Source organism: Leptosomus discolor, chromosome 3 (assembly GCF_034619465.1).
Source record: "Leptosomus discolor isolate bLepDis1 chromosome 3, bLepDis1.hap2, whole genome shotgun sequence".
Lineage (NCBI taxonomy): Eukaryota > Metazoa > Chordata > Aves > Leptosomiformes > Leptosomidae > Leptosomus > Leptosomus discolor.
The window spans coordinates 45,907,022-45,971,964 of record NC_141393.1 but is presented as its reverse complement, the minus strand read 5'-3'; the positions used below and the strand labels follow the sequence as shown (position 1 = coordinate 45,971,964).

The following is a 64,943-nucleotide window of genomic DNA, read 5'->3' as shown; positions in this document are numbered from 1 at the left end:
TTGTCACTCCTTTCCTTTGGTTCGTTTGCAAATACCACTCTCATCAGTGCCATCTTTACGGGCTGCTCTTAGTCCCAATGGCAGAGCTAAACGTGCAGCGAGTGCTGGTTCTTTCTCCAGGCAGTCAGCAGCAAAGGGAAAGCACTTGTTTCTTTTGCAAATAACTTTGTGTGCACCTGTGAGTGGTGTCGGTAGGAAGCATGATTCCCTGCTGCCATGGAATGTTGTGGATACCTGTGATGGGAAAGGTCAGAGTCCCCTTGCATTGGTGATGGAGTAAAGGAGTGCTTGGCTGAGCAGCCGGCCCAGCCCACGCAGCTCCCACAGCACAAACAATTCCGTGTCACCCCCACATCACAAAATAAACCTGGCCTTTGTCCTAGACAAACGCAGGTGCTTTGCAAACTTTCCCTCTAGGTTTACCTGCCTATCTCAGATCTGTAGCTGTTACTCCCATGCATAGTCTGTGGATGTAAACGTGACTGCCAGCATGAGCAAGATAGGGAGAAGGGTGGAATACCAATGCAAAGTGCCCCTGGCTTCCCAGTGTTCCGCCTGCCCAGCCTTTCCCAGGAGTGGGTGAGTTTCGGTGCCCTGTTTGCAAACCCGCGGGCCTGGTCGGATGGGAGCAAGGCTGGGAGGGCAGTGGCAGGTATGGGGAGGGCTCTTTGTGGCACAGAGGGAGGCCTCCTTGGCTGGGAGATTGCCACACGCTGGGTTTAATCGATGCCTTTCCTGCTGTGCTGGGCAAGCGAGAGGAAGTTGTTTTGAACGTATTGCTCACAGCATCTTGAACTGCTTTGGCTGCAAAGAGAGAAGGGTTTTGATTTTCACAGATGAGCTCTTTATTGTCTCCTTCCCCCTGCATCTCAGCTATGGCATCTGACTGTGAATAATGCACACTTCTCTAGACCCTCGGGTTTGTATTTCTAGCCCATGAGCTTTTAAGTTGCCAGTCTCCTCTCCCCACTTTTTGCTCAGGCTTCTTGCCTCTTTTACCCTGCTGTGAAGCAGAAATCCGTGAAGCACATGCAGAACTGTCCTTCTGCAGGCCTCACCAGTGGCCGCAGGGGTCCAGTCCCTCCAGCCACGAGACCGAACTCAGCAGGGATAACCCTCACAAGAGACCAAAGCTCTTCCCATACCAGCAAAAGCATGCAGGAGCCACCAGGGGTTGCGAGGGGAAACTATGGGCAGGGTCCCCAGTGTGTCATCTGCCTTGGGTCTCAAGTTGACCATGGCAATGTCCCCCAGTGCTGGTTGCACTTTTGCTGATGTGACTCCTCAGATGTGATTCAGGCTCAGTCAATCTCTTTCTCACAGCACAAACTCAACCAGGTGGCCCGCGGGGTCTTTGGGGTCCCCTTTCTTCCTTATCTCATGATAATTGCTGTTTGTTTGACCAGTAGGTAAGACAACCTATACAGCCAGCTTGCAAATAAGCAGCAACAGCCTCTGCTTTTGCAGATTCCCCTCTCAGCCCTGTCAAAAGAGGTCTTAAAAGCCGAGAAATGGTACGTTGCTCCCCCAGCCGTTGTATTCAATGCAGTAATGCCTATGCAATTCCTGTCTCCCTTGGAGACACGTGTGATGTGTGTGCATGTAAGCTAGTGTATGTATACAGTACATATGCATATGGTTTATATATTGTATATACGCACATCCCAGTACATATACACACAGTACAAAAGATTAAAATCACATGCTTATATATCTATAAATAAAATCCTATATATTTATATATTTCTATGTTTTCAATAGATACAAAGATATAATATAGAGATAGACTCAACCACCCTTGTGTAAGGCTGGCCCTGTGTTCTGGCACAAGGCGCGTAACACTGAAGACTTTGGACTTTGGGATAATTTTAGCCATACACTGAGGCCTACATTTATGTGTATAGCACTCTACGGAGGGGGGCTTTGCTGTGGTTAGGGCAAGGGGTTTCCTTGCTGGCATGTTAACCAAGCGCTAAATAAGAGTAGTGTAATCGGGGAATGTCTTGGTAGGGGAAAATGCTCGAGTGTCCTTGTCTTCTCCCGAGAAAGCCTCTGGCTGAGGTCCTGTGTGTTCACACATGGACAGATACATATCCGCCGCTCACATGCACTTTTCTCTCTCTGCACCGATGCGGTTGGCAACTGCAGGTATCGGTGCTTTGAAAACGTGGCTTTCTGCTGTTCTGCCTGGTGTTCCTTGGTAGTTGCCAGCACACTGCCAGGGAGCACCCAGCAAGAGTGTGGGTTCGCCGGCAGGCATCAATCAGCAACACAGCCATGGCACTGGGATAAAGGCAGCAGAAGGGCAAAGGCTTTCCTGAATGAAGGATTGCTGCCGCACCGTTGAGGGTGGCAGAGATGGTGTAAGGAGCTGGAGCAGCATGAATGAGAAGGGACTGTGAATTTGGAGTCATAAGGATGGGAGTGTGTGAGCTCCTTTGGGGAGGCACATGCAGCTTCGTTGGGTCAGGCTGGCCGCTGCTTGCCTGCAGGAGTTGCTTTGCTCCTTTGGGTCTCACAGCCACTCCTCGGCTGGTGAGCAGCCTGCCTGGCTGAGGGCCTGGGTGGTTTTTATGGAGGAAAGGGAACGATGTGATTGTGCAGAAGACATGGTTGGTGGTGCGTGTATGCCTTTGGGCCTCAACGCACAGTGTGCTGACCTTGCCAGACTGAAGCACCAAAGGATGCAACCCTCTTGCCCTGCCTGTGCAGACACCTATTTTTGCATGACGGGCACTTCCATGCTGGGAGTGGGGGTGGGTTTGGGCAATGGATCAGCCTTCCCTGAGCGTCTGCCAATGCCTGTGGGATGGACAGCTGCTTCATCCCTCCATCCCTCCCTTCACACAGCCACTTGTAGGACACTGACCCCACTGCAGGGTGAAGACCTTGGCTGGCACCTGGGGAGACATGAGAGGCACCTCTGGCCGGGCTGGTGGCGGGTGATGGGTCACCACGCTGGTTCCCCATGAGGGTTGAAAGGGAGGATGGAGGTTTGGCTTTGCATCTCCACACCGGGCCTGGCAACCACTGCGCTCCTTGCTGTTTGTTTTAATTGTTGGCTTCAGTCGGGAGGAGGGTGAATTGTAATTCCGACGGCCAAATGACTTATTACACTGGTACTGCATGAGCAGACGCTGTGCAAGCTCTCCCTCAAGCCCCATCACACCCCTCAGCGCCCACTCCCAGGCCTCTCTCCTCCACACAACTGGTAATCCACCTCAGCCGCAACCCGCCTGCCGGTGGCTCCCTGCTTTACCGCAGCCCCTCGGCCATGCTGCTCTGGCAGGGAGCTCCCTGGCACGTGTTCCTCACAAACCTCAGAGACGGTTTCCTCGCTCCCAGACCCCTCCTTCAGATGCCACTGTCACTCGCGTAGGCTCAGCCCACAGCCTTGCCGCCTGCCCGCCCGTGCCGGCGGTGCTGCCGCCCGGCAAGGGGCTCCCATGCACTGCACCTCATGTTGAATAAGCTCGCTGGGCTACATGGGGGAACCACGTCTCATATGCTGTAATGTCCCCAATGCTATAGGAGGGCTACGGAGTTTTCTGCCACTCATGGCATCCTCATAGACTCACCCGACTGTTGGCAAAATGCATTTCTACTTCCAGAAAACGAGGTTTTGTCTGAAACCTCTCCATATCTACATCCAAGCACAGCCCTGCTGAACCGTTTCAAGCAATCTCTCACCTACCCACCACACACACACACACGAGAGAAAAATATCTAGACGTCTATTATTACATATGTATTAAAATGTTAATATCACTCTTTTGGAGAACATTAAAATGTTATTACTTTACAGACTATGCTTTATAGTACCTGTGTGAAAGGACCTAGGACACTGGATACGAATAGAGCTATGTTGATATATCATAGTATGTACACGAGAACCTTCCTTTTGTCATATTATCCTTGTAATGTAAAATGATTGTTAATAAAAAAACATTTAAATTTATCGAGTTGGATTTCTAATTCTTTACATTATTCTTGGAGGTTAATGTAATTTTCCCTAAGCAAGGGCATCTAAGCTGACACACTGCTTCTTTGCCGGCCCATGACGGTAAGGAGCAGGTCCACTGCTAATGTATCCAGAAGGGTCATTCGCAGCCCTCTGAGATGCTAGTGGCTCTCCCTCCTGGGTGACTTGCTCCTTCACGTGCTGGGTGTGACTGCAGCCCCTCAACGTCCTTGCCTCAGTGAGCAGGTTCAGCATGTCCTGGGATGAGACTGCATCATTTCACCATAGGCTAGGTTATAGCAGCAGGTGCCCTTGCAGCCTCTGCATTCCCTTTCTGGTCGGGTACGTTAGTATTACCGTTGGCTTCGCCATGATGGGCTGTGCTTGTAACGCACGTTGACAAAACCTTGTGTGTGTGCCTAGTTTGGTTTGAAGGATGGAGAGTCTTTTCCTGAGCTCTATGTGCTCCAAAGCCGGGGGAAGCTGAACTTTTTCTACCCTTAAAAGAAAGGGCTCGTTTAACTTTGAATTCTTCTTTGACACAAAAGTTTTGGTTGAGGCTGAAGCCATGGTGGATTAATGAAAGGTGCGACTTTTAAAACAGTGAGAGTGCCAGCCTCTGAAATGAGTACGACTGTCCATGGATTAGCACTGGGAGTTGTGTTTTCTGACCAAACAGCTGTCAAAGCTGAAAACACTGCCTCCTTGGGCTCAGCCTGGCTGCTGGTGGAGATACACCCCACACCGAAGGCACATCAGGGACTGTGGGCTGACTGTCCTTTGCTGCAGTTCAGGTTTGCACAGCAGTGCAAGCAAGTAGGAGGTTGCAAAGGTTTAGGCCAACCCTGCTATAGGGTGCCAACAACAGCCAGAGAGAAACAGGCAGGAAAAAACTTCCAGCTCAAATAGTTGCTCACTCAGTTGTTATTGTGTCTGTGTGTCAGTGGGGGGAACCAGAAAACACAGGAAGAAGCTGTGCAGCTGTATGGATCCTGTATGTGGCACTGCGTACTGCGAATGTTGATACTGATAGTGTTGCTGAGCTTCAGTATGTAGAGATGAAAGCTCTCATAAATGGGACTGGCTCTTATTTAACCACATTTGAAGGCATCTCAGTTTTCCAGTTGATCGGGTATGGATACCTGGGAATGAATACCAACGGTTGAGCCAGAGTTACATGAAGTGGGCAAGCAGTTTAGCCCTCTAGCAAACGTTTAATGCAATGTATGCATATGGTATAAAAAGGGGGTTGCTCCCCCTTTGAGGCTCCACTGTCATATGGCTGCTTGTAGTCTTGGACTTTAACCTGACGCCCAGCTGTGTCCTGCTGGTGGCTTTTCTGGTTGCAAGGTGGCAGTGCTATGCAGCTTGCTGGTCCTCCCGAAGGAAAGGAAATTTGTGTGGAAATTCTGGCCTTGAAGGAGGTTTGGGCTTAAAGGACTCTGGGCCCAGGGGTAGCATGCGTGCAGACGTGTCAGTCCGCAAGGGTGATGGGCTATGCAGAAGCTTTTGTTTCAGAGTGAATGCCCCCCAGTTTTAATTAGGAACAGCAGCCACAGGGGCTGGAAGTGAGAGGCAATATCCAGATTCAGAAGTGAAAACAACCCAAAATTTGTGATCCAATAGAAAAGATTGCTTTTAGTGACTTCCTCAAAGTCGTTGAGCAGTCCAAGTATTACAAACAATTTGCCATTTTCTGGCAGCTTTCACTGTAGTGATTTAAAAGTTGCTTGGTTTTGAGCAGTAAGCAAGCCCAAGAAAATCATGGTGGTTGTCAGGGCTTAGCTCAAACTTAACGGGCTCCACGTCTGCTGGGCACCCAGCAGCCAGCGGTGGAAACCTCATCTCTGGGGTTTTGCCCTTGCTAGTCAATTAGCAGCACACAAAGCAGGATGATGCTTCACTTTCAATAGCTCAATCATGTGTAAAGAGTAAGAGCAGCATGTGAAATGCATTGCTGATTTGTAATTAATTTCCTAGAAGTGGTTTTGTGCTGCAGACACTTGACCTGACCTGGCAGTGATCAGCCTCCTTGCTGATAACTTCAAACTAAGGACTTAAAAGCAAGATTCCTTCAAGTAAAGTGCATGATCTGAGGCAGTGTCAGGAAAGGAAGCTTGCACAAATTTATCTGATCTAGGAATACAAGTGCCCTTCATTTTCAGGACCACTGATTCTCATGTCAATCTGAGAGAATAGGAAATTGAAAAATTCCTGTGTTGGTTGTCATAGCATTAAAGCCTGGTGCACTCTTCCCCAGCTCTGCTGGTGTCCTGGGCATGCTCCACAGAGATGGCTGTTAGCAGCTGACACTTAAAACTTGACTTAGCAAAAAATCCCAATGTGTTGTTTCTTCCTGGAAACAGGAGGACTGTGGTGCCTTCGATGCTGAGGGTTTGCAGGCATAACCAGAGGGGGTTTGCAGAGCTTCCTGGGGGCTGTCTTCTATGTCTCCCTCTCCAGAGGTGGAAGGGAAACCTGGGCAGCCCAGCACATCAGTGGGTTTAAGCGGGTGCACCCCCAAAGTGTTTAAATTAAAGAGCCAGGTCAGGCATCGGGGCAGTGCTGTGGGTCTGGCTCCACAGTCTTACAGAGCAGTGGGCACAGGGGACCAGAGGCTGCTTCTCACAGAGCTGTTGCCACATGAATGGAGCCACAGCTCATTTACAAGGGGCTCTAAAAATATCTGAAGGATAATCAAAGGCTCCCGTGGAACAGCATATGTGCTAGCTAGACTTTTTGGCTCTCTGAAGTTCCCCAATTGAAGTTGTTTTGATTCAAGGGGAAAAACAAGTGTGCTGCCTGCGCTGCTGTCAGCTGCCATGTTTCTGGGGAGACTGGTGGTCCCTCCGGTGGCACAAAGGGGTGGGAGAGCAGCACTGAGGGGCTGGGGCCGGGGTGGGGAGCCATGTGCAGCGTGGGGATGGGGTTTGCCGACCCATACTCTGGGTTGCCGCTGCACCTCATGACGCTTGGGAGAGCTGTCCTGGAAAACCGGGTAGTGGTCAGGTTTCAGGTCTGAGCTATCTTCTCAGGTGCATCTTGGAGCCCCTTCCTCGCTGGGTTTATTCCACGTTCAGCAGTCACTAAGAGTTCAGGGAAGCAGAGGAACTGGCTGCAAACCTCCAGGGCTAGCACTGGTAATGGCTGCAACACAGCTGCTGGATTAGGTGCCACTCTCTCCTGGCAGACAGAGGATTATGGGCTAGTCTCGTTTTAAGTTTTAAATACCGTGGGGGAAAAAAGCTTCTAATAGATCTGAAGTGACAATGAACAGCAGGGTTAATGTTGCTTTTTGGTGTGCTGGGCTGCGAATTACTGAGTAACCCTGCACTAATTCCCTAGGCAGGAAGGATTGTCCCTGGCAAACGCACCACTTGTGTTCAACTCCCTATGCAGCAAAAAACCATCTCCTTTCACTTCACCTGGATGGCAAATGATTCAGTAGCATCAGCCTCGCTGTGCAGCTGACAGGCTGGTGGCAACCCTCTTTGTGAAGCCAGCGGCAGCCTGGGGCCCTGACAGACTCACTTTGTTGTTTTCCCTTGTGCTTTAACACTGACTGAGATGGGTGAGAGAGTGCCCCCAAACTGTCAGTGAGGTAAACACTTCCCAATCCTGCCCCAAAAATCTGTTTTCTCTTACTTTTATGTTCAGTTTTTGATCTCTGTGTCTTCTTAGGAACCGGTTGATTCCAGTGATGGTATTAGGTCAGCTAAGTAGGTATTCCTCCTTATAGATGCATGGTTTACAGAGCATCATCAGCACCACCTTGAAAGTACTGAAATCAGCAAAGACTGAATCCAAGTTCACTTCTTAGATTTGTTTTGGAGATGGAACCTGATTCCCAGGTCCTATTCCCTAACCTCCTCACAGCTGCAGGAAAGCCCTTACAGCTTTGTTTAGCTGCCACTTTGCCGAAAAAGCCAATAGATTTCCTATGCTTGGCCAGGATAGGACTCTGTTGCTGACTTCTCCCCTTCTCATTGTACACCCATCCCTTGATGACACCCTTCAGAGGACCTTCTATTGAATCACCCCAGTGCTTTGTACCCCTGACATGAGCTGCAAGCAGAGGGGACTTACCCTAGAGTAAACGACGCAGACACACTGTTGGTACAGTTTGAAATTATTTACTCGCAGTGATTTACGTGTTGTGCTGTAACATTAGACACAATGGCCGAGCCTCATGCTCTGTTTTTGTGCTTTAGACTGTGTGAACAATATAGAGTCTTGACAAACAATACCTGGCTCTGTACAATAAATACACTGGGACACTAAAGGACCAAGTAAGCAGAAAAGCCTTCTCATGCTGGAAGGCCACAAAGCACTATTTCACTTAGCTACTCGTTCTTGTAATTCTTACCAACAGAAGAAACAATACAAAGTGTCAAGTATTAGTATTTACTCATCATGCTTATCATTCAGCAAATGAACCAAATACATTTTGAGACTTAGTTAAATTCTCAAACACATAAAATGCTGCCGAAGCTCTGCCCTTCAATTTAAACTTCAAACTGACCTTCGTAAGAGTGCAAGAAGCATGGTCCAAGCCACCTTATCTCCCAGCTCTTACTAAACATAATTGTGCTCAACTCATCTTAGACATCAGGAAAATTTGGGCAAAGCCTGGGCTCTATTTCTAGAGCCCAAATTATAACCTCCTCCATTCTGGGAAAAAAAAAAAAAAAGGGTGTCTTTGAACACTACTGCCAGATAATACTGATGCAAAGTACTTGAGCTGAAGGTATTGAAAGAACAGTGATGCCTGGGAGAATAGTTAAGCCTGAAAATTTTCCCAGCCCTATTGAAGGGAATTTTCCACTACTTTGTGATTTATTACATCTTTGCAAAGCAAACATGGTTTGTATCACCATGCAAGGATACATGCAATGGGCAAGAAGTGAGGGGAAAACTGTGCACTGAAAGAGCGTTACCCTGACGGGACACCAGCTGCAACCACTCCCCCGTACAACTGGGGAAGGGGGCTGAGGGTAGTAATAAGTCTAAACATCCCAGAGATATTTTAGTGACTATCAATGATCTGTGCTTTTTAATCTCTTCTACTGTAGCGCAAATTCCCTAAAATCAAACTAAATCTTTTCTCCGGGAAGATCGGGCTCTGAGGGCAGGTGGAGGCAAAGCAACACATAGCTATAATCTATATTTTAACCAAGTAACACCTTAATGTAGTCGCAAGTTATTTGCTCCGGTCTCTCAGTCTCCCTGCTCTGAACAGAGGCCACAGGAGGAGACCACTGTTCCCAGAAGATGCTGGATACAATATGGGAGCTGCAGTTCTCTATCTGTTTTACAGTAGCTGTGCTTTTTGGTTTCTGTCACTGGACAAGGGGCTATGAATCCCTGTCCCTAAACCAGCAGGTCTCTGGCCCTTTGTGGAAAGGATTGTTTGTTCTGACCAGACAGGCTGCACCCCCCCCCCCCCCTTTTTTTTTTCCTTCCTCTTTACGGTCTCTTTGATTCCAGTTTCTTCATTTTAATGGGTTATAGTGGGGAAAATAATCAGTGCAACCACAATAGCCACTGGGAAATCTAATGGCTACTTTTGATCATACATGTAGCTTAAGAACGTTAATTACCATAATTGTTTTTTTGCTTTTTCTCTTATGATGCAATTTGTAAGCACCCTTTAAGACATGTTTGTGGTTCTTGATGTTGCTCCTGTATTTACAGCTTCAGGAGCTCAAAACCATGGGGCTATATGGCCCTGTTCTCTGGCCATATTGCACTTAAGTGCTACTTTTACAGCTCATTTTGCTGGAGCCACTTAATATGGCACTGAGCATTTCCAAATGCTTTGCGTTTATGTTCATCTCCCACAACAACTCCCCGCAGTTTGTCTGCTTAGGCCAGTGCACCTCTGGCCCTTGGGGTGCTGGGGCTTAGGGGCATCAAGCATTGCTGAACAGGCAGTTCGGGGGGGGGCAGGCTCTGGAATGCGATGGCAAACAGCTCCTGTTAACAGAGTTCAAAAGGGCCCTGGCTAAGCGTCCCTACCCCTCGGGTCCCACACGTCCGCAGCATTCCTCCTGTCCAGGCCAGCCAGCACCCTGCCCTGCACTTTCTTTGAGCCCCAGCCCACTAAATGGTTGCCGCATTGAATCAACACCCAGCAGGCTTTGTTCAGCCTGGCTGAATTGAAGAAACATTCTTTCCAGGCTAAAATACCAGACAGCAGAAATGATCCAGGACAGAAAGATGCATGCATTTCCACTCTTCCTCTCTTCCCCATTTAAATCCCGTTGCAGCAAAGCAGGGAACAATACTGTTCGTTAACGGTGATGGCACCACTTTGCTTGTAAAACAGATTTGTGGTTAAGTAAGTAGTGTGTATACGTGTATTTTTCTGCTGTGAAAGAGGACCTTATTTTGTCACAGCAAAATCAGATTGTGAGGTGCTATTCCTTTAGATGCTATAGGATTGCTGTCTAATTACAGGGTGTGCCAAAATAACCAGGGACAGAGGCAGATAATGCTGTTTACAGTCACCAAGATGTTACAAAAGGGTCATTAAAATAAGTAGGAGGCAGAACTAGAGAAATCACTTGGCAGCAAGGCAAATATTTGGCCCTTCAGGCTTTCCGGTGCCAGCCAAATAGCATCATAACATGAAGTTATCCTTCTTATCATTATCCTAAAAGAAGGAAGAATCACAGTGCTACCGGGAACCTGTATGTAGAGTAGGCCGACATTACAATGAATTTTGCACTTAAATGGAAATAATGATTCCAAATCTATAGTTATATCTACAGGCAAATCATGAACACAGCAACTATTAAGAATTTGCTGTCAACTAGAACTCTGTGTCTAGTTTATTCACAGCATCCTACAGCTTTTTCTTAACAAACAAAACCCCATAGAGCAAAACAAGAAGTCAATTTTCTTTTTGTTTGAATCCCCTCTAGCTGGTGGAGCGATATCAGAGATTAAAACATTAGGTATAAGATGCATTGGCATACTTCGCTTTTCTGTTTGGTTGGTTGGTTGTTTTGTCAAAGCTGTTTTTATCACTCTTTTCAAAATGATCCTGTAACTCCTGGCTACACCACCTATAAAGGGAACAGCAGTGTAAAGATAACAGAGTTTTCAGTGTGCATCAACCTTGTCGATCTCTTCACAGAACGACAGCATTACTGAGGATGGAAAGAACCTGTAGTGATCTTGTCCAAAATCACCCCTGCTCAAAGTGGGGTAAATTAGAGCAGGTTGTTCAGCGTTGTATCCTGTCAGATGTGGAGTGTCTCTGAGCATGGGGAGTCCCAACAACCTCTGTTGGCAACTTGTTCCAGAGTTTGGCCATCCTCATAGTGAAAAAGGGGGGTTTTCTTTTTTTTTTTTTTTTTTGTGTATTCAAATGGAATTTCCTGTACTGCAATTTGTACCCTTGCCTCTTGTCCTATCACTGGACATCACTGAAAAGACTCTGGCTGCATCTTCTTTTCTCCTCTCCCAGATCAGGTATTTATATATATTGACAAATTCTCCCCCCGGCCCTTCTCTTGACCAGGCTGAACAGTCCCAGCTCTCTCAGCCTCCCCTGCTACAGAAGACACTCCAGTCCCGTAATCATCTTCATGGCCGTTTGCTTCATTCTCTTCAGTAAGTCCATCTCATTCTTGCACTGGGGAGCCCAGAACTAGGCACAGCACTCCAGATGTGCCCTCACTAGTGCTGAGTGCAGAGGAAGGATCACCTGCCTTGACCTGCTGGCAATGCTTTTCCTAATGCAGCCCAAGACACTGTTGGCTGCCTTTGCTGCTGAACATTGCTGGCTCATGTTCAACTTGGTGTCCAGCAAGACACCCAGGTCCTTTTCTGGAAAGACGCTTTCCAGATCGTCAGCCCCCCCAGCTTTGCACTTCTCCTTGTTGAATTTTGGGAGGTTCCTGTCAGCCAATTTCTCCAGCCTCTCCACATCCCTCTGAATGGCAGCACAACTGCATCACGTATCAACCGCTACTCCCAGTTTTGTATTGTCTCCAAACTTGCTGAAGGCACACCCTGCCCCTTCATCCAGATCATTTATGAAGATGTTAAACAGTGTCAGTCCCACTACCCGTCTCAGTCACCACTAGTGTCGGGCTTCCAACTGATTTTCATTCCGCTCTTCATAACCCTCTGTGCCTGGCACTTCAGCTGTTTTTCAGACACTGGTTCTGGCAGTTTCCCTTTGCCAACAGGATGGCAGCCTTCACTTGACAATCTGCTAGACTTGTTTGACTAAGCCATCAAAATGGGATGGATACTAGATAAAGCCTATCTTAATGTTTTGAATTAAACAGAGGATCAAATTGACCCTGCAAATACAAAGTTCTCCAAGTCTTTCAGTGCTACAAACTACGTGGTTCTGTTTTCAGATTTTTGGATGCCTTGTCCCCATGGAAGTCCCTTAAAATTTTGTCTACTACTTCAAATGAAGTGGTAGGACAAGCAATGTGCTTATGGGGTCATAACATCATCACTGACAACACCAGACTTTCAGTCCATCTAGACACGAAAAAAGGGCAGTTAACAGTAACATGTAAGCCACAACAAATCTTGAAAGTGCACACACAAAAAAACAAGCCCTGGAGAGTCTGTCTGGTCAGTGAATTCCTTCTGTCTGGTAGTGATGAAATAGATGGCAGTTCTTCAGGGTTGTCTTTGAGTACTTCTGGTATGAGGATTTGAGTGCGATAGTTAACTGTCAAACCAAACCCATCAATCAACTGCTAAGGTATGAAATGATCCCACTTCTTTTGCTTAGTCTTAGATGTTGCCTGGAATATAATTAAAGTATTTGAAACTTTCTAGCTCAGAAAAACCCAAGAAAAACCCTCAGAAAAGATGGCAGTAAGCAGAAATATTTGGTCTAAGTTTTTGGAAGTAACATCAACAATAACTTTTTGTCGAGATTTAGGGTCTTCCTGGGTGACACTGTAGAAAGATAGAAGAATCCTGAAACATTCATATTTTCCACAGTTTTCATGAATCCTAAATGCAAGGTATCAAACACTCCAGGAAACAAAAGCAAAGGAAGGTGTTTGACTTGTTGTTTGGCAGTGTTTGCTTCAAAGGCTACACAGGATGATAGTGTTGACTGTCTCAACTCTCTCTTCTTCCTCTGTTCTCTCCCTTAGTTCTGTATCTTTTTCTAGGAATCTATCTACTGCACATTGGCTTCTCTGTCTCTTTCATACTGATACATTGGGTCTGCAGTCATAGTTTTGTGATCTTAATTTCTCACAGTCTTGCAGAGTATTATGAAGAAGAGTGACTGGTAAAACATATGCCATGCGTTTGTGATTATGGAGCCAGGACTCATCAAGGGACTTGGGTGACAGTGCCAGATGCCAAGGAGTGGCTTACATTTCCAGGATACCTTTGATCCCCTCTGCACCCCTACAGAAACGAGGACCTCACAGAAATGATAGTGGGCAAGCTAGTAAAATTAATTCAAATTATCCAGGCAGTCAAACCCCTTGTTTGAGATAACCGCTTGATGAGGCAAGAGATTGTCCTTTAAATACATTTTCCAGACAGTTTCCTGGGCTAGGATGAGGCAAGAAAATCATAGAAGGTGGTGTAAGAAGAATGTTGTGCCAAGCAGCTTTGTGGAGGGGAAGGTGGAAGGTGAAATGCAGCTTATTCCCACAGGCTCCAAGGCCTGGTGGAAATCTGTGTGGCAGAAATCATGATGAGCCTACGTATGGAGCTGGTGCCACATGGCTATCTGTCTTCTGGGGTTCCTCAGCATTTCTTCCCAGTGGTTCCTCTCTGTGCCCATGAGGTGTAAGCCCAGGCTGCACTTGCCAAGGACATAGCTCTGCCCAGCACCATCCTGGCTCAGCATTTCCAGCTCCACGCTGGAGGCACGCAGGAGCTCATGAGGCACCTCAAACATGATCATCTCATTCCACACAGGGTTGATCCTGTGTTTTGCACGCTTGGTCTGCTTCTTCTTCAGCTTCAAGGACTGATGCCTCAGTGTCACCTTGACAGAAACATCTGTATAGGAAGTGAAGAGAGACACCATATTAATGAGCATGCAGCAAAATGAATGCAAGAGAATTTTAACTGGTGTTGTCAGACTGAGAGAGAGAACATCAGAAACATTGATCTTGAGGGGCTGGGTTTTCACTTTTTAGAAACTATTCAAATCTGTTTTTCTAAGCCAAATATCTATTTTTTTTCTGCCAAACACCACCCTTCCCGCTTTGTTTCTAGATTTACATAATAGCAGAAACAATAGTCTCTGTTTTCTTGCTATTCTACTCACCATTGCCAAGTAGGTCTTTCAGCTGCTTGGAATGGAGATTTTTAGCCTTAATAATCACCACCAGCAGGCGGTTAGCTGCTGGCAGGTAGCTGATAGAGAGCAGAACTTCCCCGTGGCCCGTAGATGGCTCCTGGAAACAGAGACACAGGAAGGGTTAATTTTTTATACAATCTTGGCCATAACATTAGGAAAACTAAGTAGTACAAGGTGATGGGTGGAAGGTTGTGGACCAAGTTGTCTCCCTGTCTTTGTACAGGAGATCATTCCAGTTACACTGGTAGAGAATAAACTTGTCGAAGTTGTCTGAGAGGGCTCCTCTGCTCATAAGGCCCTCATCTGAGTTACTGCTTTCTTTTGTAACTGGAAAGTAACTGCTTCCTACAATCTACTTTTAGCGGAATTTTTAGTCAGAAGAAGAGGATTGGGGGCTGAACTACCTGCAAGTAGTCAGACACTCCTTTCCTAAGAGATTATCTAGTTACCCTGTATTTATGTCCCCTACTTCCATTACAGCTTTTCATAATTCATTCTTCATTTCAGCCGCTGCTTTTGTCAGGAGGCTTTGACTAGCTGTGGACACCGGTCCACACCACCTAGCAGGAGTGTAGGGCTCCCTGGGAAAGAGCAGGTGATACCCAGGGCTGTGCCACACAGCCAGGCTCTGGAGCTGGATTTGAACATTCTCTGACACCCTTACTTGCTGTGGGAAAAAACCCAGCCAACCTGAAATCTTCCATGAGCCGGCACAGTGCCTTCCCTCGGGCCTGCGACCACACCTGAGGGCTTTTGTCCAGGGCAAATGCTCCAAACCATCATTTTTCCCCCCCTTTTCCTTTCTTTTACTACTTTCTTCCCATTAGTGATTGGACCTTTCTCCCCTGCCTTCCTGCTTGCCCTGGACAAGCTCCCCTCTCCTGGGAGAGCAGGGCCATGTCCTCCTCAGGAGCTGATGAAGAAGGAGAGAAACGCACACACTGGTGTGCGCAGAGCTGCCAGCCTGTGGCAAGGGGCAAAAGGGGAGCAGTTATTCTCTCAGTGAGTAGGAACTCGTGACAGAAATCTGGTTTAGTGTGAGGTTAATGACCCAGAAGCGTCCCAGAAAGCCAACATCAATTCAATAGACTCTCTTTGGACTCCTTAGCATGATTTACATGCTTTAGGACAGACAGCCCTTCTCCAGGCCATTTCTGTGCTCTGCATTCTCACTTCTAAGTGAGCCATAAATATTTCAAATTAAGTTTTCACCTGGTTACTTGCAACAGGCAAGGACAGGCCCCTGTGTGCCCCACATGAGCTGATGAACTCTACAGAACATGACTGTCATCGCTGTCTGGTTTGAATGACTTATTTGTTGTGCACAAATCAGGTGGGAGGCGATTAGCAAGGAAGCCTGAAATTCAATTCCAAATCAACCCAAGTAAATATTTTTTTTTAATGCACTCAGATAGCAATGAAGGGCTCATATGCATTTCACTTACATAAATCCTGTCCTAAATCCAAGCAGATCTTAAAAACACGCACACATAAAAACAAGCAGAGGCAGATTCAAATAGTCGTTGGTCCACTACAAAAGAATGGGTGTTTGTACATGGAGGGACAAATACAAATACCACCTCAATACAAACCCACTATATAGGCAAGTCATAAGCTTCTTTTGTTTATTTGTCCCATCTACATCTCACCAGGTCCCACTCTATAGCTCTTGGCCAGAATTTGGTTCCTGTAGCTTCAGGAACAGATAGATACAGTGGAGACTGGGGGGTAAGGGGTGGCAGGGCTCTGTAAACGTGCACGCACGCACGCATGTACATGAACACATGTCTTGCACATACATGCCACATTTTGTGCTTATGGCTTTCTAGTTCCTAATATTCTAATCAAGTTTTTGACCACCTTGTCTGTACCCACGTGAAACCAAAACCTACAATGGTTGGTCTCTGCTGGAGTTTTGTGTGAAGAGACCAATCCAGAGGTACTTTTCCTTACCCCTCTTTCTGGGTTTTGGGGGGGGGGGGTGTATTTTGTTGTTGTTGGTTTTTTTTCTCTTCTCCCTATTAAATCCATAACCTTCACTTTGTGCTGCAACCTTGCAAATTCACACAACCACCAGAGCTTCAGCTTCCTTTCTGTGCAATACGGATAGAAAGGATCAGGGGATCATCAATGAATTATGTGTGCAGGGCACCATGAAATCACAAACGGGAAGGTGCTATGCGAAGAGCAGCTATCTTCGCTGTCATTAGCAAAGCGCTGGGAGGGAAGGAAGACAAGATAAGATATCAGTCTTCAGTATCTACACTTTACATTGCTCACAGCAGTCCATGAATTCCTGAATACTAACTCCATTACCAGGTTAGCTGTAAGCTCCCTGCTGAGCTCCTTCTCTTTTGTGTGGGGGAATTACTGGGAAGGTAGGAATGAAATTTCTGCAGCTGATGGCTTTTCAAGGAAATGTCAGACTTTAAACAAAGCCCAGTTAACTTTGTTCCTGGATGGATGCTGTCAAAAATAGCTCCTCTTTTTTGATCAGCTTTTCCTCACTCCCTTCCGCTCTGGTTCTCAATGAATGATTCAGGATCTGTACATAAGCTATCTGTGCAGTGGTTGGCTCTCTCAGGTCCCAGATGACGCAAATTCAGCTTTCACTGCACATCCTCAGCTCAAACTGGGGCACTGTTCAGCAGTACTGTTAGTGTTAACCTTGTGCTGTCAGCCTGGAGAAGAAATGAATGCTGCCTTGTTTCTATGCATAGTTGGGAAGCTGGACCAAGGCAGAGTACCCAATCAGGACTCCATCAGGTGTACTGGAGTGACAAGTGACCATTGCTGTGAACAGGCTGTTCCTTGGGTGTTGCTTACAAAGCAGATACTACAGTAGATTGGGGATGGGAGTGGGGCGGAGAAGGGAAGAGCTACCTATCTCGATTTAGGAATTTAAATAATTATATTGGAATAATTTCTTTTGGATATCTCTTTTTACAGCAACAAACTGGGAACTCATTTCAATTTAGGGCTATTAGACAAATATTTAGCCTTGTGCTTGAAGTTTATCTGAATCATCAGACCACCCATTTGTTTCTGCTGCCTGTTTCCCTGCCACAGGTTTTTTAAAGTGGCCAACCCTATTAGCATTCAAGTGGCAATCAGATAAATTAGCATTATTGGAAATCAAAAATGCTAACTCTGTACTCTGTGTCAGTGGCCAACTCGGTGGAGAGCCCTCACCATTGACAGTGACAGGCAATAATTTATTTCAGCATGCTTAGCGACAATGTTGGTGGTGTTTCACATTGCTCACCCCATACCATATCAGAGCACAACAGGTACCTGTTCATAGCGATGTACTAGTAGCAACAGTAGCAGCACCCTACTGCCATGTTGTTAAGTATATTGCTGCTGTGAGAACAATAATCTAGTTCATGTCAGGGAAAAGGCCCCTGAGGAAATGTACAAGAAGTTAGTGCACAGGAAGCACCCCCTGTACCTACTTCAAGTACTGTTGGAATCCTTCCTTCCATTTTCCCTGTGCAGCTGGGAAGGTGTGGATAAGGAAGAAAAGGGAGGTTTTGATGTTTAAGAAAATCAACACAATGCAATAAGTGATATTTTAACATCTCCCAGAATGAGTAGCACTGATGGATTGATCCCAGTATGGATGAGTGGTCTCCTAGCTTAAGGCTTCCTGGAGTACCACCATATGCCCTACCTGCACCCAGGTCTGCAGAACCCCTCCTCCTGCTCTGTAGGCACTCTGGTATTTCAGCTCTGGCCACCACCATCCTGCATTGCTAATTCACAGAAACTCACGTAACTTTTTCTAGACATAGGCTTTGAATTACTCATATCAGTGTCAGATCATCATGTAATTGAGGGAGGAGGAGAGGGAGTTTTGACACATCATTACTGCTGGGAGCTGTAGATGGAAGGGCTGGGTTGATGGGCCCTGAATTCTGAAACAGTTAGCTACAGACCGACACACAGCAGCGCAGAGTGACCTCTGCAGTGACATGTCACACCTCTAAACCTGGCTCCAAACAAATAAAGCCACACAGTGACATGCAGCGATCTTGGAGAGGGCTTCTCTTGTCCAAACAATTAATCATTAGTTTCTGGACTACCAACACAGAATGAGTCCATACCTTCTCTGGGGTCTTTAGCCTTTCCCACTGGGCTATCCCAAAGGACTCTATGTTAGCAAGGCTCAGTTTGAGTTCCCCCACAATGCTGTGTCTGGAGAACTTGTCGCAGTTTCTCAGGGTGAGAGTCAATGTCCCCTCTGGCCTCTCCTCCTCAGTTAATGGGAATCGCAGGACCTCCTCCCAGAGGGTGTGAAGTACCTTCTTCTTCAGCTCTGTCTGGGCCTCAGCAATGCCAGACTTGCTCACCAGGGTGCCCAGTATGTAGCAATGGCAGCTAGCGTCTTGGTCCCCACTCATTCTGCCATGCATAGCTGGAAAAGAAAGATTGATTCTAAGGACCTCTCACAAAAGACAGCCCTGAAATATCTGTGGTTAAATTGCTTATTTCATTACAGCCATAAAATAAAACAGCTTTATAGACATTGATCCCTGTTCCTGCTTGCATGGGGCAGACTAAGCCATGACCCCATGCTGTGGTGTTTTCCTCATGCTGCACAATGTTCTTGTCCTTCTGACACTGCAGAAGGATTCTGTTAGCATTTGGGTGAGCAACATCTGAGTTCAAGGAAACATGCTCTGTCAAAAGATGGAGAGCAGCAGTAAGATGAGACACAGCACGGGGATGGGCAGCTTACTTTTACCTTGGCACAGAAAGAAAGCTTCTTACAAAGTCTTTGAAAGCAGGATGGTCAGTCACAGACATCAGAGATGGGTGAGACCTCCCTTTTGGCACACCTCTCTGCAGGCCAGTGTGGGACACGTCTAAGGGTTATTACATTCTGCTTGTCCAACCTCTGGTAAATGACTCCTTTGGAAGCTGTCTCACAGCCCAAAAGATCTGTGTCAAGAGACATTTATCCCTAATTTTATATCCCTTTTATGTTGAAAAGCCTAGAGTGAGAATGGCATTTCACACTCCTCTTCAGCTGCATCAACAGAATTGCTCTGCCTTCTCCACAGCAAAAGGAGCATGCCTTCCTCCGAGGGATTATGAAACAGCATGGCTTTGTGGGCAAAACTGAAGCCCTTGCTGCAGCCAGTACAAGGACAACTGCTCCCGAGCTGTCAGGTCTCATGGTTCGCAGAGGTCTCCTGGTTTCTCAGGGGAGTGGAGCTGGGGAGTAGAGCCAGACGCTACCCTGGTGGCAGTGGGGCACCCAGGGAGTGCAGGAGAGTCAGGGTGGCAGCCCACAGACATGGGTGTCCACCCTGGATGGGAGCTGTAGGCTTGCTGCTGGCAGGTGGCCCACCGCAGCAGCTATCATTTAGCACCCTTTCAATTCTCACTTCAGAGGGTATGATTTGATTAGTTTTCCACAGAGATCTGCACTGTGCATGAATTATTCAGTCAGTTTATTTTACTTTCCCAGAGGAACTGGTGATGCTCTAGCCCTGAGTGGAGAACCTGTTAGAGTTGTCAGTTCCCACTTCAAAGAGTGACACAGAGCCTGGATGCCTGGCCAGGCACAGCCAGAGGGACCTTCCTCAATGTCCTACAAGATAAGCCTGGTGCCTCCAGCTTAGCCTTTGACTTGACTTGAGGAAGAAGCAGTAGGGAGTGGGTCAAGTTGAAGAATGAAAGTTATAGAGAGGAAGGGGATAGCAACCCCCTTCCCCCTGCCCCCAAAGGAAAAAATAAAAAGAGGAGGTTGCTTTGTTCTGTGTCTGGGACTGTAGAAGCCCATCTTGGTTCCTGATTTCTGCTTTTGAGCTGTGCAAAGTGTTGTTCCCAAGCCATGCCCTGAATGCTCACTTCAAGCAGTGACATTGCCAGGTACTTCTATTCTGCAAGCCCAGAACCAGTGAAACATCCAGTGGTCCTGGGGACATATGTTGATGTTAAGGTAGGAGGGGAACTCTCTACAAAATCAACAGGTGTCTTGTACCCTCCAGATGAAGAATCACCAGTACACTGCTGCTTACCTTCCAGAAGGGCCACACACAGCTCGGCTTTTTGTTGATCATACGCAAGGGAGTAGCGCAGCTCAGGGGCCTGGTTACAGCTGGCTGCCCTCTCGGGGTTCAAGTGTTCTGTGACACACACGTCCTTTACCACACCTGAAACTGAAATAACCCCTTTAGCAAGCTGGTCTTCACCTTCCAAGGAGAATAAATCCACCCTGTCATGACTCAACTTTCCTAAATGTCTTACTATTCCTGCACCTCATATGTTCCTTCTTCCTCCGTCACCATATCTTATTTCTTCTCTGTTTTCTAACACTTTTGGCTCTTTCTACAGCACTTGGACAAGCCTTTTGCTCTCTACCACCCTGTGCTCTAAGATGGTTCACACACTTGCTCTTTCACCTTGTGCCTAGGCCAAGATGTCTAAACTACATTAATCACTGGATAGATTGGTTTAAATCGTTTTTAACTCACATTGGTGAATTATATCTTGTGTTCTTTGCAACAAGAACTTGAGTCTGTGTATGAGCTACCATCTAACTCTATGCTAGTTCAGATCTCTCTAAACGTTTCTTGGTTTTAACAATACAGTCTTTGTCATGCAGAAGACATCTATTTTCATAGCACTTGACCAGGTTGAAGATAATGAGCTTGGGAAGTTGTGAGGCAGTTTCTCCACATGTGATTTTGAAGCTGAGTACATATTTCATACTGAAATAAAGCAAGTTTCAAGACCGAAAGGGAAGCCACAGCTTTTTGTCATCAAAAGCTGTAATAAAGCAAGCTCAACTCTGATTCATGCAGAAAGCACTAGTAGGATCAGTCCTCCTAAAAATCTCAGCCGCAGTCCAGACCAGCTGAATGTGGCAGTGAAAAGAGTACTCAACAATTCTTGCTTTATTTCAACAACAATTGAGCCATGAAACCAGGCACAGCAGGAAGCAAACTTGCTTGTGCCGTTAGCAGTGCAGAGAGACTCTTACACCAATAAAGCTTTACCCTACATGCAGCCATCATCCTTCAGCCTCTCCACCCTATCATCTTCTCCCTGACACCTAAGGATGTGGCTCAGACAGTCTTTTCCTCCAATGCAGCTGCTTCCTGTGGTACTTTCTTTTCCATATTCACAAGTCTCAGGGTGAAAAGGTGAATGTAGCAATTGTCCTCCCAGAAGGACAAAAATATAATCTCAAGCAATTTTAAAAAACTAAAAAGAGTTTTCTTTAAAAAAATCATGACAGATGGCATTGTGTCTCTGGCAAATCTTTAGAAAGGTTTTATTAATGCGGTAACCATGAGTCAATTATCCTGTTAAAAGACAACTGTGAAGGTAAAAATAAGTATGGAAGCAACCCAGACATGCTGCCAGATGTATATCATTAACTTTGCATTTTGTCTTAGGCTCCAGGAATCTTATGTTCCAGGCTTTGGCATGTTACCCTTTGGGCTGGCTGGAAAACAAAAATTCTGTTTGGCAAAAATGTCTGAGGTGTCAGCCTTTGGTTTCACTGCACAACAAGCTAAGACCATCTCAGCAAACCAGTGGGAAAAAAAGCAGCAGAGAAAGTACAATCATCAGACACAACTACATCTGTGTTATCTGAATGTCCTGATGAGCCCCATGACTACTTTCTATTAAAGACAGGCTTTGAAGACAGAACTCACTTACAATCTCCATAATAAGAGAGCAAAAAGTGCCTCGTCTTCATTTTCACATTTATCTCTCTAACTACAATCACATTATGCTCAGAAGTATTACAGATCTACACCAGAAAAGCAATTGTTAGTCTGAAGACCAAACACTCCTACCGTTTTGAGGGAGAACAAACAGCTCTTCATTGACTTGTATCTTCATCCTGTTCTCATCCAAACCAGTATGTTTTCCAGTAGCCGGTTCTTCTGTTGTCTTCAGAGAGTACTGCGTGTAGTTAACAATTTCAGGTGAAGTTACTACTGGTTTGGGGCCATAAATGTTGGGAAACTTCAGCAGTGCTCGAGGCTGGACTGGCTCTGCAGTTTTCTTAACGTTGAACTGAAAGTGAAAACCTTGTTTATTACTTTGCTCTAATGAGACTAATTTTTCTTATTCTCTAAATGTTAAATGAGCTGAGACAAAAGGTGAAAAGACGATGCCTCTGGTCATTCTTACCATCGTTGTTTGTTGTAGAAACCACTGCCTGTGTGTCTAGAGGTTTTCTTGCCAAAGCCAATACCCTTCTATTTGGTGTATGTCTTTTCAGATTTACTCCTCTACAGATGTTTGATTGCAACAAGAAAAAGATATGTTCTTATTGTTTATTTTTCCACTGTTCCTGTACCAGTTAATCCTTCTTTCACAGGTCTGTGTTTTCTCTTAGCACAGAAATCGACCATGAAGTTCATTTTGCTATGATTGAGCTATGGTGTTTTCTACCCTGATGTTTGAAGTCAAATCTAAGATCAAGAGGCTATAGCCACCTACAGATTTCAGAACATTTTACGTGATTATGTAGTAAAGCATATTAGAAAGGCATGGATATTACTATCACTTTGAGCAAGTACGACCATGGTGAAATGAGACAAAGGAGAACTGGTTGAACAAATGAGCCCTGCAATGGCATACCAAGAGTATTCAGTGGTCATCTTGGCCTTTTGGACTATCTCTTGGCTCTGTGGACCAGAGCTCTACCTGGACCTCAGACACACATTTGCCCTTTATTATACCATGATTGAAATCTGGATTTATGTCCAAGTTTGTTCTTAACCTTTCAATTCCCTGCTGAATCGTGAACATGCAATGAACAGAAGAACCTGAAAGATGGTGTAATGCTCAGGCAGCCCAAGCAAGGATCATTACAAAGGCAATACTGTTCTCCCAAAAGAATGAAAAATATCTTTTCCTTATGTCCCAAGAAAGAATCCTGCCTGCTCACAGCTGAAATTGTTCCTGATTCATTTATTTTGGATTCATCAACAGGAAAGAACAAAAGCTGACTAGCAAATGACCCAGTCCCTTGCAACAGATTTTATTAATGTTTCCAAAACATGAAGGACAAAAAGCAGAAGTATAACTGCCATTTTGGTTGATTGTTGTGCAGTGGGATTCTCTCCAACCCCTCTGCCTGCCAACCTATTCTGTGTTAAGTTTAGATCAAGGGTGAGCCAGAAAATGTTTGAAAATGTAATTAAAGTTTTTCATTACTCTCTTTGTTTCCTGTTAATAATGAATGTAGATGATGCCCTGAAGCTCTTGTCTGTGTTGGGACTTTGTGGTCCCAGTTCACACGCCCCGAGGGAGCATACCTGTTCCTCAAGAAATAGATCTGAAGAAAGAGAGCAGTCTTGGACTTTAGCTCTTTAGTCATACTCTGCTTATGGAGAACATAGTACTATGGTTAACACTCACTTGGCAGTGGTAAAAAACTAATTAGGTCAGTGACTCCATCTTCTCAAGGCAGCCAGTGTATCACTGTTTAGGAAGTCCACTATGTAACACAGCATTTTGTCTTGTCTGATTTTAAAGGCTCTGAAAAAGAAGTGCATTCAGCTGAGTTTAGGTATTATGTAAGTCATACAGTGTGGGTCTGTAAGCGAGATCCCTCTTTTAGAGGTGTGAGCCTCATCAGTCCTAAAATAAATAGGAAATTCAAAGTTACTCATTCAAATCGAATGCAGTTTTCCATTCTTCTAAAATTAAAGCAGATCAACCAAGCAAAATATGTTAGGAATCACTAGACAACAGTTTGAAAAAAACAGGTCGCTTTTGTTCTGCAAAGGCATTCCTTCTAACAGGCATACCGTGCCTGCCACAGTGGTCAACCTCTGCTCGTCTCTCTTTCCTGAAGCCACTGTATAAGGCTGCTGTCCTACCAGTCACTGACCATCACACCAGAGCATTATGCCTGCATTGCTGTGTGCTGCTAGTACATGAAGCACTTCGGGATCCTTCAGGATGAAAAACACCATAAAAATGTGAGGAATTGTTAGTACAATCTTTTCTTCCACTTGCTAAAAGCCAGACATTTAGTCAGGAAATCCATCAGCACACAGCAACAAAGAGCTCCACTGGGTCTAAATATTCCTCTTGTCTGTCTGCTCTGCAGAATTAGAGATGAGAGACATATGCAAGCACAGTGGGACTAGCCCACCCCCTCTTCCAACTGCATCTGCCTCTTTATTATTTTTGCTGCCAGCTCTGTTCCCAAGTGCTGTCTGCTAATCTAGTTACAGAGCAGTGCCCTATGGAAGTTCCCTTTGCAAATCTGCAGTGGTATCTTAAATGAAGAGATGAGCAGAAGACTTCAGATAGTTCTGCATAAAATACATGAAAGCAAAGAAACCAAAAGTGGCAAGGAGGCTGCAACTGACCCTTCTGGGTCCCTGCCCAGTGTCACTCAAAAAATACAACAGATTGTTGCCATTGCTGGATGTGTTTAGGAATCTTCATTCTGCATGTTTGCTGGGACTTTGTGAATTTACAGCAGTTTTTCATTGTTCTGTAGACCTATCTTTCTGTTCGAACTCTTCCTCCTCACGTATGCAGGGCATGTCCATGGGGACCCTGTGTCTATAGCAAATACGAGCATCACTGTCATGGGAGGCATGCCAAGTGAATAAAATGCAGTCTTGCTTCATCTTTCTTTTGTCATCTCTGCTTATCAGAATCAGTGGCCCTGACAGCCTTCAATAATTAAGTATGTCAGCAGTGACTAGGACATACAGTGTACTAATATAGTCAGAAAAAAGTCCTGACAGGACAATTTATAAACATAGACACAGATGATAAAACTTTACAAGCTCAGAACTCAATTTGAGATTCATTCCTTCAAGGTGTATAGACTGATTCTGCATCAGTGACAGCATAGGAGTATGCATGTTCCTTTCAAGAAAACTATTTTAATTTGAAAGTATTGTTAAACATATGGAGTATCCAAACTAAGAACATTTTGCACTTTTTGTGACAGAATGTTCATTCGGCTGCTATAATCTGGTCTGATTTCTTTTAAAAAACCCCAAACAAACCAGTAACATTATAAATACTTCTACGATGCTAAAAGAATACAATCACTCAAGTAATAGTGATACACTGAGTGCAAGTTGAATAGTTTGATCCCCTGTTGGTCAAATACTGGATTAAGTTATGGCAAAACTTGATGAATGTAGAAATATTGTGAGGACCACAACCTAATAGCTGCTGGGTACTGGAGGCTTAACTGCGCTTTACAGTGACTTAGTGCTTATTTCAGTCATGCAAGCAGAATGACACCCTGGAGGACAAGCTCCAGGACAGATTAACACTTTCCCTAGGTGTTTACCAAAATGCTGTATAAAAGAAAAATATCCAGTCCAAGGATGGAGTTAGAGTAAGAATTTGAGAGGGTTCTGAGCTGGACGGTTACAACAACAAAAATTTGTAGAAAGAAGCTGATGGTAAAGTTATCTGTGAGCAATGTTGTTCCAGTAAACAGCTAGAAAAAATGCTATGCAAAGGGATATGACTGTCGAAGTTAGACATTTCTCATTCATTTTAACAGTAAACTTGAAAAATCTCAGCATTATTGTACATGCTTATATACAGGAGTTGGCAAATCCCCTGTATGGGTTACAGAAGGCAAGAAAGGAGCCAGGAAAGAACACGACAAAACTATCAAACAGAATAGCAGGTGAAATTCATCCTAGGGAAATATAAATAGGTACTAGGTGGTATTCACTGTGCTCATGGATGAACACTCAGAACTAGCAGCAATCTCTTGAGAAGCCCTAAGCTCAGTGCAGATGTTCATCCATGGTCAGTGGAGCCCTCCTCCCACCCTCCAGCAACCACTAGCTCTGATAATGCGATTCTGTGCATCTGCACCAGATCTTACAATTAGTAGGTTTGGTCACCTTTCCTCAAAACAAACTGCAACAGGAGCATGAGGATGCCATGGCTCTTTTCTACTAAGAGCCTAAGGAGGTAGCCAGAGAGAGACTGAGTATGTATTACAAACATTAGAGAGAAGTTCAATTAGTACACTCTTTAAGAATACAAAACTAATAGGCAGCTCAGATAAATAAAAGGCAAACAAAGACTGTTATACAATGGATCACTGGCCTTTGGAATTGGCTGCTATGGTATAACATTGGGTTGAATGGCTAGATGAAAGCGAAAAGAACATAGGCACATACAAACATCAAGAGCAACAGCCAACAGGTAATACTTTCAGAGACGGACCAGTGCTATAGCTCATGCTGAAGACCGTAGTCAACCAAAGAAATCGGTCAAATATTTCCCTTTGAAGGAGAGCTTCCCATTAATAAGTATATTAGAAGGGTCCTATAATTCCCCTTGCTCTCTCTTCTCTGTACTCAGGAGTACATCATGGGTTTTGGATTCTAACAAGAAAGAAAGACCACATAGGGATGCCTGACATTATCCATACTCCACATTGCTCTTACAGTAAGTGAAAAAGCAATTCACAATGTGACAAGATTGTCCAGTCATCGCACTCTAGATTCTCATTTCCATTTTATTATCATATCAATGCCTTAGTTTAACTTCACACATAATTTATCCCCTCAGTTAGACGGGCAGAGGGAGGAGGAGGGATGGTTTTCACAAGAAACCAGCTGTTGACAGGGAGCTGTCCTGCAGGAACTGTAAGATATCGTGAATAGAGTTAGAGAAATAGCTGCTATAGGAGACCCCAGCAGGAGTCATCTCCTCTTTACAATGCTGCATGCCACCTGGTAAAGTCCAGTCTTCTCTCCTCAGGAAATGATTTCCCTTGTGATTTAGCTTGACAGCTAAGCAGCATTTCCAGTCCTCCTCCCATATTTTTGCCGTTAGCAGCTTTCTCTTCGTCGATGTGGCAGCTGTCTCCTGCTCCAATAATTCTGTGGGTCACTCAGCCCGTCTCTGTTTTTCCCTCACTCCTCCTCCCGTTAACATGTTGTTACATCCTGAACACAGTAAGCATATAAATAGGCAGCATAAATCACATGCTGAGTAGCCTAACAGAAGTGGCATTCCCACCCTCTGCATTTAAAGAAAAATCACAGAGTAAATTAGAGAGACTGTGTCTTACTTGCTGGACTGGCTGAAGCACACTGGGCTTAGTATTTTCCGTGTCCTCCTCTTGGTCCTTTTCTGAGAGTCCTTTCCCAGGTTGCTTGCATTTGCAGAAGCAGGTGAGACCGCAGAGGGCAAGGATGCTAGTTGCAGTCCCTAAGGTAGCCCCCAGGGCTATAACTGGGGCAGATAAAACCATTGTCCTACGCTGCACAGGAATAAAAAGCACAGAAACCCTGTGACTCCTTCTTCTCCCTGGGAGAGCAGCTCTTGCACATCCACTCCGATTTCTAGCCTGGCTTCATTCTCCTTGGAAGTCTGAAAAGAATTCTCCTGTGCAGCAAAGAAAAGGGACCAATCTAGAGTCAGAGATAAATCATCCCACCTTTGCTAGGCAACAAGGCTACCTTTCTATCCTGATGATGGAGTTTCTTCTCCCGGTCGGGTAGAGGAAATAGTGATTGTGGTGCCTGCAATCTCCATATAGCTGCAAACAGGCAGTTTTCATTGAAGCCTGTTCTCCAGCTCCACTGGGAAAAGTCTGATGTGTGATAGAGAGGAAAGACGTCAGCAGAAGGGGCTGGGCCTTGCTAGCTAACTCACAGAAAGTGCATCCAAATGTTTGATCGGCTCTCTAGCAATATTTCTGAGGGCTAGCTTGCTAATTTGCTCAAGAGGTTGAATTTTTCTGTCTTAAAGCAAAGATAGTGATTGCTGAAAGGTATTGGCCTAAGCAGCTCTGTTATGAGAGCATTGCACGATAGTGGTGTAGTCAAAGTAAAGCCTCCGTGTAAGTCAGGCAAAACTTTCTCGTTCTGCAGAGGCTGGGGGACAAACACGTACAAGAATTAAGCACTGTCCCACACCTCACCAGCTTCCGCTCAAAGCACAGGGTCTAAACCTTTTGGAGCTGCTTTCTGTAGCATCAGTGCAGAGTAGCACTTCTATTCAAAAAGGCAGCAGAAAATCCTACCAAAAAAGGCACACTGGCATATACGCTGCTTCCTCAGGAGAGGATGAGAGAGCAAAAACTAATGCTAGATATTACTTGTGCTGATTATTACGCTGGTATCAGGTGGCGGGCTGGTGAGTGCAGTACAAGAACCTACATGAAGACACCTGAAGGGCTACATGTCCATCTCAGTTTTCTCTTGAGATGATGGAGTGATTAACTTTCTCTGACTCATTTATTTTTGCCTTATTTCTCAGACTGCCCAGCTCGGGCAAGAGGAGAATAAATGCCATCTTTTGGTGTGTTTCTTGTGACACATACAACCATTTTCTGGGTTGCTTCACAAGGAGCTCCTGGTGGTCAGAAGATGATTATAATTCTGTGTCACTATATATCTGAACCAGAGTGGAACCAGCAAGCAAAAAGCAAAATATTCCTTATCAGGGTCTGGAAAAAATACCCAGTTCTACTGGGAGTTTGTGTTTCTGTTTTGGAATACAGTTGATGCTGGTGGATCAGGAAAAAAATGAACTATGTACACAGAATTGTTTAGAAATTTGGGGGCGATGGGGGTGGGTGTTCTATTTCTGCAGCTCAGGTTTTACCACAGATTTTTCCTGAAATTTTTATGATGTTCCACATTTTACTCATGACAGCTCACTAGCCTTTGTTCCACTATAGATGACATGTTCACCTCACTGGCACAAAGATTCCCTCACACATCTGACTCTCGCTTTAATTGTTAAAGTTTCCTTTTTAACACTGCAGCATCCTTATGGATGCAGTGCACATTCTACCATCTTGCCTTTTCCTCACCCTACCAGGCTTGTCAGACACATGTCTTACCCCCACTTTCAACCCTCCCGACCCCCCATCAAGGAGAGAATTACGATAGGCTACTTAAGCAGAGACAATCCCCCAATATACCACTGAACGAATGGAAATTGTCTCTTTCAAGTCAGCCCACAGAAGGAAAACCTTGAGTTTTGTCTTCTGTCTGTACAAGAACATAAACGCGGCCATAGCATACTGGACCACTGGCATGTATCTCACTGTGGTTAGTAGTGGGAAGAACATCATGTAAAGGGGATTGCAAAGTCTGACTAAATGCTCCATTTGCTTCCTGCTCTTCGTGGCTCAGGAGTTTCCAAAGCCTTGAGCAGCATCCTTGTGCTTACACCTGCTAATCTGAACTTTATCTGACACAGATGGACTGTTGCAACAATTTGCTGACTTACCTAACAGCTACTTCATTCAGACCACAGCTGAACAGGTAACATTGTAATCATAGGGCCATGAGGTCTTATCTTGAATTTGAAAAACGTACCGTGTTGTTATGGACTTCCACCACCACTCAAGAGAAGTAGAAGAAAGTCTGAAAGAGGACAAAAAGGGTGGACACACTGTTTAGATGCCTTTGATTTCCTCCACAGGATGGGTCCTTCCTCAAGGTGCTAATGAAATCTAACACAGTTAGATCAGAGGCTCCTGAGATTTGGAAACCATATGAAAATGAAGAAGTTGCTGTTAAGGGAAGCATACATTGATAGAGATTTGGAGTGGAGAAGGCATTCAGTCCACTCACGAGATCCATCTTCAATCTTCATGTGTTTTCTCCAAGCTGTTCTGAGAATTACACAAAAATTGCTTACCACAGGCTGTGGAAGCAAGACCACATCAAACTCTTAGCAGGAAATAATTTAATAGTATACCTCTCCAGGATGTTTCTAGAGGCTCATATATGAGGATTAAGTTTTCCTTGACAGAAATTATATATGCTGTGAAATGTAAGATGTAGAGAATCACCATCAGATATCATATTTTAATACTAATAGCCATGCAGCAGCTTTTTGCTCCTTTTGCTAGGAAAACAAAACAGCTCTTTCTAAACATTGAAGATTAGCAGTATGTGAGCTTCTACAAGTGACAGGTCAAAGATTGTGGAATTTTATGTGTGCACTGGTGCATGTAACTGGTACGGATACATAATTTAGCTGTAGCTTTGGCACATACAGTCACTGCATCTATCTGTTGTAGTTGCTTATTTTTAACACATCCTGTTCTAAAAAAATTTGACTATAAATATATTTCAAAGTCATCTTTACACTTGCTTGTTTTACACCAATAATAAAATTGCTTCTTTTTCTTTAAAGCAGTAGAAGGCTAAAATGGGGCCAGGCTAATGACATTTCTCACTGGTTATTCACACTGATATTGTCCAGAATCACATAGCTTTTTTTATCTGTCACATCTGCCATTGGAAAGAGGCTTGCCAAGGTAGAAAGATGAAAGCCTTGTTTTTCAAGCTAAACTTTATGGGCAGGTTCAGGCCTGACAACATATTTTACAGTCACTCTACCCATGTATTTCCTCCAGATACTGAAACAAAGCTTATATAAGAATGACAAAAGCATATACATGTTTTTAATCTCCAGATACTTCAGATATGAATATTCTGTGATGACAAAATATAAGACACTGGACACCCTTTGGTGCTTATAGATTCTTTGTTCCTGCTTTGAGCTTTTCTACAGATATTTTGGGCCTTTCTGTCCATTGACTATATGAAAGAGGCTTCCTCTGAATGAAGAATTGTTAGTACAGATCACATGGAGAATTACAAGAGCTTTTGTATTGCCTGGCTGTTGTTCATGCCTTACCAGAAAAAAAGGCCTTTAATGCAATTGCCAACCACTCAAATAAGCAGGTCAGGGATTTGCAACTTTTATTCTGGCATTAGAAGACACAAATTAAAGTTCCAGAATCCCTCACTATCACAAGGAAAAGCCATACAAGACATACATCTGAATGAAAGATGGTTGCAGACTACTTTCCCTGACTCAGCCCATTCCGTCAGGGGCTGGTATTTGCCAGAGATACTCTGATTCTCACTGAGGTGTTTCACCAGGCAGAAGTGTGAGTTCCCAGAAATGGGAAAGAGGTTTTTTACAGGGAGATCCTTGTACCATTCAGATTTAACCTGAGGGTGTAAGCTCATGTTTTCACTTGTATTGACTTGTTACAAGATTCTGAGATTCTGTGCTACAGAAATGGGAGAGTTTAAACAGGATGATAGTTTCAAATAGCTTGCTAGATCATAGCTAGGTGTTTATGCCACCCAACTTTGAGCACTGAAATAGTCAGTTAATGACAGAAGACCACATATGGCTGTCATGCACTTGTTGAAGAAAATCAAGCATGGCGAAAACAAACACGATGGTAAAAGGCTTGTGCTTACAATGCCTACATCTACCTCTCTGTGCTTTTGTATGCTGTTGCCTCAGGTTGTAAATGCTTTAAGAAAGGCATTTTTGTCTTCCTCCAAGTGGTGAAGTACTCCTCCACCAGATGCTGAAATATTCCAGACCACTGAAATAATCTTTTGCAGTGCTATTAAGACAAAGCAGCTGTCTCTGCATATTTATATGTGAAAAAAAAGAAGTAAGATTTGTGAGAGGAATGTAGGCTTGGCCCCTCCATCACTGTCACTGAAAGAGACCTGTAGATATAAATCAAGTAAATGAAGTAATTAAGAGAAGAACAGAGAAGCATTTGCTAGAAGGGAGATATACAATGATCAACCTCAAGAAAATGAGCTTCAAGCTGTGGTGCTTCAGCTGGTGTTAATGGACATAGAGCTCCTGGAACCTCCAGACTTACAGCAGTACCTGCCAGCTGTGTTTGTAGCCTTTTGCCACTCTGCTACCCTCAGGATGATGATAAGGATTTAGCACACACGTAAAAGGGTCCAGCTAGTTGCATATGTGCAGTGTAGAGGTCATGGTAAATGATTCTGTACTAGGACACTACACTGTCCTGATACCAAGATCTGTGGGATTCAGGAGATCTATGGAAAAAGAATCTGGCTGGATGCCTATTCCAGGAGGCTGCCATGTACCCCCTATCACCAGTGACCACTGTAAACCTGGCTGTGGTACAGCTCTTGCATCCCTTGCGGCAGTGTTGGATGAATACTCCCAGAGGGTGGGAGGCTCAACGCTAGGAAGCAGGGAGAAGGAGCCAAAAAGCAGAAGTGGTCAGGAAGGGTAGCATGATCCACAGGAGGGTAAGACCAAAAATACTGGATAGGAATAGCAAGGGTCTGTAGCATGTAAACTAGGCATTGGTGTGACTGCTGTAGAGCAACGCTGCTGGGCAGAGCACTAGCCCGCTGGGTAAATCAGAGGGAGTTCAGGAAAAAGCCTGAAAAACAAATAAAGGGCTGGAAGGCAGTCGGTCAGATTGTGACTCAAGCAGGTCAGTCTGTTTACTGATGAAAAGGCTAAGAGGTGACTCAGTCAAAATCCTTAAGTACCCAGCTGGGGAATAAATCTTTGATGATAGAGGTCCTCTTCTGTCCAGCAAGCATGTTACCAGGAGCTAATGGCCAGAAGCTGGTGCCAGAGAAACTCAGAGGAGAAACACATTGCAGATTTTCAACAACGGGCACAATTTCAGTGGGAGCAATTTCCCAGGGATTGTGGAGGGTCCTCCATCATGGGTAGTTTTGAATCAAGACTAGTGTTGTGCACTTGTTTTTATAGGATCTGTTTTCATTCAGTTATAAGTTAAACTGATGTTTAACCACCAATGACACCAGTAATAGGGTGTCCTCTGTTGTTTCATGTTTACACAGGGCCCACTTGGGACATTATAAGATATTAATGTGTGAAGCAGTTTTTCAAAAATTCACAATTCCTCTGAGAGCCATCTGCAAAGAGAAAGGCAGCTGTGCTTTAGAAAGTCACAGCACATCACAAAGCCCAGCAGAAAAACAGTGTCTGTGCTTTCCCAGGTGAACTGCTTTAGTGAGAGGTCTGAGCACCTCAGTAACAGAGATTCAGAAAGAAAATACTAGCTCAGGCTCAGGACAGGCCTGGCTGAAAGAAAGAAATCAAAACAAATCACTGCAAATGCAGCTGGTGTTCAGCAAAGTGGCAAGTGCAAGGTTAAGTTTGTTCCCAATTAGCAGGTGAAGTTAAGCAAATAAGCAAATATTTTCCTAAAAGGGGGAGAGTATCTTGCTGAGAGCAGAGGAACAACTCAGACATTTTGCTTTTCCATTAAACTCTGCTAACGTGCTGTTGAAAACCCAGGAAAACAGTGCCTGACTATCTCCATTTCATCTGAGAATTGGCTCTTACTGGCTGGAGAAGTAGAGCTTATGTTTGCACAGGTAGTTTCGCTGCAAGTGTGTGTTTATTTCTTCTCTACTAGATTTTTTTTTATATAATCACAGATTTGAGAAGCCTCAAAACCTTCTGAAGCGTATGACACCAAATTCTACAGTGCGTATTTGCAATAAAACGCTGCCTCCTAGAGGTGACACTGCTTTTCTTACAGTTTCTTTTAAGAGCTGGTTAACCCTCTAGAGTTTCAGTTTTTTACAATGCAAATGCAGAGAAAAGCATTGGGATCTCATGCTTTTAGCTAAAATGATGTCTCTAACTATTTTACGGCTGCAAAGCCAGGAAATTAAGTAATTCTGGTTGCCTAGAAAACCTTAGTTCTATACACTTCTATGTCAGCCTTGCTTTTAAATATTTAAGTACAGGATGACATACCATTTTATTTCCAGATGAACTCTGAATAGTTTGCTGATAAGATGCACTCTTTTGGGGAATGAATCAGTGTTATACACTGAAAGCATCTGATTTTTATGTATGTCCCCCTCCAATGAAGGAGTAGATAAAGAAAAACAGGATTCCAGATCGCTGGCTGATCTTATGGTTTAAGGAGCTGGAAATATACAAAATAATTACATGTTTCTTTCTCATTTTCTGCACACCCAACCTGGTACCTTGTGGTCTGATTTACACAAGAGATGAGTGCTCGCATCTGTAGCAAAATTGCATGGAGCATGTACAGCACTGTGTGGTATTAAGCATTCTGAAAAAATATAACCTACAGCAGGCCTTTAGGAGGTGGTTGTGGAAAAAAGCCCAAGGAGGGAAGCAGTCCTTTTGGAATTACAGCAGGGCTTGGAGGCTGTGTCTTCTACCTTGCTGTGTTCCTTATCCAACTGCCTCTCAGGCCACAGATACCACTGTCACTGCAGAAGAAACTTTCAGAGAAAGAAAGGGAAGACTCATAAAAAGGCTGTTGTGCTTTTCACTGCAGTGTAAGTAAGTAAGCAACATAATAGCCCAAGCAGCATCTGCTTTTGTGTGAGTTAATTCTGTTTTGGGAGCAGATTGCCTTTCCGTTAAATGTTATGTGCAGTTCTTGCCTCTCCAGTCTCAAAAAGGCTGTCACCAAACTGAAAAAATTTTTTAACAGATGGATCAGAAAGGATGATCAAAGATGTGGAACAGCTTCTGCATAAGGGATGAATAAGCAAGCTGCAACTCCTCAGCCTGGAAAAGAGAGACTGCAAGGGGAGAAGAAAGAGGTCTCTGAAATCCTGAGTGTACTGGGGAAACCGGATAGGGATCAGCTTCCCAATTCCAGTGTAAGAACTACAGGGAAGATTCAAGCAGGATCCAAGTTCAAAACAAACAAAGGGGAAGTATCATATATGTTTGTCCTGTTCTTATGTGCTTTTCTAGGCAGTGCCTTTTGGCCCCTGTCAGAGGGAGGCCACAGGGTCAGAGAGGCCTGTTGTCAAATCCTGGGTGGCTATTCTAACAGACGTCACATGCTGTACAAATCCTGTTTCCTACATCTTTTAGGTAAAACCTTGAGAATCGGCTTCTTTTTTGGAAATGTTATTTTGAGTCACTGACTCATGTAAAGTAGCAGTCTGGCAGCAGTTCTTGGAGTCTTATTCTTTCTTTCCACATTTCCTTTGAGTCTTGGTCAGAGTTTTCATATATTCCCTCCCTCTGTCAAAGAGGCACAGGTAGGAAATCACAGTGAACAGACTGCAAGCCGATCTGCTCCGTCTAGCCAGTCACTGTGTTTATTGAGGTCTTTTGCTAGGTACCCCTGTCAGTGGAAGCTGCAAGTACCTCAGCAGTACTAATTCTTAGTGCCAAATGGTGAATCACTTTTAGCAGTGATTTTTGTACTGTTATTAATTATAAGAACATCACAGCAACAGTTTTCCCTAAGATAACATTGCTTGATGCTGTTCCTTGAGACAGAGACAGCAAAAAGAACAGAGGAAATTATTACAGACAAGAGAGACGCACAGTTTCTAGTTTTGGAATTGAGAAATTACGTTTCTGTTCATGTTCACCTCTAGTGATTGCTTGTGATCCACAAGATTTCATCTGGTTTTGCAACATTTTCTATTATACAAATTTCAGCCAGCACTCCAATAAAAAGAGTTGGCACATAGACCTTACAAACACCGTCTAGAAAAACAGCCTTTTCAGAAAACAGCCTCCAGCTATCAGGATAGATGCTTTCCATTGAGTTTAGTGGCAATGAGTGAAGTGCAAAATGTGGCATGGGTCCATGCTTGCCATCCTTACTGCTCCACGTGCCTGACCTCCATGCCTTCCTCTTAATAGTTGAGACTGGGAATTGGTTTTGCTCTTCACAGAAATACATGCTATTTTCAGCTTTTCAGATTGAGATCATAGTGAGATCTGACCTCATCCTGGTCAAGTTTGACAGGTAATGGCTATTTAGAATCAATGTTGTCCAGTGTGAAATAGAGCAATAGGTCTTTCACACTTCACACCCCAGCCAGCACTGTTATTGACAGCTTTGCAGTCAGGCCTAATCTAAGTGATCTTGAGATAGCCACCACCTTCAGGATTTAGGCACTTCTGTGGCAGAAAGCACAGAGGCATTGCCTGTGATTGCCCCAGAGGGCTGTACTTGCTTTGTACACAGCTTTCAGTCTCCGAAGTAGTTATGGCAGAACCTCCCTCTAACATGAGACTGAAAAAGTTACATCCAAATTTGAAAGAAAGCCTCCCATCTGTGTTCCTTTCAGTAGTTCTAGGGAATTGTTTCCTTTATTTTCACAATTGCACAAATTATACTTCAGAGAGGACTGTCCTCTCCCCAGTGCTCTTCCTGACTTGAAGCCCTGTGTCCTCAGCTGTTCCTTGGCCCCTCTCAAAACTCCTGAGTAAATTATCTTCTAGCTGCAAAACTGCAAAGTGGGTCAGAGGCTCTTCCCTGGGTAAAACGGGAGGAAACCTGGCACACTCATGGTGAGGAGTAAAACCCTTACTGCAGATTCCCTTACTTGACTCAGTTGTTTTCATTCCAGTTTCCAGTCTCCACCACTGTACTTACACTGGCCAGCTCAATCTGTCCTTTTTTCTTGGACACATTTGTGACTTTTGAAACTCAGTTGCATCCTCCCACTACTTTTATAAGCCTCTGCCTCCTCTTTCTCCTCTTACTTCTTCTGTTTGTTTTGTAGGTCTTCTCTTGTCCTCAGCATAGGAGAATCCATAATCTATTGAGAGAACAGATAAGTCTTCTGCCTCTTTACCTTATCTCCACCTGATCTTTTCCTGATCCATTCCCACTCTCGTATTTCATAGTTTACAGAGCCCATACCAACATCTGACTGTTCTGTCTTCTTAAAATGTAGAATCTCAGGTTGACACTGATGTCTTCTGCCAACAGACTTCATACGAGCCTAAGTCTAACATAGCCATATTAAAACTGATGATTTTCCCATCCAAGTTGCTTTCACCATCCAACATCTTCTGTCACACCATTAGTTACATATTAAAACCCTTCATCACTCAAGCCCATACATCTTGCATGTCCCCAGCATGACATATACATAACATAACAGCAGCAGTTTACATCTTCTTGGTCAGTGCCAGGGTCTTCTTGCTGTCCATACAGCCTAACTCCTTTGAAGGACCAATTAATTTCACTGGAGATGTTTCGTGGCATTATCAGACAAAAATATGCGATTAAGATTAAATCACCCCAAAGCCATAGGTTTGACTTAGGAGAGAAAGACTTTTTGGTCCAACAAATTTTGAATTTTGCATTTCACCTAAATTATGGCAAAATACATTAATCTTGTGTCAAAATTTCTATTCAAAGTTGAGACACACTTGGTACCAGACAGTAGGAGAGAAAGGTCACCTCCTGTCTCTAGAACAGTTACGTAATTTTCAACAGTTACATGCCAAGGTGTGTAGGAGACACGACTGCCTACAACTTCTTTTCCCAGTTTGGTTAGCTCTTCACAGATCAAGACACAGAAATGATGGGGCACTGAAACCACACCATGATTAGATTCAGAGGTGGCTACTTTGTTTAAAACATGTAGATGGTCTAAACATCCTGCAAATCTTGGTAGGGTTGTTCCAGCCACAGTGCCTTCTGGGTCATACTAATGGATGCTGGGAGGAAGCTCCCAAACCCCCTTCTTCTCAGGTCATAGGCAGAAAAAAGTCAAGGCAAAAAGACACCAGTCTCCACAAAGCGTGCCTTACATTGCTGTATTCTGCAGCAATGTCCAAATAGTCTACTAGGTGAGAAGGAGCTCAGATGGACTCTCTTCACCCAAAGCTGTAAAATTTGTAGCTCGATCTTCTAAACCAGATCTCTGGCATGTCATTAGAAAGGAGAAAAAACTTGTGCCTCTGTTGTCACAGAACAGGATCACTTCCAAATGCAGCAATGATCTTTGTCTTTGGCAAAATCCCAAATTCAGCTACTAGAGTGACTGTAAGGCTAATTGAGGCAACAGCTACCAGGCAACAAATATTGCCAGCCCTTTCTCATGCTGCATTACCAGCACATGACAGCCTGGCACCCCTGTCTCTGTCCAGTGGCAGAGTTGCTGGGTAGGACAGTGTGCAAAGCCCAGACCTCAGTTAAGAGTAGGCCTCTTTCCCCATGTCCTGCAACATAAGGGAAGATGAGGGGCAAGGAAGGCAGATGAGAAGAAGCTGCTCCCAAGCTGAAGGTAAAGAGATGGTAGTGTCCCATTTTCTCCCCAGCTTTTCTGTCACTCACCTCCAGACCTGGCCAAGTGAGCACATTTAGATGCGAGTAGAGGGCTACAAACCCAAACAGTTATTCAGTATAAGGATCAGCCCAGTGTTCCCCTTGCCTCCCCAGTTTTACATAACAGAGGGACTCACAACCAATATATGGGCTCCAAATGTACTCAGACATTCATTCCCATCTGTGGTTCCTGCCACCAGGAAGACGAGCTGCAAGTCTTTGGCAGCTTCAATGGCACAGGGCAGGAGAAGCCCTGGAGAGACATCAGGGAGCTGCTTGACCACCAGCAAGAACCTGGGCTGGGACAGGAGAGTTGCCTGGGGGGAATGACCCATTCTGACATGATCTGAAGGCAAATGCACTCAAAGTGTTGCAGTGCCTGTCTATCACTCTGGAGAAATACCACTGCTTCCCTTTTCCTAGGCTTGGTTTGTTACCCCTATCAAGTGGCCGATAGCAAAGATGTATGTATAAGCAGCAGAGTGTGAGGAATTTAAGTGAAAATACTGCTTAATGTAAGGCTACTCTAAATCATCCTAGGATCAGTCAAACCATCTGCTACAGTAATGATACACTGGAGGGTGGAAAAGGTATCATTGTCTCATAACATAATTTGGGCCAGCTGCCTTCACTGACAGCAAAGAACATCTCCATTAGATTCAGTCTGTGAGGGCTTTAACCAAGTACACCCATCAGCAAAGATGTATGTGGTCCTGCTCCTCTGAGGACCAGTAGGTCATCAAGACTGCTGCCCAGTTAGTTCATGATTAGTCAAAAAATGTCAGTTTTCCTTGTTAATTTTGGTTAAAAGCTTGACTTGATCATTTGATGCGTATAATTTTATTTCTATTTGCATTTTACTTTTTTTAGTTATACCATACATAAACCAGCACCTTAGTGCTTGTTTCTTCATCAGATCTGAAGATATCAAAATTACAATGGTCAGAGAGTAGAGCCATAATTCATCTAATGGCAGGCCACAGAGACAGTCTCTATGACCCTTATAAATTCTTGGAGAGATGAACTCTGCATTCCCTTCTCCTTTTTGTGATGGTCCAAAATCAGCAACACATGGGTCTCGCTCTCTTCTAGATCAGAAGATTACCAGAATAAAGTGATAAATACTCCACCCTTTTCTGCAGAAACCAGACACTTTGAATATTCCACATCACCCACTTCTTCAATTTCCTACAAAAAGAATTTACTTAATTAAAGGAAGAATACAAATATCCTCACAGATCCTGTTTATGACATTCCTTATCAGAGATAAAAGGCAGATACATATGTAAAGGATGGGAGCAGACCTCTAAGTAGAAGCTTTCTCAGAGTGCCTTGACCTTGATTTGTTGCTGAACTCACACTGTATCATTTGCAGATCCACAACAGAACCATCCATCCTTGTAAGAAACCAGTGCTGCAGTTCAAATATTCCAGTACAAATAAATAGTTTTCCTGCAGGCAAGCCTGTGAACTGAAAGCCAAAACTGAGTCCACTGTGGAGAATTGAAACTCCAGCAAAGACGAATTTGAAGCCAAAAGGCTAGACTTGAAAGCCCTCAGATTAAAGTTTGGCCATGAATGCTTCTGTCATCAATCTAAAATAAATGAAATATGAAAACATGGCTAGGCTTTTCTCTCTAGCAGAAGATTTCAAGGCAGACTCTCTAATTTATTTCAACTCCAGGTTCTCTAAGGAGAGGCATGTGTTCAACAAGCAACAGAGAGAACATTGGTTAAGTGTTTGAAAAATGGCAATCATAGGTAATGTGGCAATGGCCCTTTAATATGGTCAATAATTAATGGAAGAGTCACTGCAGATGCGTGGAGAAGAGAGGCTCCCTTGGAAGCTTTTTCTTTAATGTAATCACAGCCATAAACCAAGGTTAATGTAGCCACAACTCCCCTGGGAAGCATCACGGATAGATCGGTCACAGTTTGGGTAGCAGCCATTCTCTGTTCCCCTGTTAGGTTCCCTCTTCTCCAAGGGAATGGTGAAGGCACTGGACTGGCATCCACCTCCTCTGGGATCCTTCCAGGCTCCATGGTGGAAAATCTTGCAATTCCTGGGTGACCTGGAGCAAATCAGTAGGGGGAGGGGGAGAGGGGTGCACAAACATCTGCACACATTCAGCTCCTCCTGCTGTGAAATAAGGAAAAAAATCCTATTTCCTTTCCAGATGGGAGTGCTGTAAGGGTAAATCCATAACGATTTATGGAGCATTTATCCGTGCTGACAGCAGAAGCCCTAGCACAGCACAAAGAAAGAGACAATCTGCTCCTTGAGGAATGGGCAGTCCTGAGAAACTGCAAGAGGATGAAGGGAGGTTTCCTGTGACAGGTGACACAGTTAAATCTTGAGTTGTAGTTGCAGATTTTACAAGGTGAATTATTTCCTTGTAAAAACTAAATCGCAGCAGCGAGAGGCGACTGGGTGGTGAGCCCAGTCCGAGGCTGCGCTGAGCAAACCGCAGGGCAGGGAAGCCTTTGGCCTCCCACCCTTCTTCCCCTACCCACTCCAGCTCTGCCAGCGTTCCTTCAGCCTCCCTTGCAGCAAACCTGCTAGTCCAGTCACTTGCCCTGGTGCAGCTCTGCTGCAGCACCTCTGTCCAACCCAACAGGGTGGCAGGACATGCTGGTCCCGTTTGGAGCTCCTGGCCCTCAGGCCAGGCCGTGTCCCCCAGTCTGGCTCTCTGAGACCCGCCAGATTTTGCTAATGTGCTCACAATAGACAATGAGAAAAACAAACTGTCTGACTGTCCTGCTGTGTCCAGGAACCCATGCTGCATTGGTTATGGTGGTCAAAGCTGTCAAAGATCAATGGTTTCTTCTCTGGAGGCAAATGTTCTCTATGACAAAAGACTCCAGGAGCAACAAGCAGATTCTTCGTTATTTAATAGTTTAAAGTTTATTATCAGGCAATCTTTCCAACGTCAATATTTAGTCGCTACTATCTGCCCAGATAGCAGCTCTCTTAAAACAAGACAGGGGCTGCAAGGGATATGCTTTAACTTTTCCTAAAGTACTTTTCTGTGGATCCAGATAACGTCAGAAGTAGCAGGGGAAGGTGTCCAAACTCACCTGCCCAGGAGGCATGAGAGGAGCTACAAAGAGGAAGCAAAGCCATATGCTAACCTGGTAAAGAAGTGTAATTCACAGTGAGGCTCACTTTGCTCAGGGAACCAGTATTCAGAAAAACACACTAAGACTGAAACTGTCTTCTCGAGACTCCCATTGAAATATTCAAAAATCCTACAGAGAGGACAGTTGGGAAGCCAGTAAGTGCAGAACAAGCAAAGGTATTGAGATACGCAGTACAGACAGCCTTTCTGATGAGATACAATAGGAAAAAAAAGTCAGTGAAGTGCAGCTAGCTGAGGGTGATGAGAGTGTATGGGAGCACACGTGTTCCAGGGCAAAAGACAACAACTAGGATTACCAAGGGACTCTTTATCAGACAGATCTGTATGCTGTAAAGGCAGACGTGGTGATTTTCACTTACAGAACACACAGCCAGCTCCCATGTGCTCATCTGAGAAGCAGACATGAGATGATGGTTTGATTTCCTTAGTTAAATCACCAAAAAAGCGTTCACAAAGGTAACTTTCATGGCACAGCTAATGTTACCAAAAGTTACCCATTGGTAAAGGAGACCCTTTCTCACAGACGATGAAACCAAGCAGAGGAGCAGGCTGGCATTGCACAATCTGTCACAAGGAGACCTCCCCGGTGCTATACGTGTGCAGCTGGGGCAGTGTGATGGCATGTCTCCCTTCAGAGGGCAAAGAGACCAAAGATAACCCCAGGCACAGCTCCAACAGCTCGCACCTTACCCCATCACATGGATTCCTTTGCAATCAGCATAACATTGTTCTGCAGGCTGGAAACATCGTGTAAAACCTTTGATCCATCCATTCTTCACCTAAGGGCAGCAGACAAATCAGATGGCTTCTCCTGATAAAAGAAAGGAATTTGTTGTTTTTTCCAAGACAATCAGAAGTTCATTACTAGAGTTGTCCAAATTAAAGCTCCAGTTCCATCACCTCCATTCCCCTCCCTCAGCCCAAATAATCATTGGATCATAAGTCATTACAAATGCTAGTTTAATTGCTAAATTATGTTTTGCTAAATTTGGGCTTGAAATCTGATTTGAAATGAAAATCAACTTTGTTTCAACATTCATCTTGGAAGTGACAATGTTTTGGCTTTTCCAATTCATTTCTTTACTAATTTTTTTTTCTTTGCTAACTGCATGTATCTCTTTTGTAAAGAACAATCCATCACCAAAAACAATATATCTTTTTCTTCATTGTCCCTCTTCTTCTGATGACAGATTGAAGATCAAAGTTTCTAGGTTTGGCTTTTTAAATAGAAAAGTGACTACTGAATAGCAAGCTGATGTTCACCATTAAGGTTTGAGTTCTCTCACCAAAACACTGTCAGTGCTAGGACTGTGACTGGAGCCAGACATTAATATCATGGAGGACATGTAAGTGCTCTGCTAAGGAGTCTGCAGACCGTGCAGATTCATTGCTACAGATGGTGTTAGCAAGGATCTGGGAATCCCTCAGGAGCCCCTCAGAAACTGGAAGCGCAACAGAATGCAGAATAGGAATCATGTTGAGCAACTCCAGGTCTTCTCTGGGAGGCAGGATCCAAAGAAGTGTGGAGAGGGACACGAAGAACAAGTAAATCTATTGATTCAACAAATATGCTCTCAGGTGTGGGAAAACAGCTTCTAACTGCATTTTGCCTTATCTAGAGTTGTCTTTTATGACACATGTCAGTCTTCTGTACAGGGAATTAAAGTCTATGCTGGTTACCTATGAAACCCGCAGAAACTGCCGGTGCTTCAATGGTAGTCTCAGCCAGCAAAGTGCGGTACTGGCTGATGTTAATCCAACTGAAATTGTCCACTCCTAATCACTGCATTACGAAAAAGGTATGAGCAATTTGGAAGGAATTAAAATTTGTAGAACCAAGAAGAGCTGAATTATAAGAAAGACTAAAGGGCTGAAAGTCCTTTAAGCTAGCTTACAAAAATCTTGTGTGAGGACTGATTTATATCTGAAAAATATCTGATAATAATGACACCACAGAAAAGGAAGCAAACTCTGTATGATAGTGTTACAACACCTGGAGCTAGTGAGACGGAGACTAAAAAGCACTGAGCTGGAGCAAACCTCCTGGCCAGAGGATTTGGGTTCAGAGTGAAAGAGCCCAGAGCTGAGCTGAAACTAGAATTCCTCTTCCAAATAAAAGTGAGCCAAAATACTGAAATGCCCCACAGAGCAGACATTCCTGAGAAACGATATTGAGCAGTTCTGTCTAAAATGACATATTTCAGCTTCAGACTTATCATTAACCCCAGACTGTAAATGTGACTGGGTGGTGTTTATTTATGTGATGCCAATCCACAACAATTTCAGATATGTGTCATGGACCATACCATTTCTTCAATGGTTGGTTTTGGTAAAGCCTGATGATTTTAAACCTTTAAGATTTGTTAATATTTTACCATGAATTGGATATGGTTGCTACCACATAACTTCTGTAAGTTGTTGAACATAAATGTGCCTATTTCTTATTTCCTGGAGTTATATTTTCCTGCATTTTACTACACAGCAATTAGTAGCTAGTAGCTATAGAGGTTAGCAGTTAGCCATAATAGACACTTTATTTCTTTTTTGTAACTAGGACTTGATGGTTTATATTCTATTTTGGGAACTGCTTCCAACAAAACACTCCAAAGAGAATAATAATTGTATAACACATATGGCTAAATGACACACAACTGAGCGAAATCTGAAAGATATCTATAGAAGTGATGCAGCTTTTATATATCTGCTGCTTTGATTTTGACTATATATACTTCACAGTGAACTCCCCATGCAGTGGAAGAGAAAATACGTCTATTCACTAGTATGTCTGTAAAGGCTTTTCTTGGTTAAGCATTCAGATCTCTGCAAAATTAGGTAATTTTTTGATTAGTGAAAACAGGATGGCTGACAATTCCTCCCCCATGAATATAACACTTAGGAAAACAATGAAATATTTAATCCAAATATCAGGCACAAACCAAAGCTGACAGCCACATTCTTGACCGTAACAGCAATGTCCCCCATCATCACTAGTGTTAGCATACGGAAAAGGCGGCATGCCGCAATCTATCTGATGAACTACTTAATATGTCAGCATATTAGTATGTCTAGCATAAAATGTGCAGCATCCTTCTTGCCTGCCCAGTTCCCTCACGCTCTTCTGAGCACAGGCAGTTATCAGTCACTCAGGAGGCTGTAATATTTTCCCAACAACATGCTACAAAGATGCTAAGGTTGACAACCTCCCTGACTTGCTTTATAACTTTGTTTTATTCCCTCACTATCTCTGGTCCCTTCTTTTGCTCCGGGACTGGTTTTCCCTGAGAGAAGTCTGACCTTTCCTTTTTTCCCCTAAACCCTCACAGGAGCAGACTGCATGCAAGCCCCATTCTGCAGTGTCTTTTTGGTATGGTTTTGGCATACCAAGGCATGTGGCATCACAGACTTTTGTTTTGCCCTTATATTGAGTGAGAAACCTGGAGAACCATTCTAGGGCTGCAGACCTTACAGCTGCACAACTTTGCTTCAGCACATAAATACGAAGAAAGGCACTTAGCATTGTTTAATGCAAAAATTTATGCGCACAGAGGACACACAAACTGCCCGTGTCAGCATGATTAGCATGCTGACAATGCCTGCTTGATCTTTGTTCTTTCATAGTCACAAGGACCATGTGCTACCCTGCTTTTTACTCTCTGGTGCCTAAAGCACACCTTACTTCAGCCAGAGCGCAGGGACAGAAAGGGAAAAGCAGCATTCCCCTATGCTGCCTCCCTGTGGGGGTAATGAAAATTTATCCCTCGGCTTTGCTAGTCCAGACTTTCCTAAAATAGTCAGCGGTGTGTCATTGTGAACTTCGCTTCACTAAAATGCAGAGTAACCCCCACCGATGTGATTCAGATTACATTTCCATGTAACTCTTAGCCTTGACTGGGTATGATTTGGAGACAAATGGGTGAAAAGCTCTCTGAGGCTTCTTGATTTATTCATCAATATCTAGAACATTTTATTCAACACAGAAAGAAGGAATAACAGTGTGAGTGGGTTTAAAACTTAGCCTGAGGGTACCTGAGCACTGGCATGGTCTAGAGACAGGATCTGTACATTCGATAATTCAGCTTCCTTCTCCATGCATGGAAAATGTACCCTGACACAAAAGAATTGTGTGGCAAAGATCAGACAAATTCCCAGCTACAGCACCTTCAGCCAGAAGAGCTTGGCTGCAAGAAGAGGTTGTGACAACAGGTTGCTGAGACAAGAGGCTCAGTGGCTGCTGATTTACCTCCTACAAGCATTTCTTGCTATTTCTGCTTACTGCTTCCTACTTGCACTTCTGGACAAATGCACTCCAGCAAGCATCAGATCTGTTAATCATTCTCAAAATGAGTAAGTGCTGCTTGTGCTGCTGCTGTCTTTTTTCCCCTCTCTGACTTCTGGTCACAAAGCTCGCAAGGGCACCTACAACTCTCAGACCGCCAGAAATTATGGAACATAGCAAATGCTCCTGATGTTATGAAATATCAGGAAACACAAAGGAGGAAACAAAAATTCTACTTATAGAACCATAATCTGAGAAGATGAAGGCTATCTTCTCAGGGAAGACACAGACATGACCTCACTGAGTAGTGATGTGTTGTACGTTCCAAAGCAACACAATGCTGCTGTGGCCTTCTGTGCTTTCTGTGACATAAAGAAAAAAAGGTCACCTACTATCTGGAAACCAAACAATACAGTGCTCTGGAAAGTTATCCAGGAACAAGGGCTTCCTAGGTGGTATCAATCAAACCGAACACTTAAGGGAAGATTCTCCAAGAAACAGAGGAAGTGCATGGCAGCACACACATGAATGATGGTAGGGAGACAAGGGATGCTATTGATCACAGAGACAGCAATAGCACAGCACCGGGAGATGCCCAGAGGCTAAACTGGCTGTTGAGGCTGCAAAAGAAGGTTTCTTCCTTCTAGGGTCCCCATTGGCTGGTGCAGGTTTTTTCAGCCCTGGCAGAGCAGGCTCTGCTGGTATATCTAGCGGCAGTGCTCCTGAACAGGCAGATAAGGACACGTGCTGGTGGTCTGTCAGGACTGGAGAATGGATCTGAAGATGTTCTTAGTCTTCACTGCATTTCTGCTTCATGCTACCCTGGCCTTCCCTATTCAGGTGAGAGCAGTTCCATGCAACCGTGCTCTGTCTTCTAATTGACCTGTTCTTCCTGGAATGAAGCTGTGAGGACCCACTTTGATAAATTCCCTGCAAGAAAAATAATAGTAATAAAATATTATATAAAGCCAATCCAATAATTTAGTTCCTCCCTTTGGCCTGTTTTTGATGGTATTGTTGCTGCATTTATGAGCTATGGAAGAATAATGCCTTTTGCCTATTGGTTTTGCAGGAGAACTATGAAAACAGCACAACGAGTAAGTAGGATTTATACTGTATTTTAAAGACAACTGTTAATTCTTGACTGTGTATCACACACTTTGTTGGTGTGTGAGTGACTTGGCTTTAGAGCATGTGAAAGCACTGCCTCTCAGGCCTTTTGAATCATTTCTTATTGGGCTGAGTACAGATGTGTTTTCACACAGGTGTGCTTTACATGGTTTGTTAGGTTAATTTAGATGTGCTTTCACAGCCTTGAAAATAAAATTTTAATTAGACATTTTTATGCCTTTCTGTTAAGTTGATTGTTACAAAAAGACTGCTACTCATTTGCCTCCTTGCCTACCTTGGTGCAGCAGTAAAAGAAAGGCATGTTAGGCATTAGAGAAGGCTTTGCTTTGTGCTGGGATAGAAAACAAATAATACAGTCTTAGCTGAATGGCTTTTGTCAGCTCACAAAATAGAAGGAGGTAATTGCGGATCACCAGAGAAGGGCGATGGAAATAAATCTGTAGGTAGACTTTAACTACAGCATGAAACTGCCAGATCGGAGGTGATGTGTTGTGAGAGGAAGAAAGCTTGGAAAAATTTGTTTCACATAGTCAGAGCAAGTCAGCGGCTATTGAGAACTGACCAATTCTTCTTTTGAGCTGTCATTTATGGCATGGAAGCAAAGAGATGTAAAATTACTGCTCAGTATATTTGGATCTGGCTGAGGGACACGCTTGCTTAAATTCAAAGTGATCAGTTGTTGGGACTCAAAGTTGCAGGGTTACTGGGACAAATGAATACAATGAGTTTTAATTTAGCATTGTTACTGCTTTTTGTGCCTTTTGAGACATCTTTCAGTATTTACAGTGCAGGGAAAATGTGAACTGTATGGTTTTGAAAGCTGTATCACATCAGATGTTCATTTGATCAAGGGCATGGTAGATGCCTTCTATGATGTCTCATACGGATTTTAAAAAGAGGTTGCAGGCTTTATTTGCCTAGGAATCTGGAGCCTAATTTCCACTGGCTTTGACTAGTCAATTAATCTAGTGCCTCTTGGCTGCATAAATTCTGAATACAGTCAACCCATCTCAAAAATGTGCTTCCTTGCAGAATTTTTTTAGATGCCATGGATCTCTGTGATGCAGCTGGTGGGAACTGACTATACTTTTCTATAATAAACCATCATCATTATGGTGGACTTCCATTGCCATGTAACTGAACTAACAGTCTGCAAAGACAGACTGAAGCCTTTTTTGCCTCAATAAAGCAATTCTGTTGCAGGTTCTAGATAGGTTCTAAATAGGAGGAAGTCTCCTCAGTATGTTTGGGCAATAACCACTGTCAAAAGGGAAAGGTGCTGCAAGGTGTGACAGAGCTTGCCACATCTTCTGTTGAAAAAACACAGTCAAAAAGATGAACATTTGCATAAGTGTTCTTTGTGTCAGTTTTGGATAGGAAAAAAAAAAAAGGCTTTATATTTTGACAAAGAAGAGTGCAATTGTTGGCAAACTGGAAGAGATTGCCAGAAAGGCTTGCGGCATATCCGTCATACTTAAGAACAGGTCAAAAAACTGTGGTCAGGAGTAGCAGATGAAACTGTTTCTGCCTTAGGGGAAGCAGACAATCTAGATGACCCCTGGAGGTCCTTGCAATTTGTAAACTTTTATGATACTATACCAATGAAGTTTCTGCTCAGAAATTTATATATCAGATCAGATTTTTCACTTCCATGTTTGTATCTAGAAACTGACATTTCATAGAAATCGAAAGACCTCACACTAGAAAGACACATTAGGGCTTGGAATGGTTCCAAGCTGCTGTCAGGTACATACTGAAGCTGAGATTATTTGCCCCATGCTAAATTACAGCCTTCATTCCATTTTATAACTTTACTCTTTGACACTGTGAACCAGAGAGGATTGCTGAGCTGGTTAGCCTGCACCTGTCCCAGTGAAATCTAGGGACAAAACATATTTTTGTCCCTAGTTTCTTTTGTCATTTTCCACACTGAAGCTGATAAAATGCTTTGCTGATTCTTAAATGGTAAATAACTGGATTCTGTCCCTCAGCACCACCTACTAGGAGTTTTCACAGCTGTTTGTCTAAACATTCATTTAATTTCTGTGCCTATGCATCAATTAGCGTGCCCCATTCCCCTCCAAGCAAAGGGACCTGTCAAAGGCATTCCCATGGCTGAGGAGGATTGTGCTATTGAAAACTGTGAAGTTGCATTCAGAATCTAATATGACCTTTTTGCTTGTCTTTTCCTTCCTTGCTTTTTGCAGCAACAGAACCTACTGAGGTAAGAAAAGCTAAATCGTCTCTTTTGATCACTTTGGGGTTCAGCATTGTGGAATGTGAGGTCAAGACTCATGTACTCCACCTATATCTCCATCCATGCAGGAAAGTCTTCTCAGATCAACAGTGTAATAGCATGAGCAGTTTCCATCCCTATTCCATTTATCGCTCCTCAATGCCCAGATATAGCCCACATCCCAGGAAGCTTTTGCCTTCTCTGCGATCATAGAGAAAAGTCAAACTTGCTTTTTATTTATACAAGGCAAGCAATATACCACAATTTGTTTTGCTACAGACATGACCCCCACGGCTGGGTACCAGCCCCACAGTTCACTAGAAACAGTACATACCACAGTCTTTCACCGCTGTGTGGTGAGGTGATACTGGGAGAATTTCATTGGCAATTTCATCAACCTTGCACTCTTACTAGTAGGAACAAAAATAAAAGCTGGAAGATCTGAAACTTATTCCACACTTCAGATTGCATTTCCTGAGTCTCCTATGCTGATTCCCTTTATATTACCCATGTTTGCCAAGATATCAAAGAAGAATATCTACCACACCGTGGTACTCCTTTACACATGGCACGATATATCTATCTATTACTGCTGAAAGATGTTTTCAATGGTAGCCTGGACACTTTTGATCCCTTGCATGTTATATTATTTAATATTTATATTACACTATAAAGTGTGAGATGATAACTAGTGCATCATTCTTGCAGGTTACTACACAAGAGGATATATATGGTATGTATTATTCAATCTAAATGTAAGTATTTGATAGGATATACTGATTTTTATCTACCCAGTTACTCCAGAAAATAACACATGCTTAACACAAACTAATCTTGAGGAAGAAATTTTAAATTAATGCATTTACCATAATATTTCATGCAAAGCAGAGTCTCTTAGTTTTGGCCGATTGCTTGGCCTTGCTAAAACCTCAGTTGTTGCTTTTACTGAAAATAGCTCTGCTTAGACAATGTCCTGACCTAAGTTACTTCCAAAGGTTACAGAAAGCACAGAGGCCACGTGCTTGTGCTTTTTATTGATGTCAGGATTTATGGTATGATGCTTAGACCTGGCTGATTTCACTGTAAGGCCTAGAAGTCCCTGATGATGGGCTTAGCTGGGGACATCAGTCCAACCCATGGAACAGGAATGCAGTTCTGATTTCACGTTTTTTTCAAAAGGTCAGCATGACTGAACACCATGCCAGGGCCTAAATAGGCTCTGTAAGTTTTATGTGTATCACTGTAAGCAAGACCAGATATAAATGACCTCCTGGAAATTCATCAGGTTAAAAATCAGGATTCGTATTTTTCCTGGGAATGAGAAAGTGTATTCTTGTATTTCTGCACAGAATCTCCATTACCTACAGAGACTGATTCCGGGGATGAAGTTATTTTTAACAGAATTCTGGAAGTTAACAAAGGTAATGCCACCAAAGCCCTGCTTATAATGGGTCTCTCTTTGTTGCTTTTTGATGGGGATGTGGGAGGCACAACGTCTTATCACAATCTGTGTAAATATTTTTCCCATTTTACACACCATCACGTAAGGGATGCCCAGAGATTGGCCACTGAGACTACTGTGTAGTTTGCTGAAGTTCCATGGCATCTCAAATCTGTAGTGTCAATATTGAAGATGATACCAGGTGTGGAGGCAACAGAACTATCCAGACAGCTTCTTCAGCTTTAGCTCTTGACATCTTTGTCATTCTTTGGACACAAAAAGAGAGCTTGGATATTTGGATGCTTTATTTAACTGCCTTTTTCTTGAATGCAAGCATCACTCGCATTCAGTCATCATATGGCTCTGATTCCTAGATAAGCTATGGTCAGTTCCATGCTCCCTGCTCCAGACTTCCTGTTCCTCAATTCTTCCAAACATTCCTTGTCCTATCAGCTTGTCTTTCTCACATTTTGCCCTTTAGCAGTCATTCAGTAAGCCTTACTCCTGTCTGTAGAAATGGAACCGAACATTCCTACAGTTTTCTCTAGTCAACACTCACTTCTCTTTTTGGTTTGCTTGCCTTCTTGTCCATATTGACACGTCCTGCCTCTGTTCAGCACCCTTCCTGGGCAGATATTTGATGCCATTCATTCAGTGTCACCTGATGGATGATGAAATAGTACCAAAGTACAGCATCCCTCTCACTATTGCAACTGCTTTCAGTCAGTCCCTGTCTTGCCTCAACCCCACTCAGCAGATCTGGAGATTTCAACCTCTCCTCTTAACTAAGGACACAGCAGCAAAGGCAGGGAAGCAGATAATGACCATCTAGCCCAACAGTCCATCTCTCTGCTCTCAAGAGCAGATGCTTAGGGAAAAATAGAAAAGGAAGATGAGTAGAGAGTGACACTTTTCCAAGCGTGCTTAGCAAGCATTCAGCAACCTATGGCTCAGATATTTCCACCCTTTCTCTCTCACCACAGACAGCTCTCAGTACTTGCAAGAAGGTGACATAGTTCCGCAAAGGAGTCGCAGTGCCATCAGGTGTCGCCATTGCAATTGGCCCCAGTCCAGTGATGGGATTGTTCGTGTTCCCTACGTCTTGGATCCTACTTATGGTGGGTGTGAATTTTTTGATTTTTTAAAATGGATTTTATCCAATAAGCTTCAGGTAGAAACCTACTTCCAGTGGCCACACAAACAGTTGGTTAAATCAGTTCTGAGGATTTACTTGTGCTGTGCAAGCACATATGAATTGTAAATTACAAAGACATAAAGAGGAAGAAGAAAAGAGATCAAATTTCCTTGAGAACTTTGCATCCATAATGTTTTGGGTCTGGTCTCTTGGAGACAAGAATGATCATTCTCTCTAATGATACCTTCCAGAATACATGCCTTTATAAGGTTCATGCCTATTGTAGTGTGGTTTCAATGGCCTACTTGACATTAGCAAAATAGCTTCCCATAGCTCTCTCCAAGCGTCCAATCAGAAGACACATCAACAATCACCACTATAATTTAACTCAAGTAGTTGAGGAAAAAAAGGTTTCTGCTTGAACCCATTTGGATAAATATCTGGATAAAAAGGATCTTGCGCCAGGATATAAATATAAATCTTAAATGAAATTATTTACTGAGCAAAAAGCAAGAAAGAGCCTATGCTAACATTTCTGTCCCTCAACCTGTTTTTGAGTATGTGTGAGATTTTAATGGCACGTGCCATTGTTCTTGTGTGATCCCCAAATTCACTCTTTATTCTCCAGAGGAGAGCCACGTAAAGGGGATTCATGATGCCATGGCAGAATTTGAAACACTGACTTGTATTAATTTTGTGAAGCGCAAGACAGAACGTGACTACCTCATCATTAGATCTGCTGATGGGTGAGTTGAATGATAAATAAACAAGTTATTTCTACATCGTTTTTCAATTCTTCACCACACCTGTTCTGTGTGACCTTAGAGAGGAAAGAATGGATTAAGAGAAGAAACTTTATGTTTTATCACAGTGCCAAGGTATCCTCCTTGGGTGCGTTGCTAATGTAAGTACTCAGCAGTTACATCAGGGACTCACCAAAGACACTGAAGTGATGCAGATCATGGGAAAGCACCATTAAGGTAGAAAGAGTGTCTAAGCTCATGTTTTCTGTGTGGCATAAAGCACACTTCAGCACAACATATAATGGATTACTGTAGGTCTTACTTGCACAGGCAAAACCAATTTCAACCTATGAAATAAACAGTTCTCTGACTTACACAGTTGGCTGTCAAGGTCAGAATTGGAGCCTATGACAGAATTGTTCAACATCCACTAGCCTGAAAGTACTATTCATCTTAGCTCCAGCTCTGGTACAGTGTTCAGTATTTTGGAGAAAAAAATGCGTTATTTCTAGGGAGTAAAAGTCACTGTGTACAGAAAGTCAGAATGCAGGATCCTCCATGCTAATGAAGGTCCTTCAGGAAGCTTTAATGATGATCATACTGTTTGATATTTTCTACGTCATGGTCAGTTTTGCCCTTCTGTATACTCTGGCTATCACAGCGGACAGAAAGGAATCCTTCCACTCCCACAAGACGTGTGTGAAGCAGAGGTCTCTGTACTGTCCCTTTGCCTGCCTAACAATAAAAATCCTGTAAGTCATCTGTTGGTGTTCAATGCCTCTCTCAGATGCTGGTCCAACTATGGGAAAGTAGGAGGTGGACAGACTGTCTCTGTGATGAAAGGAGGCTGCATGTGGAAGGGAGTAATTCAACATGAACTGGAACATGCTCTGGGCTTTTTGCATGAACATTCTCGAAGTGACAGGGATAAACATGTAAAGATCATGTGGGAGTACATCAGTCCATGTAAGTACCTTTGAACTCCTCAATGTAGAAAGTGATTTAAATACATCCTACTGTTCCCAGCTCTTCCTTCTTCCCTGAAGGGAGTAGATAGGAAGCATACTCTAAGTAAAATATCATATATTACAGCGGACAGACCAGACTTCAGGAAATTTGAAAACTCCAATAACCTGGGTCTTCCATATGACTATTCCTCAGTAATGCACTATGGCCCGTAAGTAGCAGCATGGCATTGCTTTTGTTGGAAGTCAAATCTTACGTTCGAATTAGTTTCTGTAATAACTTTCTCCTCGCTACCACTTTTCCCATTTCCCCTTCTGAGAAAAACACTGTGAGTCCATTCAGGCAAGCCACTCCCTAAGATTAATTAATTATCCTTTAGCTTTCCACTAAGGAGCCATTCACAGCTGGGCTTGGGAGCAAAGGAGGGCATCTTGGGATGGACTCTGCTTACTGCTGGACATCTTTATCAAACCTATTTGGACAGTCATAACAATAACTTGTGCACAATTCTTCTCATTCCAAAGCATGCCATTAAATCCTGAAAGAAGTAATTGTACTTAATATTTTTTCATGGTTGTGTTTTGGTTTTTTTTTTTTTTCAGATATACATTCACTAATACCACTGGGCAAGCAACTATTGTACCAATTCCTGATGGATCAGTACATATTGGACAGAGGCAGGGAGTGAGCAACTTGGATGTGGCCAAAATCAACAAACTTTACAACTGCAGTAAGTATCTCAAAGCCACCCTTTCACCTTCTTTCTACTCAGGTCCTTCAGAGAGACGTTTGGGCATGCTGCAGAGGTAGCAGTTTCTCATCAAAGATTTTGAGATTATTCTCCTAAATTCATGGCACCCATTAGGGTTACTCTGGGAGAGAATGCAAAGGTGAAGCTGGAGGCATATTGTGATTAGTAAGAAAGTGCTTTCTGCTTCCAAATGAAATCAAACACATTCACTATTGGCATAAGTGGCTGCTGTGCAACTGACCTAACTGCATACCACATTGTAGGCTTCACTGGAGTAATTTGCTTTCTTACAGCTCGGGAGACAACGATAAACCCCGCAAAGAGCCAGACATTTCTGTTTCTCAATGTAGTTTGTACTTAAGACCTGAGCCAAACCAGAACAGTTGCAAGTTCCTCTGAATGGGAACAGTTTCATGATGCCTTGTCCAGTTTTCAAATATTTAAGCCATCATTCTAAATTTATATGTATTTTTAATTCTTTAATCTTAATCTCTGCTAGAAGAAATTCTCCCATACAATCAGAGGAATTTATTCAGTCAAAGAGAAAAAACATGATGAGTGAAATATTACCTTGTCACAGAGGAAAGCCCAAGTCCTCCTCCTAAGCTTAGAATATAAGCATTGCAGAGACATCATATTTGCACTTGACTCTTCTAATATCGCTTGGCTTCCCTTCTCAGTGGAAAACAATGTCACCAACTGCAGTGAATCAAAACCTCTCACACTCTTTATAGAAGTGCAGAAAGAGATCCCTTGCTAAACTACGGAGCTAATCAATAAAAGCTAATGCTTTTTCAAAACACTTCCTTACTTTCAATTTTGATGCAGATACTTATGCATTACGTGAAAATTAGGACAACATGATTCTTCGTTTTAAACAAGATGTACCAGTACTCTGAAATGAATGCTGGCAGATCAGAAAATCGAGACCAGTCCATTCTGAAGAGATTGCAATTGTAAAAGAGAAGAGGCTTTCTGCAAGCCTAGTGCTGAAGCATATATTATTTCTTTCTCAGGTCGCTGCAGCACTATTCTTGATGCAGCATCTGGGTCACTGAGATCTGCCAACCACCCAAGAAATTACTCGGATAACACCAACTGTGTCTGGCTCATCCGAACCCGATCCAGAAAGGTAATCACAGGTTAATAATAGTGGTCTTGGAATATGGCTGAACTTACTTCTTTCTATGTTAGGCATTTTGTGCTTTGTCTACATACCAGTGGCCAGATAAGATCTTTTCCATGAGAGAGATTTCAGACTAGTCTCTACTTCTTCTTCATGTCCTTAAGCCAGGTATGGGCAAAAACAACTGCAGAGTTGCAACTTTGAAAAACCTTTGTACCTTGGGCTTCAGGTTTGAAAAATCAGAGCAGTCTGAGCATGGGAGCATTCAGTCACAGGCCCATTAGTCCTGAACCCTGCAACTTTAGGGGATGAGGCAAGGCTGGGTAAGCAGTTCCAGTTTGGGCTTGGCTACAGCTTAGACTCTGTCTGGTTTAAAGAACACTCCATGAAAGAAGTGACTTACATGTATATTAAAGGCTGTTTTTCTCTTCCCTTCCAGATTTCCCTGCACTTTCAAGCCTTTGAGCTGCAGACAACCAGAGGCTGTCAGGGCGATTATATTAAAGTTTATGATGGATCCAGCAAGTCTTCTGCAGTTCTAATGGACAAGACCTGTGGATCAAAGATACCGAATGATGTAGTTGCTTCTAGTAATCTTATGCTCATAGAGTTCGTCACAGATGGTGCTGATACAGCTTCTGGTTTTCAAGCCGTGTTTACTTCTGGTAGGTCTGAGAACAAGAAGAATAGCAAACTAAAAATATCTGTGTCAAATCAACCTTCCTCTTCACAGAGGAAATATGTTGTTTGAGGAACTGCTCTCTACAAGAGCCATCACTTCCTACCTTGCTTTTGATAGAATGGATCAGTCCTACAGTGGTACCATTTATATATTCAGGCAGATGGGGCCACGCTCAGGACAAGCAGTGTTAGCCAGGTGATTCACTGTTTGCCTTGCCTCTCAGATATATGCCATTCCAAAGCATGTGCCATTAAGAGTAACATTAATTTAATGCTACTGCTAGTGTTGTTAGAACAGTAGTAGAAAGAGTATTTAAATATACTGCTCCTCTGAAAAAGATGCAGTTTTTAATCACACAGTTCAGAGGGTGAGACAGATCTATGGTGAACCAGGTCACTCAGCCTCTGAAGAGGCAGTATTTCCACGGTCAAGATCCTGGGAATGTAATCACCTGAAACACATTTTCCTCAGTCCTATTTAATTAAGAACTAAGGCCACAACTATACAATTAAGTTGCTACACGCTTCCAGGTTAGCATGTGTCAGCTGGAATAAAGAAATTCCTGTGTGCATATCTGTAGTCTACAACAACTGTACAGTAGTAGTGCAGCTTGACTTAGCTAGTATGAAAGAAAGCTCAGCCATGTCATATGACCTTGTATTTGCCATGGGATAAGAACGAGCGCACAGTGTTTGCATAAATCCACTGAAATGCAGTAACTTAACTGTAGACCCAAGCCAAAACAGCATTTTTGCATTGTCTCTATGTAGTGTCTGCTTCTATCCATTGTAGCTATAGAAGCGAAGAAGAGTAAGAAAACTACCCATGCCACTTTGATGCATCAACAAATATAAAATAATCATAGCTGTCGGACAAAATGCATTTTAACATTTACATATTTTATAAATCCTACAGTTTGTTCAGAGACCTCTGAAAGCTAAATTTTCTCTCATTTCCCTTACAGTGAGGACCCGAAGAAAACCTAGCATCCACAACTGACTTAATGAAGAAGAAGCTATTCTGTGAATATTGAAATTATGTGTTTCCTACTTTGCTCCTATCCTGGCTTGGATCAGTATGAAATTTAATTCTATTAAGAATCAAAGTTTTCATCTTCCTGAGAAAGTTTATTCCCCAAGCCATAGAAACGTATGAATTCTATACATCCAGTGTGCTCCTCCTTTCGTCTGCAGTTAAGTTATTACCTCTTTCTATTTAACAATTGAATAAAAAGCTTCATTAAAAAAAATTTTAAATTTTCATTTCAATTTTCCAGTAGTCCCTTCCAGCCATAGACACTATCAATGTGGTCTTACTTCTTAGCACCTTTCACTCAGCCACGGGGGTATCTCTTAAGTATACCACTGACGTCATCATAGGTTTAGTTAATTGGCTGAAGAGACCACCTCCAAACTTTACAAATTCATTTTATGACCTTCACAGTCTTGGGCATGAAAATGTTTAGATACAGACTCCTACATACAGACTCTTTTCCCAGCCTAACATTCAAACTTCCAAGAATGACATCTCCTTTAACAATCCTAAATCGCAAGAAGGATGGACAAGACAGAACTGTTGCCGGTAAAGGACTGGTACTTCCTATTGCAGCTTTTGTTGTACAATTCTGGTAGGCCGGGGACAACTAAGGGTGCTTGTTTATGTACAAGGCAGTCTTAGTCCACAGATATGGTTAAGCCTATCACAGGACAAGAGGTGGACTACATCATGCTGCCAGAGCTCATGCACACGTTCAGTTCCTCAGGAAAGACATTATTTGTCAGGCAAGAAGCTAAACTCTCCTCTTCTGTGTTCCTGGCCATCAGCTGGAGTACAGTGACAGCAGTACTAAGCAGACTGTCTGTGTCTGGATACGCTTTCTAGCTTAAGGAGTTTCACATCTCCTTACTGTGACCATAAACGTCCCCCACTCCCAATTTTAATCTGAGAGTAGAAGCCACCCTGTTCAGAGGGATCATATCTCCACCTATTGCCCTACAGCACAAGTGTAACGTTTCTTTCATGTAGGTGGGGGTTTCTCTCTAGCTCTAGGGACATGCACTAGGCTACTACTGGTGAGTGTCACAGCCTAGGAATGGCTTCATGAGGCTACTACTGAGGGGATCCACTTGTGATTCTAAACACTCATTGTCAGACACATACATAGCCATGTCTGTGTCCTCTTCCTCATCCTTGATTATCTCCAGAAGAAACATCAGATAATGCAGCAACGTCATCCTCAGAGGCACCACCTTCCTGGAGAAAATGCCTGCTGGGCAAAGGAGTGCTTCAGCACGGAGAGCGGCATCATAAACGACAGCTGGGATTGTCCCAAACCCATATCCAAGCATGTGCACAGACTCCTCTGGAACAGTACTGGGCATCTCCCTCAAGCAGTCCTAGTCTGGAAGCTATTTCAGCAGAATGGAGCACCAGGCATATTGTGAGGCTCCCCTGCAGGTTTCTGTTTCTGGGGTGCAGCCCCAGAGGGGTGAAGCTGGGACTTCTGCTTCTGGTGCTGGATCAAATCCACTTTGGGCATATGGAAAACTTCACATACACAAAGCCTCCCAGGGATGTGGCAGAACATATCTTTTAGGACACTAGCTCTTCCCCCAAACTACATCCATAGTAATCCAGCCTGGCCAGTCCTTGTGGAGAGATTCTTAACAGAAATACAAAGATTGGCAGGAATGCTGTAGGGATGGAAATGTGCACGTGTGAGAAAGCACTGGAGGAAGCAGCCGAACAAGGGTTACCAGAACAGCCTGTATTGATAACAAGGGACATTGTTCCCACGACACTGCTCCCATGACACTGCACTCAGGAGAACCATGGAGGAATGCACTGTTTATGGCATGACCAGGGGGTCTATACTCCATTAAGGCAACAGCACAGACGACTTGTCAGTGCAAGATCCTGCACTCACATGCCAGCAAGTTTGCAGCTACTAAATGTGCCATTCCTTTTTCCTGTTACCCCAGCAGGAAGACAGACATACCCTTCCAGCAAAGACAAACAGGTTGTTTGAACATGAGAGGCTCTTCTATGGGGAGGCACAAGGTTGTAATTCCTGTGCTTATTTCAGTGGTGGTTCCCCCTCACGGTCTGACCTCTTCTTCACTAGGACTATGCAGACATGAAGCAAATATACTGTCACCTTGAACACCAGGCCCCTATTGGGGTCTACTGTGTTCAGAGTCCTGAGGCACCTGCAGACTGCCCAGTTTGTGTTCTTCTGCCATGCTGCCCGTGCTGGCAGTGACGAGGCAGAGAGTGTGGGAACCCTCATCCATACCCTCTACTCCTTTCTGTCCTGGAGGTCTTTGCCCACCCCACTGCCTCTCCTCACTCACCCCTGCCCCTCCCTCCCACTGAGCTCACCATGGGGTCTCCACAGAGCAGGGAGATGCATGCAGAGATGTTCTGGCTGCCCTGTGCCACATGTAGGAAGCACAGACACCTATACAGGGCAGAGGAGCTAATGCCCCAAGGTAGCACACAGACACAGGTGGGGCCAGCCAGCATGCGGGCTGCCCTGGGTGCAAGGCCCGACAGGAACAGCAAGGGTTCCCTCCAGCTCCACTGGCCACAGGACACAGAGCTGTGTTCAGATCAGGCCTGGAGCACATGCAAGTCTCCCGAAAGCAGAGTCATCAGCCTCAACCAGCTTCCCCCTGCCCTCTCCCCAGCGATGGGCGGGCTGAGCCCTCTGCAACAGCAGCAAGGGAACATCAACAGCATGCATGCAATTTTATTTTCCATTCAGTTGCTTAAGTTAATGTCTTCACTGAATGATTTAGTGGGTTTTTTTTTTTCAAGCAACTACTTTCTGTGGAAGATTTACTTTGTTGAAAGCCAGTCTTTCTTAACCAGCTGCTACTTGGGTTAAGACATTGTGCTTGAAGCGGAAGATTAAATTACTGCTTTGTGGAAATGTGATGCGGTGCTCTATACCTTCACATCAGTATGCAGACTATTTCTCTTAAAAAAAAAAAAAAGTTCTGTACAGTAGATCAAATACTAACTTTTCAATATACCTTTTAAATCTAACTGAACTAGAAGAGAACAAATACTGTTCTAAATTTACCTAACTGCCCAAGGGACAACAAAGTTCCGTAAAAAGCCCTGGTATGAAGCACTAAATAAAAAGAGAACTGGAACAATCTGGATTTCATAGTAAAAATGAAAATCAGTTCTACATATATAGATTATGTTTTCATTTGAGGTTATACTCCACTCTCTCTGTAATTTTCCACTTGAATTTTTCTCATCGGTACACAGTGATGCATGCACTGGTGATAGATCCGAAAGAATTTTAGCTTGGTCATCAAGGGGAAGTTCTACCGACTCACAGGCTTCCTGTGTTGAGAAGGAAAATTTCTTTACAAATATCTTTCACATTATTATGTGAGGGATAACTTTTTTTTTGCTTTATAGAAAGGTGGTAACTTTTAATCTGCCTTTTCCACTACTTCGAATGTTCAAAAGAAAAAAAAAAAAAGCCATATGTGCAAACAAGCAAAAGCTCACCCTTTCCCCACAATTCTAGCACATACAGTCACTTGTAGCAACTATTGTGTATCTCGTTCTAGCTTCAGAGCAATTGGTATCACCCTGTAGCACGAGAATCTAGGAAAATAGTTACAGCTCAAAGCACATTCAGAAGTTCATTAAACAATACTGTCACTCTTTAACAAGTACCTGTCCTTTTAAATGAAATGATGGACATATGAGTGAGAGACCTGACAATGGAAATGAAAATAAAACATTTTTATTTGGCATTAACGGTCAAAACAGATGTTGCCTGCATTTGCCTGTTTAATGTCTTTCAGGAAAATGGTAAAACCAGTATCAGAAGAAATACCCTTCTTCGTGGGGTTTTTTATTATTATTTTTTATTTTAATTATCATGTTTCATTTGCTTCCACTTAAACAGACCCCAGACATTTTATTCCTTTTGTTCTTAATTCATCTCAGCTTTGATACCGTAAGACAGAATAATTTAATTTGACATAACATATTGCATATATTAGTCACAATTTTTGAGTGACTCTTCTTTCTAAATTCTTATATAGCAAGGAAGCTTTGCCTATATGCTCAGCATCTGGAAACATTGACAACTAGTACTATGGTACCAGCACGTGCCCCAACCCACAAGCAATCCATGAATTACAGCTGAGAATCATTGTATTAGGGTAAACTTCATATTTATTTATAAAGTCCTGAAGCAAGCATGCAGAAAATCATACATTTTAAAGTTATTGACCTAATTCCGTTGTTTTTATTACACATTACGTTTACTGTTAGTCAAGGTGCTGTAATTATACAGTATCTTGACTAAACTGTGGCCCAGTACTCAAAAGGCAATTCCAGTGAAACGAACAATGACAATAATAAAAATGCTTTTCCTTCAAACGGGTTCTCAAAAAACTGTAAATGTGAAACAACCATTCTGCATAGAAAAGATTGTTCTGGGGAAGTGTTTATGTTTTTTTAACAACTTGGAAATTTGGCTTCCTGGATATTAGCAGACTGGTGGATAAAATGTAAAATCCTTTTTCTGTCTTTTTAGGGGGTACACGGAGATGATAATAGGAGGAATATGGACTAATGCTCACATTCAAGATGTTGCCTTAATAAAATTGTATGAAGTGTTACTTATATAGAGAGAGTGACTCTTTATATGAATAGCTATTTGCCAAAAAAAGACAGAAGTAAAAATTAACCAACTATAGGCATTGGAATCAATAACCAGACAAGACTTGCACACTGATAGCCACTTACACAAAAAGCCAAAACCCATATAGCTGGGTTTTAGGATATATCTAAGAATAGTCATCATCTTTGTCAGATTTTCCATTTACACCAGCCTGATGATACACTGGATGCCACTTGTTACTCCAGAGGTTTCTGTTCTTTACAAACAACACTTTCCTCTGGAGCAGCCTACTTTTCCTAACTGACCCTCCTGTTCCACAGGAGCTGATGGCTTCTCTCCCCCCACATGCTGTGGTTGCAAAGTAAAACCTATCTTGAGAGTAATGCATTTCTACTTCTGGCACAAGTTTCCGATTCATAAGTCCTGTAACATTAACCATACAGCATCCAACTCTAACCTGATATCTAAGTAAGTTGCATCGAATGTTACATAACCTTATGAAAACATTAACTGTTGGGGGTTTTTAAGGCAGATTTAAATCCTTTTCCAGGTGGGTGTCTCAGTCTCTCACGCCTCCTGCCTTGACACTACAGATGCTGCAGGTGTTACTGAACTTGCCTTCACTTGCTGCCCTCACAGAGTTCTTCCAACATCAGTCCTAAACCAAAATCTTCCCATCCTAGCCCAAAATCGTCCATCCTGCTTAATGCTCCACTCCTTTTTCTTCTTTCTTCACTTCTCCCACGCCCATTGCTCCAGACATCCTATCAGCTCTCCTTCCCACAGATGTCTGCCAGCAAGCCCAAAAGGCTCGGCCCTTGCAAGGTTGGGGAGTCAAAGTTTTGAGGTAAAATGATGGATTTTAAAAAATTTGTGGATTTCCATGAGAGTTTCAGTCAAGAGTCAGGTTCTTTCACACTCAAAGAGGTAGAAAAAAGCAGTATCAAGTGAGAACTTTTAAAGCCACTTTGGAAATCCTAGCTGAAAAATGTCTATCCTGGTTAGTGCCACTGAAACAAAGCTCTTCTTGTCTTGCAGGAAATGTCTGTCTCCTCTACTGGAAAATCCTCTTGTGGTTTTCTAGCTGTCTTGTCCAAGGCTATACACTATGAAGATAATACAAACAAGTGTATGTATGCCAGAAAGTTTTAACTCTAGCCTTTCACATTTAACTACTAAATGTGTTTACTTGATGCTATAGTATCTGAGATGATGCTTAAGGCTCATTTTTACCCTAGCTGTTTGGGGTTTTTTATCAAATGTAACTTGTGCATTCCTTAAGGTTCTGATTCAGCACCTACACAGAGATAGAAACTTTTACACTGAATCAGCTCCACGAGCTGGTTGTGAAGGCAGCAGGATGCAACCTTGTCCTGCTACAAGGCAGGGATGGGTGTTGGGAAGCAGCAAGGGGTTGGCAGTCACCAGTGATAATAAGAGTGGCTGGACAGAGGCTGCACATGACAGGGTCCAGACCCACAGTACCTGGATGGGACAAGGACAGACCCAGAAATCATGGCCAAGCTCAACCAAAAGCCCATGGCATCAGGCAGAGTCATGGTGATGAGGCAGGTCCATGATCAAGCCAGGAATGCAAGCCAGCAAACCAGGATTGAGTATGGTAGACCTAACCAGGGTCAGACACAGCACAGTGATCACCAGGCCAGTTCATAGTGGCAAGGTAGGTCCAAGGTCAGGCCAGGAAATCAGTCTACAGGTCAGGATAAATGGGGCCCATGGCCAAGTAGAGGCAATGTAATGACAGTACTGGAGATGGATACACCTACCAGGTAGCTTAACCAGAAACTGAGGGTGTTGGTCTGAGCTTAAGTGAGGCTCCTGGGCCCATAAGCAGAGTGGGAGGCAGGTCCCAAGTCAGGCTGATCATGGCAAGCAAAGCCTATTAGTGCACTCAGGGACCTGAGAGCAGGAAATAAATGGTGTTGGGGATGTTGCTGTTCCCTAGGTAGCAGGGTGGTTTAGGACAGGCTTAGGATGGTTCTGCAGCTGGGTCCCAAGGTAACCAGACAGCAAGTACCACAGAGATTCATTAACATGGAAGCGCTAAACTGTCTGCACAATAAAAACTCTTAGAACCTAACAAGAATGCTTAGATAGCTGCTTGATTAGCTATAACGCTTCCCATTTCTCTCAAACCTCAGTCTCAATTACAGGCCAGAGCTGTGAGGTTTTGTTTTAGGCAGTAACTATATGATAGGAGTTATTTTTTATGACAGCTGAGTGCTGTACCTATGTTGAGAGTTAACATGTAAGCATCAACATGCAACACCTGTTTCTTCCGTGATTCTGCTGCCGCCTTGTCCTGCTGGTATTTTGTGTGCCTATCAATCTTATTTGTTTTGACTCTTGTATGTCAAGCCACTTGACGGAAGAAGCTTTTGCTTTTCTTTCCAGTCCTTTGCCTTGATGTGTCTGCATGATGTCGACTTCTGTTATACAGCTGTCTTCTAGAGCATCTTTTCTGATGCTTTTCATCTATAGCTATTTCCTTTTACATCTTTGTGTTGTGGGATTGTAATGATTGAATCCAGTCATATCTGCCCGTGCATAATCTATTTAAATGGAAAGAAATGTAATTGGAGGGAACGTGCACATGGGGAGATAAGTGTCTGTAATTATTTTCTGTTGACTTTTAAGCTTCTATTTGCAATACACTTAATTGTTCTTCTTGTGCATGGCAATCTTGGAGAAGTTTCTCGATTAGGTTTAGCCAAGAGGAGTTACGAATCTTATGCATTTTAGGAAGATGTATGATCATCTTATGGAAATTCAGAATTAATTTTCTAGCAGAAACCAGTGCAAAACTTTCTCAAAGCCCTCAGCTTCTAAATCACAATGGTTCTTCATTGTCTTATACTTGGCCTTCACCAGCTTGTACACATCCACCTCTCAAATGTGCACATGAATGTTGCTAATTAGATTTCCTAACATATTTAGATGTAATTTATCACATTTCTAAATTGCTACTTAAAGTGCAACGGGATAAGGACATAGGCCTGTGGAGTAGAAGTATTAAGTTGGGGTTAGCTGATGGACTTGGCTTGTGGAAACCCACATTCAACACTGCATTTTGACTGCAAACTCAGGATTACACCATGTAAGAGGAATAAAAGGAGAAGCTATTTACACAAACATGCAAAGCTGTGTGGGACCCCAAGCCTTGAATCATGTATGGTATTACAGGTTAGGCTTGAGATGTATTGTTAAAATCTGAAATATGACTCATTCACAGGAAGTGCAACATAGGATGCCCCAAAGTGAGAAAGAATGGATGCTGTGGATACACTTAAACGTCCAAATGTAATCCTTTTAAGCTTTTGGAACTAAAATGGCTGTTGGTAGGAATGCAGATGTGCCAGCGAGCTTAAAATATCCCTTTCTGAATGTTTTAGTTTTCACCAGCAGTAAAATCATTGATATATTTTTGAAACAAAATAAGTAGCCCATTCAATTTGGCCTGTTTTTAATCCTGCCTCTTTTCAAGTATT

General features: G+C 43.4%; 2 protein-coding genes across 2 annotated transcripts; one reads left to right on the top strand and one right to left on the bottom strand.

Annotated features, from left to right (window-relative positions):
* Positions 1-13,664: 13,664 nt before the first annotated feature.
* SYT13 (synaptotagmin 13) lies at positions 13,665-27,513 on the bottom strand. The gene is made up of 6 exons (XM_009948618.2): positions 27,331-27,513; positions 22,094-22,316; positions 20,303-20,437; positions 18,380-18,690; positions 14,241-14,370; positions 13,665-13,969 (listed from the first exon to the last, which is right to left on the bottom strand). The coding sequence occupies exons 1-6, from the start codon at positions 27,511-27,513 to the stop codon at positions 13,665-13,667; spliced, it is 1,287 nt and encodes a 428-aa protein (XP_009946920.1).
* An 18,822-nt stretch (positions 27,514-46,335) lies between these two features.
* On the top strand, positions 46,336-55,844 carry LOC104344479 (astacin-like metalloendopeptidase). Its single transcript, XM_009948619.2, has 12 exons — positions 46,336-46,404; positions 46,637-46,661; positions 48,903-48,919; positions 49,640-49,664; positions 50,281-50,352; positions 51,356-51,490; positions 52,136-52,253; positions 53,038-53,216; positions 53,343-53,427; positions 53,819-53,946; positions 54,984-55,099; positions 55,533-55,844. The coding sequence occupies exons 1-12, from the start codon at positions 46,336-46,338 to the stop codon at positions 55,842-55,844; spliced, it is 1,281 nt and encodes a 426-aa protein (XP_009946921.2).
* Positions 55,845-64,943: the final 9,099 nt, after the last annotated feature.

Excerpts from the sequence above, each read along its gene's own strand:
- SYT13 (XM_009948618.2), bottom strand. The coding sequence starts at position 27,513 with ATGGTTTTATCTGCCCCAGTTATAGCCCTGGGGGCTACCTTAGGGACT. Across the intron at positions 20,438-22,093 it reads GTTTGTTCTCCCTCAAAACG|GTGTGGTAAAGGACGTGTGT; the intron begins GTAGGAGTGTTT and ends TTTCAGTTTCAG. Across the intron at positions 13,970-14,240 it reads GAAAGACCTACTTGGCAATG|ATGTTTCTGTCAAGGTGACA; the intron begins GTGAGTAGAATA and ends CTTCCTATACAG.
- LOC104344479 (XM_009948619.2), top strand. The coding sequence starts at position 46,336 with ATGGATCTGAAGATGTTCTTAGTCTTCACTGCATTTCTGCTTCATGCT. Across the intron at positions 46,405-46,636 it reads CCCTGGCCTTCCCTATTCAG|GAGAACTATGAAAACAGCAC; the intron begins GTGAGAGCAGTT and ends TTGGTTTTGCAG. Across the intron at positions 52,254-53,037 it reads ATCATTAGATCTGCTGATGG|ATGCTGGTCCAACTATGGGA; the intron begins GTGAGTTGAATG and ends TGCCTCTCTCAG.